This window comes from Eptesicus fuscus, chromosome 16, assembly GCF_027574615.1.
Source record: "Eptesicus fuscus isolate TK198812 chromosome 16, DD_ASM_mEF_20220401, whole genome shotgun sequence".
In the NCBI taxonomy this organism is placed as follows: Eukaryota; Metazoa; Chordata; class Mammalia; order Chiroptera; family Vespertilionidae; genus Eptesicus; species Eptesicus fuscus.
Window position 1 is genome coordinate 19,318,543 of NC_072488.1, and position 60,948 is coordinate 19,379,490.

A 60,948-nucleotide genomic window follows, 5' to 3' on the forward strand; every position below is an offset into this window, starting at 1 on the left:
GATTTTGAGGGACAAAAGCAAAGCTTGCCTAGAAGGGTACATGACAAGTCTCCAACCCTGTGAGGAAAGAATACCTGCCCATTTGGACTCTGTTGGGTTGGCCATTTTTAATGAGCGTGTGGCTACAACAAAAATCCTCCACCTCATGGTCCAATCCTATTTGTATCAATTTAAGTTCTTTTTCTTTTAAAATTTCAATTTCATGGCTCTTTATTAAAGTTCTGCTTTATTTAAAAATGGCAAGCCTATTCTAAGATCATTGTTATTGTTTTTTATGCTTAATTGCTTTTTTCTGTATTGAGTATAGCTGACAAATATCAATTCAAATTCTTGATGTCAATTTGGTGTTAAGAGTCCTTTTCTGTCCCCTTCCCCCTTTTTTTTCAATTAATCCGCACCCGAGGATATTTTTCTATTGATTTTTTTAGAGAGAGTGGAACAGAGGGGGAGCGACAGAGAGAGTGAAACATCGATATGAGAGACACACATTAATTAGCTGCCTCCCCTACATGCCCCTACCAGGGCCTGGGATTGAGCCTGCACCTGAAGTATGTGCCCTTGACTGGAATCAAACCCCAGACCCTTCAGTCCTCGGGCTGATGCTCTATCCACTGAGCCAAACTGGCTAGGGTGAGTCCTATTCATTTTAAGGATATTTCATTATCTTGATATCTTTGAATACCGCATATCAGCAGCATGAGATAGAGGACACTTGGCAAAGATGTTGTTACACAGCTGCAGAACTCATCATCTATGCTATGAAACGGCATTTAAATTTTGTCTTTTAGAGTTTGAATGGACTATGATTCCATTATGATGCTATTGAGAGCATTTATAACGTGAGCATTCCAAACACTCCCTCCATGATAAAGCAGCTCAATTGCCCTTTTTTCCTGAACTGTTGAAGACTGAGATCTGTTGCTTGGTTTAAAACAAGCTATAATGTGTGGTCAGGGTCAGATGCTTTAAGTCGTGCAGATCAAAACCACATTGACCATTTTCTTGGGGGGGGGGGGGCATCTATTTTCACTATAACTACTGTATCTTAGTCCTTAATGAGGTATGTCTTGTCCAGAGAAAATTAAAACAGAAGTTCTGATATAAAATGTTTACATTAAGGAGGAAAGTGAGAACATTCAAATCACTCTGAAACTAAATACTGATAAATTATAACAGCTTCCAACAATTACTTAGTTCTTATGAAAAGCATTCACCATGGCAACCACTGCGTCAAATTGCTCTTAAATAGGTCCTGAGCCAGCCATACACACACACACACACACACACACACACACACACACACACACACACACACAATGTAAGCAGGAGATTTATCTACTAAACCTTTTTATTTTTTTTGGTTTAGAGGCAAGGAGGTAGCCTACAGGAACATATACACAAAGATAGTACATGAGCCTCTCTTTATGCAGCACCTCATATATACCGTCTCGTAGATATGCTCATGATGGTGAGGTCTCCTTCCTGATATTTCAGAAAGGACCCCCAGACTTTTTAACTGTGAAATAAGAGGTCTTTTGCAACTGCTGTGGGGGGATCCCTTCTCCCATAGGGTAACTGAAAGTATTAGATGCTTGAAGTCCCTTCCATACCACAAGGCTTCTCCCCTACTTTGATTTCATGTTATAAATGAAAATACACAAGGGTCTTAAGGAAATAATCTGATACGTGCACAAACAAAGATAGAAGAACAACGATATGCAAAACAGCATAACAATAGCCAAGGACTTAGAGCAGCCTCTTACTCTTTTATTCCTATTAAGGCAACATGAGAAGAATAAGCAGAAAGGAGTACGAGCATGGACTGAGGAGCCAGACTGCCTGGTTTTAAATCCAGGCTCTGCCACTTCCCAGGTATGGGGCCTCTTTTCCCCTTTTTCCCTGTGAAATTGAGATCATCATAACACCCACATATAGGATTATTGTGAGGTTTGTTCAAGTCACTACAGGCATAGGGCACATAAGTGCAACGTGAGTGTTCGCTATTCCTGCCATCATCATTATTAGTAAATACATTCTATGTGCCTGGAGACAAGATCCTTTAAGTACGCTGGCTCATTTCATCAATGCGGGAAGCTTATATGGTAAGTATTATTAGTCTCATTTTAGAACTGGGAATTTAGACTCAGAAAAACTACACCATCTAACAGAATCAGACAGCTAATAATTGGTAAAACACACTATTGCGTAGCTAATTTATATAAATAAATTTAAGATTCTGGACTAGTTTTTGTTAAATTTCAGTGGAATTTGTTCAAAGAAAGATGGGACTTAAAATCTAGGCTACCTGGTTTACAAAAAAAAAATCACTTTGGGGAGAGGACTACAGAGCAGTGACTGTCTAGAGCATCTGATGCTGAAGTACAATGTGGATCATTGGGAGTGCTCACTGGGAGAGACACACAGGAAGGTAACCTAACCGTACACCATTTGTAATGGCAAACTGGTATAAAACATCTTCCCGCTATGGTGATAGCAATTAAAAGCTAAGGGGGGAAAACAGCTAAGAGGAAAAGAAACTTGGTAGTTTGGTTGTAACTGAAAGCAAATGAACAGCATTTGAGAATGCGGGAGTTGGAGTTCTACTTTAAGTGGTATGTAGTCCAATAGCAAAGGTGACTCATTCAAATGTTCCCTCACGTCTTTAGGGGGCACAGTTTTTGTGTTTTCAGGATTATCTGGCGCATATTTTCTGTTTCTTTCCATAGCTCCTCAAACCTCTGATCAGAAAGCCCTGGCCCTGGAACTCCTTGGTGACGGCCCTTTGCCCGTGCTCAACACATGCCTCATTTCCTGTTTTCTCTCTCATCTTCATGCAATAGGTACAAGCAGAGCAGGATATGACAGTTAGAGGGAATGTTGCAAACAATAGTGAAAGCAGTTAATTTGCTCTTTTTCATTTCAGCAGATAAGTGATATTATCTCTTATGTAATGCTGAAAGTGGGGCAGGGGCTGTCCTCGTACAAGTGGAGAAGAAAAGGCACCTGGCTTCTGTGCTCACTGTCAATCAGCAGCTTGCTTGGCCTCGCAGGTCTTAGATAATCTTTTTTTCTTTAATTAAAGCTTTTCCACTGATGAGACTTTGAGTTTGAATTTAGGGTTTTGCAACTTTATATCTACTTTATCCTATATAATAAAAGCGTAGTATGCAAATTGTCCCCTCGACCGGAGTTCTTCCAGTTGTTCAACCAGGGGGCAGGCCGACCAGGGAAAGGGAGGGAGGCCCCGGCCGGCAGCCGGCAGCCCCCGGGGGCCCTACCAATGCACAGATTTCATGCACTGGGCCTCTAGTATCTTTATAAATCTCACTTACCTTAAAGAAAGACTGAAATATAAGACAGACAGGATTTACAAAAACAGTATGGCCTGGCCAGCGTGGCTCAGTGGTTGAGCGTCAACCTATGAACCAGGAGGTCACGGTTTGATTCCCTGTCAGGGCACATGCCCTGTTTGCAGGCTCGATCCCCAGTGTGGGGCATGCAGGAGGCAGCTGATCAATGATTATCTCTCATCATTGATGTTTCTATCTCTCTCGCCCTCACCCTTCCTCTCTGAAATCACAAAAATATATTTTAAAAAAACACAAAACACTCAAAAACAAAAAGAAAAGAAAAACAGCATGATCCTTTAGAACAAAATGAGGAGCCTAACTGGTTTGGCTCAGTGGATAGAGCTTCGGCCTGTGGACTGAAGGGTCCCAGGTTTGGTTCCCGTCAAGGGCATGTACCTTGGTTGCGGGCACATCCCCAGTAGGGGGTGTGCAGGAGGCGGCTGATCAATGTTTCTCTCTCATTGATGTTTCTAGCTTTCTATCCCTCTCCCTTCCTCTCTGTAAAAATCAATAAAATACTTTTTTTTTTTTAAAGGACAAAATGAGGAGAGGGATGAGGTGCTTAGAAGTCCTGCTTTCACCGAGTGCAATACCGAATCAGCTCTTCACAAAAAACCCCACCACAACAGATGAATTGCCTTTCATAATATATTTAAATCTAACTTTATACCCTGACATGCATTTTATAGTGCTTTTACTAGACTTTCCAGCAGAAAATCAGACTGTTAAACATTTGTTCTTAAACAGGAAGTGCATTAGTGGTTGCCTAGGCCTGGGGGTGGGCGCAGGGTTACCTTTTGGGATAATGAAAATGTTCTAAACTTTGGGTGGTAAGTGCACACACAACTTTGTGAATATACTAAAACCATTGAATGATACACTGTAAAGGAGTGAATTTTATGGTTCGTAAATTACATTAATAATTTAATGAGTAATTCTATTAATTTGATTTTTATCCTCGAGGAGGAATTCGAAAGAGAGAAGAGTACCATAAAGAAAAATTAGAAGTCTCTTGGATTTGAGACACCACTTTGCTAAAGCATTAAGGCCAAGACAGAGCCGAGTTTTTTGATTCGATATATCCTAGCCTTTGATTTGCTATATATACTAGCCTTTCACCATTCTTTCTCCCCACCTCCCATCAAGGTCCTTTTTTACAATCAATCTCATGAATATAGCCCTGTGATAGACATTGGGGACTGGCAGCCCCAAAGCCACTCATAATGTCCTATTCTCTTCTCCTTTTCTACTAGTGGGGCTGGAAAGCAAAATACTTGATTTCCTTTTTGGCTGCTAGTGGCGGCCATGTGAGTCCATTCTGGTCAATACGATGTATGCAGAACTCTCTTAGACACGGTTTCCCCAAACTTTTACTTTCCAGATGAAAAGGGAACTTTTACTAGTACTTTCCAGATGCAACTGGCAGAGCCCGTTTGCCCCTTTCGCCCTGTTGCCATTTTTCCCCCTTGTCTTCCTGCCTAGAAAGCAGACATGAGGCCGGGAGATGCAGCAGTCAGGTGGCGACATGAGGTGACAAGCATGAGGATCAAAGCCCATAAACGAAGAAAGGTGGAGCAGAAAGACTGACAGAGCCTTGGTCCTTGTTAGCATTTCTCAGCAGCTATACCAGTGCTGGACTGAGCTCCCATTACATAAGAAAAAGGAAACACTCTTCTTGTGAGCTTGCTGTAACTTGCTGTTGCAAACAGGTATCCTGTTACTTGCAACCAAAAGCACTCCTAACAAGCCAACTATGAGACTTCCATGTTTTGAAATTATTTAGACATGTCAGTGTCAAAGTGGGTTTATTTTCATGTCCAGGGGCTGCTTCTTGTGCACAGAAATGACTGTTTATAGTTCATTGGTGTTTAAATTATTATTGAAGACATAAATTTTCCTTAAGCCTTTAAATTTAATTTAAACTATTTTATCTTTCTCTTAGAGAAGATAAGGGCCATACTAGACATCTGTGCAAACATAAAGAAAAAGAAAACATTGTTTCACAGGGAAGCATTTTGAGCTGGGCCTTAAAGAACGGAGAGAAAAGAAAATTCCAAGCCGAAAGAATGCAGAAGCTCAGAGGCATGAAAGGACAGGATGTGTTGATGGGCCTGTGAGGCCGGAGAAGGGGAGGTGAGGCTGGAAAGCAAATTGAGGTAAAATGTTCAGAGTCTTGCAGATCAGACTAAGCAGTTTAAATGTTATCCTACAGAAAGCAGGATGCTTTCAGAGGTTTTGAAGGAAGGGAGTGGCATGATCATATGGGTGACTGAGAAAGGAAAAGAGATTGGAGGAGGCCATAGGTAGACAGGCTATTTGGAGATTATTGCAGTAGAACTAATGAGAGCGGATAAGGATCTGAACAAAGAGAAGACCCCACTGCAGAGGCTCAGGGTCCACAGTCAGGGGGAGCTTAGGGGAGGCCACGCGTGCAAGCGGGAGGGAGTCAGTGTTCCCGGGAAGCCTTGCCAAGGCTGATACGGGCCACGTGTTAACTGCTGCAGGCTGCAGCTTCACACACCAGCACAGCGCATGGCCAACAGGTGGGCAGAGGAGCAGAGGAGCCAGACCCCCCACCAAGCCCCCTCCAGCCCAAGGACACGACTCTTCTTGCTGTGGCAAAGGCTCCTGAGCCATCCCTCTTCCCCAGCACCATTTTAGGAAAACACGCAGGAAGAGGGGGAGGTTATGTGGGAGTGATGTTATTTCTATCCGAGAGAAACTGACCATACCTATTAAAGTAATTAAACCAGGAGGCCATTAGACTGAGTGGCTCTAACGCCGAGGTGGCTTACAATAAGCAAACCCGAACCTAAGTCTGTCGACGCCTCAGGGTTATGAAGTCGAAACCTAAGACAACCAGCCACAAACAGCCACCCAGGCTTCACGCAATAGCCAATCAATAATTTCCTGCGTTGCTTCTGCCTTTTCTCTCTAAAAGCCTCTCCCCAAGCTCCTGTCGGGGGAGGCTCCTAACCACGTTGGGTTTGGCGCCGCCCTGATTCCAATCAAGTTTTGCTCAGATAAACTAAAAAATGTTAATAAACCGAAGTTGATCTTTTCACATACCTAAAGGGATCATTTCGATGATCGGCATTACCACGCTTTAAACCAGATCCCACATTCGGATAATCACTGTGACAAAGAATTAAGTAGGTGGGAGCTCACGATGAGCCCAGGCCAGTTGTGAACAAACTAAAAGGAAAATCCATTTTCTCTGCACACAAGGTGGTAGCACAAGTTAAATTCTGCAACTCTCATTCAGAAGCGCAGAAAAAAGCAAAATCGAAATGCAAACATTGGCCGGTTATACGCACCATTGTCCATAGGAAGCACCGAGTCCAGGGCGCATCAGCAATCTGGTCGTCAGAGATGAACCCCACTGTGAAGCAGGTATATTTTGTGGGGTTTGGGTGTAGCCCAAGATTCTCCAGCTCTTTGCTCCAAGCCATCAGTCTCCCTAATCGGGGTAAATCAGTCTCCCTAATTGGGGTAAATCCTGGGGTCCTGACAAGACTGCGTTTTCTTACTCATGAAATAATAACAGTTATACCTCCTCACAGATAAACCACATAGAAACACCCAGCAGGCCTCTCATCCGACCCTCAGCAGACACTGACCGATGTTAACCCTGATTCCTTTTCCTGAGATCCTGAGGCAGAATCTCCAGAATCCTAAAGATCTGCTTCACCTAAGAGTGCTCTCTACTCAGTTGTAATTGTTCCTTGTCCTTAAAGCAGAAGAAGATGCCACCGGCAGTGAGGCGTGGGCTCTGCCTCCAGGATGTGATTGGACCTGCTCCTGGAAAGGAGAGGTATTAGGGGTGGGGAGGACTCAAGGAAATGCTTATTCCATGGTTCTCAAATTTCAGGGAGCATGGGAGTCATGTAGGGAGTTTATTAAAAGTACAGAAACCCAGGTCCCTTCCTCAGTGACTGAGAATATCTGAGACTCAGATACAGGAATCTATATTTTTAAGTTTCCCAGAATAGTCTAATGTGCACCAGAGTTTGAGAATCACTGCCCTTTCTGGAAGTTTCTCCCTTCTCCTCCTTGACCTGGTTGCTCTGGTAGACAGCGTAGGGGGTGGGGCCCAGTTGGGGCCACGGTATAAAAAAAACAAAACAGTCTTTGTCTCCATTTCCTGGCACAGAGCTCCCCAAACTCTTAAAATCTCTTTAGTGATAAAAGTGTCTTATGCTAATGAGCTCCCAGATTGGTGGGTCCATTCTGGCGCTGGGAAGGTGGCAGGACAGGAAAGAGCACGAAAGATCGATACCAATCGCCACCTCCACTCTCATCCCCCATAACTTGCCCTATGCATTTCTTCCATTTTGCCGTTCCTGGATTATATCATTTCCAATGAACTAGTCAAGATAAGTAAAGTGTTTTCCTGAGTTCTGTGAGTCATTTTAGCAAATTATCAAACCTGAGAGGAGCTCATGGAAACTCTCACATTTGTGGTCAGAAGTGTGGGTAGCCTGGGTACCCCATTTGCAGCTGATGTCTGAAGTGGGGACAGTGTTGTGGGATGGAGCCCTTTAACTGGTAGGATCTGACCCTAACTCTAGGTAGACCGTATCATAATTGAATTGAACTGTTGAGTACCCAGTTGGTGCCATAGATAGAAATGGTTGGTGTGTATAAAAACAACACACATTTAGTGTCCGGAGTGGTTTCAAAAAAAACAACCATACAGGGGCCCTGTCGCATTTTGTCTCCTTCTGACTTCACTTGGCCCTTGTGTCACCGTGCTTCTTTCTAGAATGTGGTTAAACCCAGAAGAAACGGCCAATTCCGCTGCCTTTCTCTGACCTAAATTCAGAGGCGTAGAAGTGGGGCTTAACCTGTCCCCATCTAAGCCTACGCAAAGGAGGGCAGAAGTTGCCTACAGTCCTCCATGGCCAGACGGCGGTCTCCAACAGGCCGGGGAGCAAAGAACACAAGCCCATTCACTGGGATCATCTTACGGACTCACTGACCACCTTGACTCTGGCCGGACCCCACCTGAGCTGAGGTCCACCTTGACCTTTCAAGTCTGATTATAGGTGTCTGCCAGAACCTAGTTCCTCTTGGCTATTTATCAATAGTTAAGGCTTCTTCATGCCCCAGAGTTGCTACAATAAACTCACTCAGCCATTTCCACTAGAATGTGTCCCAGGAGTCCAGGCAAAGTCTCTGCTGATAAGCCTTCCTCTCCTGGCTTCAGGCCTAGGTCCCAGCTGTGCATTTGCTGTTACAATCCTCTCCCCTCCCTTCCTTGCCTTCTGTTCCCTCTCCTAGAGAAGCCACAGTTTTGCCAATCAATGTCACTTATCTTGGTATACCTGTTCAAAGGCCTCATTCTAGTCTTTTTTTTTTTTTCCCAATGTGGTGAATTTTTGACAGGGTCTTCATCTGCCAGGACGCTATTCAAGACAAAGTTAAACTGGCCAATGATTGTCTCGCCCAGCTGCAGGGAGGGAGACACAGTCACTTTGGAAAGAGATGGCACAAAATCAAGGGACATGATCGAGGACTAATGGGCTATGGAAGTCCAAGTGGAATAAACCGGCCAAGTGCTTCTACTTTGAACAGAGGCTCGGGTCATCCATGAAGGAAGAAGCTTCCTGCCACCAGAGAGCTATTTTGCAGAGCCACCATTAACTAGTGGGAGGACCTGCCAGCTGCAAAGTCATCTCCCAGGACCTCAGCTGGGCACTGCTTGGGACAGTGGCCCCGGCAGCTCCCAGTCTCTCGGCCCCAGGGAATGCCTTACTGTAACTACACTGCATCAGCACTGACTCCTGGAAATCCCGCCCTCCAATAGTGGCGCAATCTCCTCTTCCAAGACACAAACAACCCACGTCCTCTGCCGGCTGACTTGGGGTTCTCCTTGTCCTTCTTGGGAGTCAGTTCTGTGAGGGTTGTGGGAGGGGGAGGGGGAATCTGGTGTGGATGGGTTCTTCCTCCTTTGACAAAGCCATCACCCTCAAAATGGTTCTCATCCTCTAGGCATAATGAACTGCTCCCACGAGAAATCTGTCAGACCTCGACGCTGATTCTTAGAGTCTCTTGCTCCAGACTCACAAATTCACCATCATCTGGAGTAGGATCCTGTCTTCTTCCAGATCCCTGGATATCATCTGACTCCTTTGTGTTCTCACCTTGGGCAATGCCTGAAATGTATCTGATACCTGTAGTCACACCCTAGTCGTGTGTTTATAGAAATCTGGCTTCGACTAGACACCCAAGCCACAGGCTCAGATTCTCATATGTACAAAGGATAGGAGGAACCTGGTGGCTGTTTACAAAGTCCCGGTAAAGTATATATTAAAATACTACCAACTTTCAGTAAAGAATATGGCTGAGTACTACTTCGCTCCATTATCTTCTCCTTTATACTATACTAACAGAACTCCCAGAGTAATGATTATACGTTTCTCCACCTACCCTGAAGTTTGATATTATGTGAATAAGTTCTGGCCAGTGGGGTGTGAGAGGAAGTAATGTGTAGAACTTTCAGGATGTGTCCTTAAAGGGAGGGGTCTGCCCCTTCTCCAACATTCCTTCTCCCCGCCTCCTCTCCTTCATCCTGATGCTCTAAATGTGGACATGGTGGCATACCTCCTTGGACAAGTGGACTTCAGGACATAACCTACAGATGGAAAAGCAACGAATTAAAGGGCACCTATGTGCCAGATGCCCACATTGAACAGAACAGCTACACTAACCTTGGACCTGTTGAGAGAAGCAGTCTACCATGGCCCTGAGCATCTCTGAACATCTTTTTGGGGAATGCCAAGAATGCACACTGCTGACCACTCTTCAGGTGACCATTTCTCAGGGTTGAGTTTGCAATGAGCAGGCTCAAGGCATGAGGTAACACCATCTCTCAAAGAGTAGGCTTGCTTACCACTTATTGCAAAATGGTAGATTCCAGTTATAATGCAAACCTACTGAGTGTAGAGTGTCCACCTTGATCCCTCCAGGTTGGTCTTGGAGGGCATGGGGAACCAGCCCCAACATGATGTGCATGCTGCTTGCTATGCGGTGAGCAATGAAATCTTTTGTCTTAGACCTAGGAATCTTGTTTTGATTTGGGGGAAAAAAATGTTTATAATACCTCATTAGAAATTTGTCATTCAAGCTGTGCCAAATAGATCCATTCAAAAGCCAGAAATTATAAGAGTGAGAAGTGACTGCTTCTTGGGACCTCTTGAGCAAGTGGAATTAAGGAAATCATACCATGGCTGTTTTTCATGGTTAGTAATATCATGACAATTTATATGAGTCAGATAATTTTTAAATACTTCTTAAATGTTACTCTCTGCCAAGAATTATATTCACCTATACTTTTTTTTTTAAAAAAAGTTTTTATTTATTTCAGAGAGGGAGAAAGAGAAACATCAATGATGAGAGAGAATAATTGCTCGACTGCCTCCTGCATGCCAGACACTGGTGATCAAGCCCCCAACTTCAGCATGTGCCCTGACCTCCTGTTTCATAGGTTGATGCTCAACCACTGAGCCATGCTGGCCAGGCTCACCTATACTTTTTGATACAAGATTTCACATTCTAAGGCTAATCTTAGAGAGCAATTCCCTGACCTGCTCTTAGATCGGTGGGGATGAATCTGCTTCTGGATAGGTTGAGTCTGTCTTTTGAAAAACAGCAAGGTATGTGAAAACGTGAAGAAAAGTTCAAGCAGGGTTGCATCACTACCACAATAGCCCGGGGACCGAGGCAGACGAAGATAAAACAGAAATAGAAGTGAGGATGTGGCGACACCTGCTACTGAACCACTGACACGATGTTGAAAGCTCTTTTGAGACACAGGTATTTCTACGTGTCGAAATAGTCTAGATGTTTGAACACTCTGATGAAATTAGCTCCGTTACTCTTTTCGGTGGGTGCATGTTGCTTTTGCCTGGTTAGCACACATTCTCTCTTTGGGAATAGCATCTAGATCTTCCCCTAGGGAGTCACCTCTCCCCACTCTCTCGGTCCACATTGTTGAGTGAAGCTGACAATCATACCAGGTATTTGGTTCAGACGGGCCCATCACCAAGTGACTTCATGAGGGGACTTTTGTCGCTTTGACTGACATTGTTATTGTGAATGACATAAGCTAGAGATCATAAGGGGAAAGAGTAGTCCTGAAAACAGTGCCATCGCCGTGGAAAACTGGGTCAGGAAGAGATAAATCCCAAGTCTCACTGACACAATTTTGGCCCAGATCTAGCCATGCCTAATTCCAGAAGCTGATTTTTTTAAAATTTGTAATTACCATAAAAATTAGAAGATGAACATTTTACATTGGGGTAATGTGTTAGAATTTACGGAGTGCTTTGGAATCCACGCTCTCAGTTGACCTCAATAGTCGGCAACATATAAGGAAGTGGCGAAATGTTCCTATCTCTGCAGTCAAGCTGCCTGGGATCAAATCTTGGTTTCCTGACTTACGGACCATGTGACCTTGAGCAAGTTGCTGAACCTCTCTAAATCTCCATTTCTGTATCAGATAATAGTGCCTGACTCATAGGGATGCTTATCATGATGCTCAGTAAATTTTTAGTAATTTTTACTAGCAATCAATTAAGAGCAATTGGATGGGTCAATTATGTGATATTATTCCCATTTTACAGATGAGGAAACTGAGGTTCAGAGTGGTTGAAAAAATTGCCAGTAAATTCTAGTCCTCTTAAACCAGGTCTTCTGACAGCAGGGCCAATCCTCCACTACAACATTGTGCTTATGAATGTATTGTGTATTCACTTAATAATTATTTATTGAGCACCAAAAATTGCCAGTCACTAACTATGCTTAGTGCTAGGGAATTCTGAAATAATCCCAATATGACAAAACATCTTTAGGCAACCCTAAATTTATAACTAACTTATGGCTAGTCCTCATAGACTGTTTCTTTCTTTCTTTTTTTTTCTCATACTTTGTTTCATCCAGCATTGACTAGTAATGAATTTACTGAATTTTTAGCCAAGATGTTTACTGAATTTTTGTGGAAGATAAAGATGAGCATTTATCATATTAGACTGTTAATTCCTTGAAAGGCAAGGGTCATGTGTGTGTGTTTTTTTCCATATATTTTATTGATTTTTTACAGAGAGGAAGGCAGAGGGAGAGTTAGAAACATTGATCAGCTGCCTCCTGCACACCCCCACTGGGGATGTGCCCGCAATCAAGGTATATGCCCTTGACTGGAATCAAACCTGGGATCCTTCAGTCTGCAGGCGCAGGCCGACGCTCTACCCACTGAGCCAAACCGGTCAGGGCTTAAGGATCATGTTTTACTTAGCAATATATAACTAGCACTTAGCACAATGCCTGGCACATACTTGTTGGATATTTGACAAGTGAGCAACATGTCATGAAGCTAAATTTAATCTATCTTCCTCAATAGCTTCTCACCTGCCCCCAGAATGCCTCCCCAGCAGCTGCTCCAAAATTGTTGATGAAACAGAGTTGAATTGATTGTGAAGAATTCTACCTCTCATGAACTAGATGGGATTCTCCCAGGTATTCCTGTTTTCCAGGTACAGGTAGTTTCCATCTGAAACCAAGTATAGTGATGATTGGGTTAAGAAAAAAAAAAAAGTCGAAATATTGAGTCAGGGAGCCAACTGTTGAGTAAACAGTTGCAACAACAAAATGTACTCATGGAAAGATAAGAAATGATCTAAGGCAGTGCATGCTGAGTGCCCAACCAAGAGCACTAGCAATAAACACGAATGGAGTTCAAAGCAATGAGAAAGAAAACAGGAAGGTGCTGAGGTACCAACCCGATCTAAAAGAATCTATTCTAGATCTCTTTATAGACAAGCTCTGAGGCGTTGTCAGTTGTTTTTATTGTTATATCTCAGAGTTTCCTCTGCAAAGCAGCAGCCTGTCAACAGCTTAAGGCTTTGGAGCCAGCCTTCGTCAGGGGCCCAGAGTCTGATAGGTCCCAGGCACCTGCATTTTTTGTGTAGAATGAGGGGGTGGAGCCTAGTGTCAGGGCTCAGATTTCCTTATTTCTGGCCCCCCAGCACTCAACTTAGGGGACTGACCTGCAGCTGAGAACAGGGACAGATCTTATTCTTCACCAGTTCACTCATCGCTGGTTGAAAGAAAAGGAAACTCTAAGTAACTCCTCATTGACATAAATGTCACAATTCCTACTCCCTTTACCTCATAACCTTCCTCTTAGCCCCTATCTCCAAAATAAAAATAAATGCCCCCTAGAATTTGACAATGCTTTCTTTGCAAGATTAGACCTTGCTTCTGATCTAATCCAACCTTGGAGATGGAGAATATTTTCTTAGATTTCTTATTTTTTTAAGTTCATAAATATTTCTTTAGAGTATGACTGTGAGACTAGGGACATGAGATATCCTGGTAAGAAAAATCAAGGGTTGTGCCTGGCATCTCCCTTAGCACAAGGTAGTCCTATTTGGCTCTATGTATCAAATCCTTAAAAGCAAAAGGACAATGAAATCAATAAGTGGGCCCGAGCTGGTTTGGCTCAGTGGATAGAGCATCAGCTTTGTGGACTGAAGGGTCCTGGGTTCAATTCCGGTCAAGGGCATATGCCTGGGTTGCTGGCTCAATCCCCAGTAGGGGGCATGCAGGAGGAAGCCAATCAGTGATTTTCTCTCATCATTGATGCTTCTGTCTCTCTCTCCTTCTCCCTTCTTCTCTGAAATCAATGTGTGTGTGTGTGTGTGTGTGTGTGTGTGTGTGTGTGTGTGTGTACGTACTTCTTACATCTTAGAGAGACATCATGGTATGTTTCATTTCCTACTAAGTCAAGCTACAAGGCCTCCCCTAATGACATTTGAGTTTGGCCATCAAATGTATTTCTTTCCAGTGACAACATGAGCCTGGCATGAGAACATTGAGAACCAGCGGCTAAGAAAAGAAAATGCAGTCTTCCTGCTCACAGAAGAGATTCTAAGACATCCTTGCTAACACGGCATAGCCAAAAGGGCTTGGGCATGAATCAGCCGTAAATGCTGAGTGGGCTGGTGAGGGCTACAGAGTTCATGAGAATTTCAGATGAAGCCACACACAAGAGTGCTCGTCGGTTATTGTCTGTGCGTGGCACAGTCTATAATTTGACTTGTTTGTGTCTTTTTGTTGTTACGTGTTATGCTTCACCGAAGCCTGCTGCAAGCTCTCCTTTTCCTTTGCTATCAGAATTCCTCTGCTTCATGAACGAGCATTAAGGCTTGGTGGCAAGAATGCTACATATTCCTTCCAACTACACAGACAGAAAGGGCTAAGAGGCGGTTATATGTTATTAGCATCTGATTCCAGAAACATGACCCCAATTCTCCTAATTTCTTAATCATAGATGCTTTGGGCACTCACCCTAGCCTCGTTCGATCCTCTCTGAGGCACCTAGGAACCAAATCAAAAGCAGCAGCAGGCAGAGATGAGATGCGTACGCAAACAGTTAAATAAAACATGTTCAGGATTCCCGCATCCTTCCTTCCTAGGCCCAGGCCTGTCTAGCGTTGCCAGACTTAACAAAGAAACGCATACACGGGACCCTGTATTTTATCTGACAATCCTGTTAAGGCCTTTTGTAACTCTGTTTTAGTTTTCTGCCATCAGAGCCTGAAATTAGCCATCTAAACTTACAGCAATATTTCTCAAAGATTGGTTCCAGGTGATCTGTATTAGAATAACCTGGGGAACTGTGAAAAGGGCAGATTCCCGAGTCTCAGCCTAGACTCACAGAGTGAGAAACACCAGGGGTGGGCCTGGGAATAGGCACTTTAAACTCTCAACAAATAATTCCGAGGTACACTAAAGCATGACAATTCTTTAATGGCCTCAGTGTTTTTCCTCTCCTGGCAGTACATCTTTAAAGCCTTTTTCTGCTTGTGCAAGGGAGATAATAAAAGTACAGTATCAATATTTATAAGGACCTTATTAAATATTTGTTTCCTTAATGCCTTTTTTTTTTTTCTTAAAGGGACTCTGACCTTCAGAAGAAAGTGGGAGGCTGCTTCTGCTCACCCCTGTGCACACCTGACCACCCCTGTCCTAGGCGGCCACTCCAGGCCGGCAGTCAGGAGAGCCTTGGGGCAGCAGCTCCAGCAGAAACATGTCCACAGTTTCTCCCTGTGGGACAAACAGAACGGACCTTCGGTCAGTGTGCAATGTGCCCCGAAGCCTGCATTACCCCTTCTCTAAACAACCCCTGTACTTCTTTCCCCTCTGGATCAAAGAGTTAACTTAAAACTGGAATTTCCCCGCAAGATCCCTTTCAACGTCCCTAATTCTGCTCGTTGCATTTTCTAGCATTTAGTCTGAAAGTCCACCACCAACATTAATGAACAGCTCATTGCACGTTAAGAACCTTGGGCCAGAGGCCCGGGTGGAATCCTGTATGTTCAGGATTGGGTTTAGAAAGACTACAAGCCCCAAAATGCAATTACATCTTCCAAAGACTACCATTCCCAACATGCAATGCAGCCACGGTTAGCAAAGGAAAAGAACCAAAAGCACGGTTGGAAATGTTGCCTGTAGGTGACCCTTAGGCAAAGAAGTGATTAGAAAGGCCCTAGGGGATGGATATATATATAATTTTTTTTTTTTTGCAGGAGTGGTCACTCCCCAAATCCAGGCAAGGAAGGGGAGGAGTCTGAGCCGTGTCCCACCCCTTTCCCAGTAAACTTCTGCCGCTCCCAGTTTGGCTGCAGGAGTTCGAAGGGCCAAGAGTCCCAGCGCAGCCAGAGCTTTCCCCATGGTTTCGGTGACCAGATCCGTGTTTGGAGAGCTGCCCTCGGGGGCAGGGACAGTGGAGAAGTTCCGGCTGCAGTCAGACCTGCTGGGAGTGGACATCCTCTCCTGGGGTTGCACCATCTCGGCCCTGGAGGTCAAAGACAGGCAGGGCAGAGCCTCAGATGTAGTGCTGGGCTTTGCCGAGTTGGAAGGTGGGTTAAAACTCTGCCCCGGTTGCAGGCGGGCCTCAGGCCCACCCCGCACCCGGCCGGGATGGGGCTGCTCCCGGAGCAGGGACCCGGCCGGAGGGGAAGGACCCGAGCTTGATTGAGACTTGCGGGTCAGGAATGCTTGGAACCCGCTAACTCACTGCGTTGTATCCAGTGCTCGGGAAAAGACGGAATGAACAACTATAGGACTTGGCCTCTGGTTATCCATTCAGGCTTTGCCTCGATTGATTTAAAAAGTCAGTCGAGGGTAAGGTAAGATAAAACTCCAGCAGCCCTGGAGCGATCTTTGAACTGCCTGGTGTTTGTCCGAGCTGCAGAGGAAAAGGCAGGCTGGAGGGGGTGTGGCTCCCAGCTCCTCCCTCTTGCCCTTTCTCAACAGGGAAAATCAAAGACGTGCGTCTTCTGCTTCCTTTTTCCCAGATCAGATTCTCTTTGAGGCGTGGTTGTCTCAGAAATACTCAGGGGATGCAGACAGCTTATCCACTTTGGTCCGGTGGGGTTAGTGCCCAGCAGGCTCTGGCTGCTCAAGGACCAGGTACAGAATGGAAGGCGGAAGACCTACTCATTGCCTGGAAATGAGGTCTTCTTCTAGCTAGGGTGGGCTTTTATCCTGTTGGAATCCGTGGGCAATTAAGGTCATATATTACTACATGCATTTAAAAACTGTTCATCCAGTTACCTCATCCAATGAGACAGACGAGGTCCCCACCCTCACAGAGCTTGTAGTTTAGCTGGGGACAGGGCCATTCGCCAAATAACAGCTTAAATAAATAATTACAATTGCAGTTCGATGGCAATAAAGGAAAGCATGCATAGTGTTCTCTTGGTAGTAGGGGTGCAACTGGACAGAAACTGAGGTCTGAAATAAAGTTGGCTAAGGGACACTGTTGAGAATGGATATCCTCTGCCCCGTGGCAGAGGTGGAAACAAAATCTGCTTAGAGAGGAGGTTTGAGGTTTTCTTGTAGGCGTGTCTTTCTGTCTGGTTCTTTAGATATGTAACATGGCTCCGAGTTGGATGTCAACAGAAAACGCTTAGGAGTATTGGGTTTCCCTTAGGAGACTGAAATTTGCTTCTTATTTCCTTATCAAAATGTGTTATAAGGATATCCCTGAGGATCCTATTCCTTGCCCTCCGGTTGTCTTCATCTGTGTTGGAGCTTCCACGGCTTGGTTTGGAGAGGGGGTAGGTCATCATCAGCAGATCTATCACAGGAGACTCAAGCGTAGGAAAGTAAGGGATGTGGGGGAAGTCAGCTCCATATTCCCTTGAATTTCTGGAAGTGGGTGCTCACACCTGTCATCAAAGTCAGAAGGCAAGAGGCATGGTTGACAAGTGACCAAAGAGGATTCCTCGTTTTGCTGAGTCACCTCTCTCTGTCACCAGCATAACCATTTTCTAGGCTGAAACAAACCATAAAGAGTTTACTTGACTGGTGCAGAATTGCCCGTGGAGTCAAAGAATTGGGCACTTGGCCTACAGTTGCAGAACCAGTAAAGCATTGGAGACGATAAGCTAAGAGCACCTGTTTTTGTCATCTCATTTCTATCTCGGCCTTATCACTATTCAGGAAGTAACTGCCCTCCCTCTATAAACACACACACACACACACACACACACACACACACACACACACACAGTTCATACCATTTTTAGTTCTGATGTGAGTCACATGGATCTTAAAGCACAAGGTGGCTTTCTGGGGTTCATATGAAATATGTGTCATGTTGACCTGGCACCGGGGAAGCACTGGCATAGAAGTGCGGATTTTGTGAGGGCTTTTATACAACTGTCTCCATGAGTCTATGACTCGTGGGAGTCTGAGTGAAAGAAAATATTCCCAATTGTTCTTAAAAGGGAGGGGGAAAAAACTGATCCCCTGGCTTGTATTGTATTGTCCTCCATGTTATTAACATCTCTTAAGAAAGTTAAATAGAATTTTCTTAACCTGCATGCGTCACAGGCTTCACAAAAAGCAGCGAGACATTTTCATTTCTATGCTGTCATTTAAATAATTTATGTTAAAAGAAAGTCAAGCTGTTTTCAAAAGAGAAGTTGGAAAAAAGCCCTGACAATATCAAGCAATACTTTCTGATATATTCAGCCATCTTCGAGGCTATGGCAGGCAGCCACCCTCACCCCCACCCCCACCCCCGTTCCCTTTCTAAGGCCCTGTCCTTCAGTGTGTGTGTGTGTGTGTGTGTGTGTGTGTGTGTGTGTGTGTTTGTGTATTCTTTTAGTATTGCCCAAAATAAGGAAGACTTCATAACAGGAAGCATAATTGTCTCAATCAGAATACAGTTATGGCTGCGTAACAATATTTTGGTCAAGGTTGGACCACACGACAGTAGTATACCAACCATATAGCCTAGGTGTATAGTAGGCTATACTATCTAGGTTTGTGTAAGTGCATTCTGTAATGTCTGCACAAAGGTGAAATCTCTCAATGTGTCCCCATCGTTAAGCTGTGCATAACAGAAGTATGAAATGGCTCTCTGCTACTATTTTGATCCATTCTAGTGTATTAAAACCCATGTTAAGAAATCGGCAACAGTGGTTGCCCTTAAGCAAAGACTCTGGGTAGCTGGGGTACAGGGATAGGAAGGAGACGTAATGTTCACTACATAGTCTAAGAATGTCTGAGTATGTGAGTGTTAAAGAAACAAACTGAGGCAAATAACTTAAAGCAATAAGATGTGACAGAGCAAGGGGTTACCTTCATTACCATGTCCCCTAAAATGTTTTGAGCCACCGGGAAGAGCTGAGCGTGGGTAATTCCATGAGACGTGGTCCTTTTGTAACTGCCAGATTGATGTGAATGAACCATCTCCAATTTCCCAGGCAGATTATATAAACTGCTTGGATCATGGCCATGACCTGAGGTCAGAACAGTTCAATTCCTCCTTGGGTAAATGAGATCTTTCTTCTGTAGAATTCTAAAGAGGTAAATCACATGGTCTTTTAGTTACAGGCTGGGAAAATCAGTCACGCCTCCAGTGAGTTTTTCTGCCATTTTTTTGTATTTAAAATATTTTTAATTGTTTTTCATCTGCATGTCCCGCCTGCAATCATTATACTTCTTTCCAAACCTGTGATGAGAACATTGGCTTATAAGCCACAGATACAAACAACCTACCCATACAATCGAGGCAACTCCTTCCCCTCCATCTTCCCCCTAGTTACCACCAGACACCCAGCTATTACTGTCATGAGAGCCATTATGGAAAAACTAGAAAAAATAAATATAGTGTTTTTGGAAAACCTGAGCTCATAAGAGGGGGTATCCTAGAGGAAAGGGGACCAGTTTAGAGGCTGCAGTTTAATATTACAGATGCCCCAGAGTGCCCTTATGGGAGTATTGAGGATTCCTAGTGTAAACCTGCTTTGTCCTTGAAAGCTGTGTGACCTTGGACAAGTTATTTAACCTCTCCAGACCTATTTCCTCTCCGAAACAAGTGGATAATGATGATTAAATGTGCCGTTGACTGTGATAGTATCTGACTGTGGTGAACAAGTAATAATTTTTATCTTCTTTCCTTCCTTTGCCCCCAAATATCTTCCCTCACAGTACTTGAACTTTTTATTTCCCTTTATTAGCGCTGAAAAAATAATAGCATGGAGATTCATCTGGGACAACCAGCAGCCATTGAAAAATATATAAAATATGTGGGAAGCTTAAAGTGCTCGTCAATTAATGTTTGTTTTCCTCAAAAAGCCAAAGGAAAGTGAATCATGGTGAGGGGGGTTTTGACCAAGACTAGTGAGCAATTTTGTTTGCGACTTTAAGGTACTCTGGCTAAGGTTTGGGCTGTCTGAGGTAGATACAGCCAAACAATTTTGAACAGAAATTCTGCTTTCTTTGCATTTTGCAGCTCCTGAAAAACAAACCAATGCTCCACGTTATATATCATCAGGGAAACACAAAGTCAAACAAGACCTAACAGAATGGCCAAAGCTCAGACACGGACAACACCGAATAGCAGCTAGGATGTGGAGCAACAGGGACTCTCATTCATTGCTGATGGGAATGTAGAATGGTACAGCCACTTTGGGAGACAGTTTAGTAGTTTCTTACAAAACTAAAGATACTCTAACCATATGACCCATCAGTCATGCCCCTTGGTATTTACTCAAAAAACTAAAATCTTATGCTCACACAAAAACCTGCACACGGGATGTCTATCGTAGCTTATTCATAACTAGAGGCCCAATGCATGAAGATTTGTGCAAGAATGGGCCTTCCTTCCCCTGGCTGCCGGCACCACCTTCGCTCCAGCCGGAGCCACCTTTCCGCCTTCCCACGCTGCCCAGAGGCCCGGAGTGGCTGGGGCGGTGCAGAACGCCTGTGTCATCGCCATGGCAACGACACAAGCGTCCTGCCCCATCCCCGGCCGCTCAGCACCTGCATATGCAAATTAACCCACCATCTTTGTTGGGTTAATTTGCATACTCACTCCTGATTGGCTGGTGGGTGTCGCAAAGGTACGGTCAATTTGCATCTTACTCTTTTATTAGTGTAGATTGCCAAGATGTCCTTCAGTAGGTGAATGGATAAACTGGGGTACATCCAGATCATGGAATATTATTCAGTGCTAAGAAGAAATAAGCTATCAAGCCACACAAAAAAAAACAACAGGGAGGACCCTTAAATGCTGAGTGAAAGAAGCCCATCTGAAAAGGCTACATACTGTATGATTCCAACTATATGACATTCTGGAAAAGGCAAAGCTGTGGAGACAGTAAAAAAGATCAGTAGTTGCCAGGGACTAAGGGGATGGGAGGGATGGATAGGCAATGCACAGAAGATTTGTAGAGCAGTGAAAATACTTTGTATGAAATTGTAATGGAGGATACATTTGTCCAAACCCATATAATATACAACACTAAGAGTGAACACTATTGTCAGCTATGGACTTTAGGTAATGATGATGTGTCAATGTAGACTCATCAATTATAATAAATGTACCACTCTGGTAGGGGATGCTGATAATGGGGAAGGCTATGCATATGTGAGGGCGGGGGTATTTGGGAATCTCTATCTTCAGCTCAATTTTTCTGAAAGTTTTCTCGATTTTTCTAAAGTTGCCCACCAGTGTGGCTCAGTGCTTGAGTGTTGACACGTGCACCAAGAGGTCGCAGGTTTGATTCCCACTTAGAGCACATGCCTGGGTTTCAGACTTTATCCCCAGCAGGGTGTGTGCAAGAGGCAGCCAATCAATGTTGATGTTTCTCTCTCATCGGTGTTTCTATCCCTCTCCCTTCCTCTCTCTCTAAAATCGGTAAAAAATATATTTTAAAAATAAATAAATAAAGTCTATTAAAAACAAAAACCAAAAAAGGTTGTCTGGCCCTTGGGACTCCTTTTGGTTACCCAATGTAAGGGTTTTAAAGCTACAGCTTCAGGAAGAGAGGAGAGTGGGGCGAGAGGTGGGAGCTGATAGAGATCAGCCTGCCTGTGCTGAGAGATGGTAGTAAGGTCAGTTAACCAGAAAGCCTTGGGCTTTCCAAGTAATGTGATGCTCAAGAACATGGACTTAGGAGCCAGACTATCTGCATTCAAATCCCAGTTTGGCCATAACTAGCTGTATGTTTGGGGGCAAGTTACTTAACCTTTCTGTTCTCAGTTTTCACACCTGCTAATAACAGTGTCTACCTTATGGAAGCATTCTGAGGATGAAAGGAGTTCAATGTACAGCATTTAGAAAGTGGCTGAGACTTTGAAAGCGCAGTGTTAGCTGTTATGACAGTCTGCAGTGATGGCGAACCTCTGACACGCGTGTCAGTGCCATTTCTGATGACACGCGGCCGCTGAGGCGGCCGCATGCTGAGGATGAAACATTTATGTTATTTAAACTATAAATATCGCGAAATAATGTTTTTTCCTCAAAGTGACACACTACCCGAGTTATGCTCAGTTTTTTGGCGAAGTTTGACACACCAAGCTCAAAAGGTTGCCCATCACTGGCTCTGGGCAGGACTCTGAGGACCTGCAGATTAGCAAGGAGTGAACCAGGAATGACCTGGAAGAGAAGATGAATGCTTCGGTTAGGCCCAACCAGTTGAGTAATGGGAACCTGTGACCTGCAACTGGCCTCATCGGTTCAGGGTGCATGTCCTAAGAGCCCCTCCAGCTGTGGTAAAAATAGTGCATATGCTTAAATTGCATGCTCTTCTGAGCCACCGTAGATGTGATGGATACACAGGCCTGCGGAAAGGGGAACGGAATTCCGAGGGCCTCTGAGTGAAAAATAGAGTGGAAAGCAATCTTGGTGATGATACAAAAAAACAAACTACCTCCAAACCTTAATCTCTGCCAATGTAATCTAAGCTAGAAGATTATAGCACAGAGGAACTTAAAGAGAAGGAAAGTACTGTAATATGCCCAGGCACCAAGTTGTAAGTACAGGACACGAGCTATCTTTCTTTTACTCCCCCTCCTCAAAAAAAATACTGACAACAGTTTATTCTCATCAGTATGCCATGTAGCCACATGGAGAGACCGTAAGACATTTGATAACTGAAAACGTAGCAAGACAGTGTGTATAGTTCTCTTTATACAGAATGTGTGTTTTTTAAAAGTAAGTGCATATGCCTGTTAGCAATAGTTACCAGGAAGCAGAGGAGCCGAGAGGCAGAGGAGAACTTTCATGTTTTACTCTATTGAGGTTGCCAGATTTAGCAAAGAAAAATACAGCATGCCCAGTTAAATATGAATTTCAGATAAATAATATTTTTAAATGTACGTAGGTGCCACATATAACAATAATATGGACATACTTATACTAAAATGTTTTCATTATTTACCTGAAATTCAGATTTACCTGGGTGTCCTATAGTTCCTCTGGCAAGCCTACTCTATATTCTTGTGTATTATTTAACACTCTTTAAAGGACACTTTTATCTACTAATTAGATGATTTCTTTTAATGAAAAGAGAAGAAAGATAAGATAGTTTCTCCTCAAGACTACATCTAAATGTAACTAAGAAAATTGATTGGTCGGTGAGGGGGAAGCAGATTACAAGCATGTACATTAAGACCCCTCTTTTTTATAAGAAGAAGAAAATCACCTGGATGCCTGTACTAGAAGACAGAGGATGTGCGTAAGGATAGTAACAGCGGTTCTGCCCTGGCCAGGTGGCTCAGTTAGTTAGCGCTTCCTCCCGGCACCATGATTGCAGGTTCATCCCCGCCCGGGCACATGCAAGAGTCAACCAGTGAATAAGTGGAACCGCAATTTGATGTTTCGCTCTGTTTCTCTATCTCTGTCTAAAATCAATCGATTAAAAAAAAAAAATTGCCCTAGCCAGTTTGGCTCAGTGGAAAGAGCATTGGCCTGCGGACTGAGGAGTCCCAGGTTCGATTCCGGCCAAGGGCACATGCCTGGGTTGCAGGCTCAGTCCCCAGTAGGGGGCGTGCAGGAGGCAACCGATCAATGATTCTCTGTCATCATTGATGTTTCTATCTCTCTCTCCCTCTCCCTTCCTCTCTGAAATCAATAAAAATATATGTTAAAAAAAAAAAAAGAAAAAAAAATTTTTTAAACCAGTGGTCCTGTCTGGTGATGAGGTTAGGATGGTTTAAGTGTCTTCTCTGTACTTTATAACGTTCTTTAAAAGTGTTTACCACTCTAGAAAGGGCCAAGGTCATGAGTAGAGAACACCCTTTTCTGTGCTGCCATGAGGGTAAACCCAAGTTGTTACTTGGCAGCTGCCCTCAGGAGAAAGTGGCGGATAGCAGTGTGAGCCTCGCCTTCAGTTTGAAGTTTACAAAACGGTCATCCCCTGTCCTTGCAGGGTACCTCCAAAAGCAGCCCTACTTCGGAGCCGTGGTGGGCAGAGTGGCCAATCGAATTGCCAAAGGAACATTCACATTGGACGGGAAGGAGTATAAGCTGGCCATCAACAATGGGCCCAACAGTCTGCATGGAGGAGTCAGAGGGTTTGATAAGGTGAGTCGGGGGGCACTGGGTCGAGTCCTGACACAATCCCTTCGGGCATCCCTTCTGTTTCCCAGGCGCAATCCTAGGCCCTGGAGCAAGCGCACGGGAAGGCGATTCAGGAAAGAGGCGGCTCCCGTGGTTCGGAGGAGCAGGTGCACTGGCTGTTTCGGGACCCATCCTCGCCCAGCTCCTCTGACTATGAAAGGACAGTGGCCTTGACTTAGGAAGACAGGGAACAGCTTCCTCGGTGTTGGACCAGGGAGTCGAGTCGACCGTAAGCACCGCAGGAAAGTAGGTTGAAATAATACCTGACCACGTACTGCACAAGTATTTTCATGTGTGATCTCGCACCCTTAGAGAACCCTGTATTATCCCCAAACGGGAAATCTGAGGCTCCGAAAGGCCACACGCTCCTAAGTCGGGCTGCCTGGCCAGGAGCCCTCATTCCTTCACAACTGCTGCTCTCCACTGGGGGTGCCCCCAACCCAACACGCACCCCTGTATCTGTGGTGAAGCTCTGCTGCATTCAGGCCTACCTTTCCACGCCCCCCAAATTATCCCCTGTTCACCCCAGTTCCCTCTTTCCACATTAAAACTCCCACTCCCCCAGAGAGTCCGGGAAAAACGAGGAGAGGAAAGCAAACTGACCCCACAGCTTCTCCCTGAGCAGGAGCGCCTGGCCTCCTGCCCCCTCACGGGGTGCGGTCTGCTGGTCAACCCCCCGAGACTCTCTTACTCGTCCCATTTCAGGCTGTGAGGGAGATCCTTCCGGGAGCTAGCCTGCCTTTCAAATACACCACCAGGTGATTTCCTAGAGAAGAGCCAGGGAAGACAGGAACACGTGTGCAGCTAAGGACCACAGCTTCTTTCCTGCCCCTGACCGCCACCTGTCCCGGAGAAGGAAGTTGGTTACCCTGCCACCCCTGTCCCACCAGCTTCCTGTCTGTGGCCCAGATCCAGACTGCCCCGCCAGTTCCCTTTTCCTCAGCGATGGGCGTCCTCACGCCAGGGAGGCACAGAGCCAGAGGGTCTCTGGCATATGCCCGGTCCGTGGGCAAACCGCAGCCAAGAAGTTAGGCCCAGCTCTGTGTGGGCAGGGACCTTGAGCGGAGCCTCAGAACAGCACCTTGCTCCTGCTCGTTCCTGTTCCCTCTCCCCCATGGTGGTACTTTCTGTGGTGTTGCTTAACATGTATGCCCTGTGTGAACGTAGCAAATGGCGAGTGTACATGTATACGTATTCTTGAATGCAATGTGCCTACTGGGCCCCTTCTGTGAACCAGGGCACAGCCTAGGATGGGCTTTCTGAGGCTCACAGTACAGTGAGGGAGCGGGACCCTTCCATAAACAACTGGTATAAGCCCACCATATAGACGCCAGTGGTGTGATAGAGGAACTGGGTATGGACAAATGCACAGCAACGGGGGAGGTGGGATTTGAACTGCCCTTGAAGAGAGGATAGCATTTCATTCACTGCCCAGAGAGAAGTGGGGAAACACTTGGAATGTTATTATGGAAAGTTTCTGAACAGTAGGTTTTGGGGTTTTTTTTCTATATATTTTATTGATTTTTTAAAGAGAGCAAGGGAGAGGGATAGTTAGAAACATCTACCAGCTGCCTCCTGCACACCTCCCATTGGGGATGTGCCTGCAACCAAGGTACAGGCCCTTGACCGGGATCGAACCTGGGACCTTTCAGTCCGCAGGCCGACGCTCTATCCACTGAGCCAAACCGGTCAGGGCTGAACGGTAGGTTTTGATATAGTACCATGAGCAGTATCAGATGAACTTTGTTTTCAGCTGTGTTTGATCTCAACAGTTACGGAATAATTGTTCTTTTGGAGGTATGTGTTTTCTAAAGATGAAATTTGAAGAACCTGACAGGATTAGAAATGGGATAAGTAGGCCTAAAGGTGCAAATCAGGAAATTTTCTGGAAATTTGGAAACTCTGGGGCCAGGGAAATCCTTCCATGAATAGGAATTATACTTCCCACGGTATTATACTTATCTGATCATATTGGTTTACACAAAAAAACTTTCCATTGTGTTCTTTCTCTAAAGGAGAAAAACAAGGTAGCAAATTAAGAACATTTCAATTGTTTTATTCCTAAAATTTTCCATTTGGGAGTTTCTTTTTTCTTTCTTTAATCACATATATGACAGGCTTTATGTGTTCAGTGTCTTGAAAATTCAACCTTCCTGGGAGGTAATTAGGGTGTAAAATTAATTTGTTTCTAAGGTCAGTGAACTTGTTTCAGATACCAGCTGCTTTCACCGTCGGTGAAGGCAGAGTCCTCCATTCCCACTGGGTTCGCCTTCCTGGCAAATGCAATGTCACTGAGAGGTGCAGCCAGGAAGGTGGGGGTGGGTGTGTGTGTGTGTGTGTGTGTGTGTGTGTGTGTGTGTGTAGGCACAGAGCCTGGGCTCATGGCCATGCCTCAGGCCAAAGGACTTATCTTTCAAGTCTATTTGGAATGACAGTGTTTGGCCTCAACTCAGAGATTTCTTTTTCATTTGAATTCTTTATTTCCTTTTAAAAAATCATATACTCATGGAGATTTGAACAAAGCATCCACTGAAACCAAGATGTGTTATAATGTAGACCCTGAATTTGAATCCTAGCTCTGTCACTAATTACATGTATGACTTGACACACCTCCCCCCCCACACACACACACACACACTTTAAACAGTGGGCATGAAGTATTAAAGGTTTCTACTCCACTCCCCTGGGATGTGGGAGGTAGAAGTGAGCAAGCTAACTCCACTGAACTCAATTTACTCATCTGTAAAATGGGAGTAATAATATTAATTGGAACCATGTGAAATTGCCGATGTTCAACTGTTCTGACCTGCAAAGATGATAATTTTTTTGGTCCCACCAAACCCTTACCTTGTGAAATGATTTACGTAAAAGCACCAGGTCAGTGGCTGGTGAGCACTCAACAATGACAGTCTCATGTCTGCCTAAGTGCCCCCTGTACTCCCCTCACTGGGGATTGAGCCTGCAACCCGGGCATGTGCCCTGACTGGGAATCGAACCCGTGACCTCAAGGCTCACAGATGGATGTTCAACCACTGAGCCATGCCAGCTGGGCAAGGTTATTTTTAATACTATTAGCAGATAGCAGATATCGCTATATGACACTCAGAATGTGCTGCTAAAAAAAAAGTTTCAAAGTAGGGGAAGAAAATATTGTAGACACATATGTATAAATTCAGGGGAAAAGAGTATGGGAAGTGTGAGTAGGTAAGGAGAAAATTTCTTTTCTCTCCAATTCTGTTTAAAACAGAATTTTAGAATAATTAAAATCTAGGCTATTATTTTCAACCTTATGGGTTGTATCATCGTCTCCCTTCCTGGAATCAGTTGTCTTTAATAGTGAAACGTGGCCTTTAGCTTGGGATTGGAGTGACTAAACAGCTTTGAAAACACTGTTTCTTTAGGTCCTCTGGACCCCTCAGGTGCTGTCGAATGGCGTCCAGTTCTCCCGGGTCAGTCCGGATGGTGAGGAAGGTTACCCCGGGGAGTTAAAAGTCTGGGTAACATACACGCTGGATGGTGGGGAGCTCGTGATCAACTATCGCGCGCAGGCCAGTCAGACCACGCCCGTCAACCTGACCAACCATTCTTACTTCAACCTGGCAGGCCAGGTGAGTGACCTTGCCTCCTGTCTCCTGCGACGTGCTTTGTGGAATGAGCTGGGGAAGGGACTGGAGAGACCAACCCAGCATGAAATTACCCTGGTGGTGGGGTCACCCCCATGATGATGACAGTGCCCAGCAAAGCATCTGGCTCATCGTAGGTGCTCAATAAATGGGAGTTATAGGGAAAGACAGGATGAGTATGTTCTGCTGCCCAGAGAACTATGTTTCCCATATGCTCAGGTAACTAACTGGCTATTTTAAGAATTCCCTCTCATCTAGCAACGTGTACTTACATTTGCTTCACCTACTTCACTCCTATACCCTCTCCCCCTAAAAACTGACTTCCAAAAAAAGTGCTTTCTACCCTTGGGCCTTTAGTTATGCTGAGAATATTCGTGTGCTCCTACTGTGCAGCCCACCCAAGTGTGGGGTAGAGATATTACAACCCCCATTAAGTAATTTCTAAATTGCCTCATTCCCTCCTAATGCTGATAATTTAGCTTGTTGAGGAGGCGATTGCGTGAGACAGAATACAAAAAGCTTAGCTAAATTCTGCAGATTATATCTATTACTTCCTGTTCATCTGAAGAACTCATCAGCGTCTACTGTACTTGAATCACTCACTTAGGCATGATTTTCTATCGAGAGATGATGTTCACAGCCAGCTAGTAATAGCTTGCATTTTCACACTCTTTTAGGAGTTTGCTGATGATCTGCTGATTTTTTTTTCCCTAGGATCTTTTCAAATAGCATGAGTTAATTGGTTCTTATATACTTTCCAAAGTTCTCCCTTTAAAAATATGGAAGATGTTTCTTCACTTGCTCTCTCCTTATCTTCAGGAACTTCCACCATCTTTCTTGAGATCTTAAAGACACACCGAAATACAAAAGCAAAACAAACACGCCCAGCCATAAAAGGCTCTGCAATAAAGAACATAAAGGCCCTACTTTTCAAAATAAGTTCAGAAAGAAACTTGACAAAAATAGAACGAAGTATTCATGGTTTAATGTAGGTAGCAGATCATGGTGATTTTTTACTGTTTTCCACATTTTTAGATACTTAGACGTCCAATTATATAAGCAGGGGTGGTCTAAAGGAATAGATTCAGGAATAGAAAGAGAAATTGTGTGTGAAGTATCACATCTGCCAATGTGTTCCAATGGAGGAGACTTCATGGAAATGTAAGATTCACTGAGGCTCTTCCTATTTACCTGGCAGAGAACCCCCCTGACCAGAATTTTACACCCTTCCCATCCCTGAAGTCACAGGTATTTCTGAATCTCTTAACATAGGCTGAATAGTTTCCCAGATCACAGGCCCCACCTAGAAGGGTGGTCAGTGTCAACTCCCTTCTGTAACTGTCTGAGTAAGTGCAGCTTGAATCCACAGCCACTAGCTCCAGGGTTGAGGGTGGGCAGGGGTGGTCAGCCTCCGGGGCTCTCAGGTAAAAGTGGATGGTCAGTCACTAGGCCTAAGGTCAAGGGCCCTCTGCATTTTCAAAATATCTCTTGCCCTTGCCGAAACCGGTTTGGCTCAGTGGATAGAGCGTCGGTCTGCGGACTGGAAGGTCCCGGGTTCGATTCCGGTCAAGGGCATGTACATTGGTTGCGGGCACATCCCCTGGTGGGGGGTGTGCAGGAGGCAGCTGGTCGATGTCTCTCTCTCATCGATGTTTCTAGCTCTCTATCCCTCTCCCTTCCTCTCTGTGAAAAATCAATAAATATATTTTAAAAAATAAATATCTCTTGCCCTACCCACAGACACATTGTCATGCCTCTTAAACCCTCCCCAGGGAAATAGGTCAAAACTTGGTATTTAAGGTAATCAGCTCATCTTACATATTTTCTCCTTTTGTTTGTTTTCTTTACTAGTAATTTAATAGTATGTTGTTTGTTCTACTTGGGGCCAAGCTTTGACTCATCGCTTCTAAGTTTGAGTGTTGGGGGCCTGGGAGGAAGGGAGAACTGTGTTTTTCAGAGAATGGAAAAGTTATGTGGGTTGTAGGTTGGTTGTGTTTTCTTCTTTTTCGCTGTTCCTGCTTTTGCCTAACACAAAACTGGGAGAACAAGTTTCTTGCTGAAACATTACCTAAAGAGCAATGAAAGCAGGCCTGGGGGAATGGGAGGTGACAAGCAGTAACTCTGGTTCCAGATGGCTGGGGAGGTAGTCATCAAGGACCCAGGTTCTTCCGTCTTTCCATTCTGCTTCTCCAGTGTTGTGGCCTTTGCCTTCAGGCTGTCCCCTCATGGTCACAAGATGGTTGTCACAGCTCTAGAAACCACCTCTTCATATAGTCACTTCTAGAGACAAAAAAGGACCTATTCCAGTGATGGCGAACCTATGACACGTGTGTCAGCACTGACACACGTAGCCATTTCTGATGACACGCGGCCGCATGCCGAGGATGAAACATTTGCTGCTCCTGAGGATGAAACATTTGCGACTCGAGTCTTGGAGTTAGTTTTTTCCTCAAAGTGACACACTACCCGAGTTATGCTCAGTTTTTTGGCGAAGTTTGACACACCAAGCTCAAAAGGTTGTCTATCACTGATTCCTTTTTCTTCATATCTCTCATGTTCTATTTTTAAGAACAAGCAAAATTTTTCCCAGAAGCTCCCCTCCATACTTTCCCTACATTTTGTTGGCCAAAAGTGTGCCCTGTGCCCTGTCCTACCCAATCACCAACAAGGGAATTAGACCACCCGGATTGGCTTAGACCAGTGGTCAGCAAACTCATTAGTCAACAGAGCCAAATATCAACAGTACAACGATTGAAATTTCTTTTGAGAGCCAAATTTTTTAAACTTAAACTTCTTCTAATGCCACTTCTTCAAAATAGACTCGCCCAGGCCGTGATATTTTGTGGAAGAGCCACACTCAAGGGGCCAAAGAGCCGCATGTGGCTCTCGAGCTGCAGTTTGCCGACCACGGGCTTAGACCAATCAGGATTATCCCTCTGGGGCCAGGGTAGGGGTCCTTCCCCTGAATCTATAACCTAGCACAGGGTAAAGCCACAGGCCAGGGTTCTCCCAGGGGAGAGGGAGGGTGCTGGTAAGGCAGTTGCTATGGCTTGGTTGGGTAGTAACCAATGGTGGCTGTTATTCCTGCTAGAGGGGATAAGAGCTGAATTAAGGCAGTGGTAGTGACAATGCACAAAAGAAGTCTTGAAAGCCCACGCAGGCCACAATGAACTCTGTAAATGGTTAATGTTACAGACTAGTCACAGTCAAGCCAAGTTCACCAAAACAAACACTGAGCTCAGAGATGGACCTCAAGTTCTGTTTGTGAATCAGCACTCCTTGCCAAATTTTCATCCGCCTGGAAGGAAATGAAGCCAACAGAAATATTCCACCAGAGTGGATCATTGCATTATTCCAGGTCAGAGGAGTCATAGAGTGAAGCATGCTTCCCTTCAGTGAAGGAATGTTAGTGCTCCTCGGTGACCCCGGAACCAGTAGGACCCAATGGTGCCTAATAAAGGTTTTTTCCTTCTTCTCCCTTAACATCTCAGACTCATCAGTTTATTTGGTGTGTGATTTTCATAGTGAATCATTTTCTTTCTGCCTTAATATTAAAAAACAAACAGAAAAAGGAAATTCCTAAGCACCTTTATTCGTAATAGTAAAAAACTGGTACAGCTCAAAAGTCCGTCAACAGGAGAATAGGTAAACAAGTTGTGATGTATTCACGCAATGGGATACTACTCAAACTTGAACTGAGCATTGAGCAGGTAGAGCCAAGGACACAGTCTCAAATTCTCTTCCCAAATCAGGGAAGAGACACCCCTCAGTCCCAGAGACCTGCTTGGGGCTGTACCCCTGAGCCATGAGCGGGTGGCGGTAGGGAGAGCCACACCGGCAATGACCCCTCTGGTCTACAGCTGCCCTAGACCCCTCCCATCTTGGACCTGCCTTCCCAGGTCAGAACGGGGGCCAAACAAGTGGCTAAGATAGTGTAAGCAGAGGAGAAAGCTCTGCCCCAGCCTGCCCTGCCACCGATCCCTGCCCTGCCCAGCATGTGCCTGCCAGGAGGCTACAAGAGATGTTCCTCAGAAACAGACCTTCTTAGTAGATCAATTAAAACAGTTTCTGTCGTGTTTAGACATAGATTCTCAAGATCTCTAAAATCTTGCATGCTGGGGTCACGCTTTTCCACTTGATTCTGTGGACCTGAGGCTTTCTGACCACAGAACCTGTTTTCTATTAACCACAGTGCTGACTTTTCGAACCCAGCAGAAGCTCAGGGTTTCTCAGTCTTGGCACTATTGACATTTCGGCCAGGTAATTCCTGTTGCAGGGGTGGGGGCTGTCCTGTGCATTGTAGAGTGTTTAGCAGAATCCCTGGTCTCTTCCCACCAGATGCCATTAGCATTACCACCCCCGGTCTTGACCATCAAAAATGTCTCCAGCCCTAACCAGTTTGGCTCAGTGGATAGAGCATCAGTCTGCAGACTGAAGGGTCCCAGGTTCGATTCTGGTCAAGGGCATGTACCTTGGTTGCAGGCACATCCCCAGGGGGAGTGTGTAGGAGGCAGCTGATCGATGTTTCTCTCTCATCAATGTTTCTAACTTTCTATTCCTCTCTCTTCCTCTCTGTAAAAAATAAAAAATATTTTTTTAAAAAGAAAAAGAAAATGTCTACCTTTAAAAAAAAATGTCTCCAGACATTGTCAAATTTTTTCCCGGTGGGGCAAAATCGTCCCCAGTTGAGGACCACTGGTTTAGCTTATTTTTGATGTTTCCCTTTTCATATCTTCTGCTGTGGAGCTTTAAAATAAACTCCTATTAATAATGAAAATAATCCCTTAAATTAGAAACGTACATGTGTATCTTCCAATGTGCAAGCAACACGTCTTTACTAAACTGTCCTTCAGAAGAGCCCTGGAAAAGGAGGGGGCACCGTTAGCCCAGTTTTACACGGAAGGAAATGAGATTCCAGGAGGTTACACTGAGTGGCCAGATTATTATGATCTCTGAACACATAATAATCTGGCCACTCAGTGTATATCCTATATAATAAACTGTCCCCTCGACCAGGAGTTCGACCAGCAGGCAGGCCAGCCAACTGCCCATGTCCCCTCCCTCTGGTCAGGCTGACCAGACCCCATCCATGCACGAATTCATGCACCGGGCCTCTAATAGACACACACACACACACACACAGTGGCCAGATTATTATGCGTTCAGAGATCATAATAATCTGGCCACCCAGTGTATGTGACTCCCCGGGGCCACTCAGTGGGAGCTGGAACTAGACCACAGGCCTCTGCCCACTGACCAGCCTTTGACTCCCCCAAGAGAGCAGGTGCCTCTATGGAGATAGGCAAACGCTCTAAAGCAGGGGCCCCAGTTCTGACTGCCGGGCTGCTGCCATGTGGCAGGGAATTGGGCCAGAGAAAGGGTGACATGCCCCACCTCTGGCGAGCCTGGAGGCAAGGCCTTGGCCGTCCAGCCCTGTGGGCTACGGGTCACCAACCCTTGCTCTTCTGTTTTTCCTGGCGTGTGAGGAAGGTGGAAAAACCCCTCTGTTAATAAGTCGAAATCCAAACAGCTTTCAGACTACTGGTGTCTCCCTGACTTTGCACCTTTATACTTTCATTTAGTGAAGAACATGCATGCTGGGGTCACGCTTGAAAGCTTCTCCCAAATGTATCAGCTGCTATTTTGAGGCCCCGTCTACCCACATTTAAAGGAACGTATCAGCCGTCTCAGAGGTCAGATGGGATGTCTAACGTTTTTGTCAATGCCTGAAAAACGTTTCTGCAAGAGAAGTTATAAAGCAAATATATGAAATAGGACTAAGCTTTAATAGGACTACCTCTTCCTCCCCAGGGTTCCCCAAATATATACGACCATGAAGTCACTATAGAAGCTGATGCCTTTTTGCCTGTGGACGAAACCCTGATTCCTACAGGTTGGTGAACTTGAACTTTTTATAGGAACCTAGAGCTGGGGAGCAATTTGAGAAACATCAAAACGTCATTTACCTAAATTTATTTTCCCTGTTGGCCTACCAAAATGCCTATGATTACCATGACTAGTCATTTATTGTGGCTAAGGTTGGGTGGCCATATTATTAAACAGAGAAACCAGGACCCTTCTGAGAGGGAAAGGGGGTGCTGTTACTGATTTAGCCAGGGCAACAGGCATACACGGGGACAGTCCCAAACACACGGGGTCCTCTGGTCACCCTAGCCGAGCCTTAGGTTCCAGAAGTTCTTTACTAAAAGGTGAATCTGAAAAAAAAATAAATAAGTAAAATGTAAATCTGTTGCTTGTTAGCACCTTAGCAGAGATAAAGTTACCTGAACATTACCTCACAAATGCAGGGCACTGATAGAACACGTGGTTTTTGACAGAAGAGGGAAGAGGAGGATGAGCTATAGCCTGAGCAGGACAATTGCAGATAAGCCACCTCTGGGACACAGCTGGGGGGGAGGGGTGGAACGGGGAGTGCAGAGTATCAAAAGGGGAAGCGAGGTGCTGCCAAAATCAAACTTCGTGGATGTGTGTGTACACAAGGTTTACGTCGCCAGTACTGAGACATTTAGACACGACATTCCCCCTCCTACGCTGCACTGAAAAAGCACATCACTTGTGTGGCATTCTGTCAAAAAAGGCATAACCTCAGTCCAGCCAGGAGAAGACATCCCCTGAGCCCAACCACAAAACAATGGAGCAGAACTCTGCAGCAGTATCAAGATCGTGGAAGGCAAAGAAAGACTGAAGAACGGTCACAGAGGAGACACCAAGGAGATGCGACAACAAAATGCAACGCGGGGTTCCACTTTGGATCCCGAGGCTGAAAAGGGGCGTTAGGGAACTCTGGTGAAATTCCTGTGAGGCCTACAGTTTAGTTAACAGTACTGTTCCCATACTGAACTTCTTAGTTGTGATCTGGTACCACAGCCATGTAAGATATTAACATTAGAGAACGGTGGGTGAAGGATACACAAAGATATACTATTTTTACAACTAAAATTATTTCAAAATTTAAAAAAAACACACACACAAGTCCAGGGCATTAAGCAAGACATTTACTTTAAGTTTACTGGGCACCGGCCGAAACCGGTTTGGCTCAGTGGATAGAGCGTCGGCCTGCGGACTCAAGGGTCCCGGGTTCGATTCCGGTCAAGGGCATGTACCTTGGTTGCGGGCACATCCCCAGTAGGGGGTGTGCAGGAGGCAGCTGATCGATGTTTCTCTCTCATCGATGTTTCTAACTCTCTATCACTCTCTCTTCCTCTCTGTAAAAAAATCAATAAAATATATATATATAAAAAAAAAGAAAGTTTACTGGGCACCGGCCTTACTTCGGCCTCTTTAAAACAATGGGGTTGTGTTAATGGCTGCCAGATCAAACTGTGTAGGAGGGAAAAGGTAAGGATGTGAGCCTGCATACTAAACAGCAACTTCAGTTAACAGCAGGAATTAGAAACTCCCATAAATACAGTGACTCTGAAACTAATTAGAATGAGAAATCGGGATAAATGGATTCAAATTGTTGGCATCACAGTGTCGAATGTTTTCCTGGCTCCAGGACTGGGTTAGAAGGCTTTCTTGTATTTGTCTTGGTGACATGTACCATCTTTTGATGTTGACATAGCTCAGTAGATGGGCCTGGGTAAGCTGGCCCATCTGGTCCTAGATGCAGAATTGATGCATTCGAACTATACGTTGTGAACTGCAAGGGGTGGCGCCTGTTCTGTGACTGAAAAGGAAGAAAATGAACTAAGCAGCTTATAAGTAGAGGTGATGACCTGGGTGCATCTTTGAGTCGGCAGTGGTGTTTTGAGCACAAGGTCCTTGCTCTCAGGTGCCTCTCGGCTGTGCTGCGGTTTCAGACAGAAGGCCTCTGTCTGCGAGGCTGAGGGCTCATTTCACCGCAAACCAGGAGCAAGGTTTGCAGCTGAGCTGTCAGGCTGGGTTTGCATGTTGGCGGTTAGTTTAGCTTTGCTTCTTCCAAGCAATTGTTTTCCTTACTTAAAAACAAATTGCAGGCCATAAAGCATTTGCTACTACTTTGGATGGGCACACACTCTATTATTGGGTATCTTCAGTGTGTGTGTGTGTGTGTGTGTGTGTGTGTGTGTGTGTGTGGTTATTATTGTTATCAGGGCTGTCCCTGTAGTGTCCCGGAGCTGGAACTCCTGGAAGCCCTGTACCAGGAAGGACAGGTATGTAAGGGATGTCCACGGAGAGAGCACTCCAGGCCCAGATCCCTGGGCTGCCATGCCAGCAGTTTAGCTTCGGGACCAGGGCCCAGTGCCCTGCCTGTGGCAAAAGGGGAAACTGGTCCCCGGTGCCCTGTTCCTACTAACCTGGCTGACTGTGCGCAGGTGAGAAAATGCAGCCCTCTGTCTCTCCAGGGACAGATTCGTTCCCAGCGTGGCAAATATTACATTTCACCCTTTCGCCTTACACAGCGGTGAGACTGAGAGGTGATCTGGGCAACCTGCCCAGCAAGACATTTCTGATGTTTCGTAGACAGCACAGTGTGGAGCTAAGCATGTGTCCTAACGGCATTTACAGCGCATAGCTTTTTCTCTCTCTCTCTTTTAATTTTGCTGCTCTTTATTTGCAGACAAGGAATTGAGAAAGAAAAAAATGAATGCTTTGACTAGGTCCTTTGCCTCTTAAAATAGCATTAGCAAAAGCCCATCTTATTCTTTTTCTTGAATACCTTTTATTTTTACAAAAATTAACCGAGCCCACTCTTTCCCCCAGCCCATCTGTGTTCACTTGCTATTCTTGCTGCTCTGTTTTTGAAAGCTCATTTTAAAATTACATGAAAGCAACCCCCTTATGACAAAATTAGAATTCTGGTAGGAAAGGCTTACCATAGGCTGTGGGGGGAGACCCGGCAAGATCTGTGCATTTTATCTCAACCTCTGTGGGTTCAGCGTACAGTTCAGTCAGTTTTATAATTACTTCCCTAGGGCAGGTATGGGTGTCTGCTCTGGAGAAATAACAAATTCCAAAGTAGACTCCTGGTTCAAAGATGGCACAGAGGAAGTCTGTTTTGATCTACATGTTTTCATCTTTCTGGAGCTTCTTCCAGAAAATTTCTTTAGACGTCATATCATTCTAAAATATTGGACATATTTCTTTCAACCTTCCATCAATATGCTACCTCTTTCCTTTTCAATCCCACCCCTTCCCCACCCACCCGATATTGTTAGTTGTCGGGTCCTGCTGATCTTTAACTCCTAAGAATTTCTCAAATCTGCTTCCTCAATATGTACTATTGATTCTATGGCTCCATCTTCATAATCACTGTCCTGGTTTAGGCTCTTCTTGTCCAGGTCAGTGCCTGGCTTATATGATGAGCTTCATTAATTGGTATCAGTGAATGAACAAATGAATCTGGACTATAGCTCTGTAATTGGGCCGGGTGGGGGGGGGGGGTCTCTTTAAAGCTATCTTCCATCCAGTTACTAAAGTTATCTATCTAAAATGCAAGTCTCACTTTGATACTCTTCAGCTTAAAAAACCCCTTAGATGGCTCCCAGGTCAAATACCAGCTGCCTCCAGACCCATCTCCCACCCTGCCTCACTCACACCCCACCCGGCTTAGATACGCCCTCCTGCCTATAGGGGCCACCCACCCCTTCTTTGATGCATAAACCCCCTACTCTTTCTTTTTTAAAAAATTCCCACCAAGAATATAATTTTATTGATTTGGGGGGGGGGGGCGGGGAGAGAAAGAGAGAAATGTAAGAGAGAAACATAAATTGGTTGCCTCCTGTACCCTCCCCAACCCGGGATCGAACCCACAACCTTTTGGTGTACAGGACAATGCTACAAGTAACCGAGCCACCCAGCCAGGGCTAACCCCCTTCTTCAAAGCTCATATTTTCTCCTTAGAAATCTTTCCCCCACTTCCTGGGCACAGTAGATTCTTTGTTGCTTGGGATTTTGTAGTGACATAGATGTTTAGGGCTCATCTTATGCCAGAGCTCTCCTGTCTTTCCCTCCGCGCGTCTACCTCAGATGATCTATCAGAATTCCCTACGGAGCCATCGCTGGGAGCCTCAGGCTTGGTCTCTTTGGCTTGAAGCTAGAAAACTAATCTACGCTAAACACAAAATGAAACCAAGCAATAGCCAGACTGTATAGTCTGCTCCTTCCTTCCCCCCCCCAGTCAGTCTCTCTCTACTCCTCTCCTTCTTTACATTTGTTTTCAACATAATACACCAAAGCAATACTGTGGGATAACAGAGTCATTAAACCTGGATGCCTGCAAGTCTCGGTTCTGCTACCCACCAACGACGCCCTTGGTCAGCCCTGAGAACTCTTCAGGCCTCATAACCTCACCTGTAAAGCCTCATTAGATGGCGGTTACATGAATTGAACTCTGAGGTTCCCATCAATTTCTGACACTGATTCAAAGACCACATGGAACCTCTAACCCAGATCTTCTCAACCAGGGTCCGTACTTGTATGTCTGGGAAGATGATGAAAGAACTTCAAGGGATCCACGAGTCCCTGAAATTCTGTAATTCAGGCCTGGCCGTCAATCCGTGTGAGTTGGTCCATGTCATCTAAGTCTACAGAGGGGTTTTCTGGCCTTTTACCTCCCTCAAGGTAATGAGAGTTTATGGTTGTCCTGTTATTATACATTCGTGTCATCATCGTTTTTGAGAATAGCAATAGTTTGCTTTCCTTTTTGTAATCTTCAGGGTGGTTTTTATTCTTAATATATTTTTATTGATTTCAGGGAGGAAGGAGAGGGGGAGAGAGATAGAAACATCAATGATGAGAGAGAATAATTGATCGGCTGCCTCCTCCACACTCCCTACTGGGGATTGAGCCCATAACCTGGGCATGTGCCCTGACTGTGACTCAAACCTGTGACCTCCTGGCTCACACCTGCCAGGCCAGGGTGGTTTTTAAATTGTTTCGTTGTTGTTGTTAATCAGCACTAGATGTTCTAAAGGGAGCTGGAAGGCTAGCTAGAGGGGGAAGATGGTGCACCAAGAAGAAAAGTAACTTCCCCCAAGTCCCACCCAGAGGATCAACAGCAGCCAGGGCTCTGGGTTTGGAGGGCCAGCTTTTCTGTTTCCGCTGGATCAGATGAATGAAATTGCTTTCCAGTGTCCACCAGCCCCCAGGTGCCATCAGCATTTCAGGCCTGGCCATCAATCTGTAGAGCAGGGGTGGGGAACCTTTTTCCTGCCAAGGGCCATTTGGATATTTGTAACATCATTCGCGGGCCATACAAAATTATCCACTTAAAGATTCGCCTGCTATATTTGGTCAAACATTTAATTTATCTCACCCCCAATGCCTTGGCAGGGCCAGACCAGATGATTTCTCGAGCCTTATACGGCCCGCGGGCCGGATGTTCCCCACCCCTGCTGCAGAGTGTAGAAGCAGGCAGCCGTGCTGGGACCTCAGTGTAGGTGGAAAGCCAGGGCGTGGTGTTCTGGTTTTCACTCTTAGCTCTGCACTTCTGCAGATGAGCCCCTGCAGCTCCAGGCCCTCTCCCCAAGTTTCTTCTTTTCCCATTCCCCATCACCAGCTCATATCGAGTGCCTCCTGTGTGCCAGGTACTATGCTAGCCCCAGGGAAGCAATCTTGAGCAAAATAGCTCTGGAGAACAAACAGCCATGCACATTGCACAGGTCTTGTCCTCGAAGTAATAAGTCTAGAGTTCAGAAAAGGCTTGCCTAACACTGAAAAGGGCAACTCGTGGTATTGGACTTTACGGCCTGTTATTTACCCGGGAGCTGTTTCTTCTCTGACGGGTCCCTCCTAAACAGTGCTGAGGGAGGTTCAATAAGAAACTCGAAGGACCTCTTCCACTAGCAGTGATACTCTTCAAGGGAGTGTATTACTGAACCACTCTATAAAAATCCCAAGAAGAGTTTTATGAGGGCCCAGAATAACTCCCAAAGCTCCTGTGCTCCCTGCTAGAAAACACATCACCTCTGAGAGATTGGTAAACCTGAGCCAGCACGCTGGAAATTTGGCAGGAAGCTCAGAAATTAGCACTTGGCCAGGCATTGTGTAATTCCTATGAAAATTTCAGACTGACGTCAAGTAAATGTGTCAGGAGAGTTATTTGCTAGAGCTCTGACTACCACCCTTGGAGAGCTGATGGTTTAACACTCCCTCTGCCCCACCCTAGGTCTGGACAGGGGCTGGCTCTAGTTCATACCTGGCGCACAGCCATCCTTAGAGGTCACCGCATTGTGAAGGGGCTGAGAGTCAACCGTGGGCTTTGCACCATGGGCAGGAAGGCTGACTCAAGCGAGCTCCCAGAGCAGACATGCATACAGCTCAGCTAACAGTATAGATAGAGCACTTACTGATTGCTTCCTGCTGCCCCAGGCACTGGTCCTAGAAAGAAGACTGAACACGCCGAAACCTGTTTGGCTCAGTGGATAGAGTCGGTCTGCGGACTGGGGGGTCCCAGGTTCGATTCCGGTCAAGGGCATGTGCATTGGTTGCGGGCACATCCCCGGTGGGGGGTGTGCAGGGGGCAGCTGGTCGATGGGTCTCTCTCATCGATGTTTCTAGCTCTCTATCCCTCTCCCTTTCTCTCTGTGAAAAATCAATAAAATATATTAAAAAAAAAAAAAAAGAAGAAGAAGACTGAACACTATCTCTGCCCTTGAGAAGCTTCTCATGTGCCCAGGCCACATTGGAAGGCCATCCAATGTGGTCAGCACGGTGACAGAGACAATGCCCAGAGGACTAAGGAAGCACAGAGGCCAGGGTAGAGGAGGCCTGCTTGAGATCACCCTGAGCTGCGAGAAGCTTCTTCGTATCTGTAAAGATCTAGCAACAAGGAGAGTGAGAGTGCTAAAGCACAGAATGTGGGGGTGGGGATGCGTTGTCAATCCAAAAAGCCAGAGAAGCAGTGGGCAGGGTGGGGTTAGGGTGATACAAGAGACGTGCTGCACCTAGGGTGCAACATTTAAGGCCGCACTCACTCTCAGGGTTGTGTACCTGCTGGGTCAGCACCTGAGAGTGAGTGTGTCCTTAAGTTTTTCACCCTAGGTCCTCACTTGCCTCACCCTGGTCCCAGCCCTGCAGTTGGGCCTTCTGTGTCATGCCAAGGAGCTGGGACATAGCTTTAGGTCATGGAGTGCTTTGAAGTGTTTCAAGCCAGGGGATTGCCCTAGCAAGACTGGCGTTTTAGAAATACCACCCAGCACCTGTTGGGTGTGGGGCTTCACTGAAGACCAGTGAAGAGGCTATGATATTTATTTTTTTAATATATTTTTTATTGATTTCAGAGAAGAAGGGAGAGGAAGAGAGAGAGAGAGAGAGAGAAACAACAATGATGAGAAAAAGTCATTGATCGGCTGCCTCCTGCACGCCCCTCACTGAGGATCGAGCCCCCAACCTGGAATAGAACCTGGTGCCCTTGACCGGAATAGAACCCGGGACCCTTCAGTCTGCAGGCTGACCGACGCTCTATTCACTGAGCCAAACCAGCTAGGGCTGAAGAGGCTATTTTAGTAGTTCAAGCAAGAGATGAGAACTTACACTAGAGGGCAGATGGAAGAACTGTAGTTTTATAACAGAATTTAAGAGGTAAAATCAGGAGGCCTGAATTGAGTGTGGTAGAAACAGAAAGGTTGTATGACGACTCCTAGGTTTCTAGACAGCTCCAGTAGACATGGAGCTATTGAGTCATAGATAGAGGAAGAGGAGGAGGAGGAGGAGGGGGAGGAGGAGGGAGATGGAGGAGGAGGAGTTGGCATGGGGGCAGGATAGGGGTCGGCAGAGACTGGGAGAGCTATGGATTTGGTCTAGAAAATATTTGAGATTAAGATGCCTGTGGGGCATCCAGTGATGTCCAGCAAGCAATTAGATGGGTACAATGTTAGGAGACAAATGAGAACAGGAGATTTTAATCAACATGTACTTTGTAGAGAAAGCCATGTGGATTTCCCAGGGAGGAACCTTAGGTTGAGAAGAGCAATGGTCTAAGGCAGTGGTCGGCAAAATCATTGGTCAACAGAGCCAAATATCAACAGTACAATGATTGAAATTTCTTTTGAGAGCCGAAAACCCACTTCTGCGCACGGGCCACGAAGTTTCAATCGCACTGTACGTGCGCACCCGCACGTGGTATTTTGTGGAAGAGCCACACTCAAGGGGCCAAAGAGCCGCAGGTGGCTCACGAGCCGCAGTTTGCCGACCACTGGTCTAAGGATTGCATCCAGGGGAACCCAAGAAAAACACCACCCATATTTAAGGTGCAAGAAAGGCTCACACTAAAAGCACAAGGGAAAGAAGAAGAGGCAGAGGAGAAAGGGTGACCAGAAGTCTTGGAGAGACCGACAGCAGCCGTATTCCAGAGAGGTCAGGCCAGGGCATACGTGGGCTGTAGCGGCTGTTCCTGCTGACCCCATTTCACAGAGTGCAATGGTTAGATGCCGCCTGTGACAACTGGAGGAGTAAGTGAATGTGAGGAGAGTCAGGGAGTACCGGCCAATGAGCGGTTCCTGAGGAAGGCAACGTCCTTGAATACAGAATTCCAGGCCCCACCCAGAGATTCCGGTTCATTTGCTTTAGAATGGACCCGGGAATCTGCGCATCTAGAAGCCACGGGGTTGACTATGCTTTCAACATTTTGTGAAAGGAAGAAGAGAAGGTGCCTCCATACGTAGAGATGCAGGGCCCAGGGAGAGGTTTTTTAGGGGGAGAGGGGCTGATGGGGGGGCAAGCACAATGTTTGTCTGAGGGTGCGGACAGCGCAGGTGGAGACTGAGACCATGAACTGGCAGTCGCCTCAGTCGGTGCTTCCGTGGGTTCTCCCCAGTTTCTCTCAGCAGCATGGAGTGAGGAGCCGAGAAGGTGGATTGTGGGGTGATCCCAAGTTGGGGTTTTGTCATGTAGGAGGGGCAGCAGGACAGGGTGTAAGGTAAGTCAATAAGAGTGTCACTAACCAGCCCTAACCGGTTTGGCTCAGTGGATAGAGCGTCGGCCTGTGGACTGAAGGGTCCCAGGTTCGATTCCGGTCAAGGGTATGTACCTTGGTTGCAGGCACATCCCCAGTAGGGGGTGTGCAGGAGGCAGCTGATCAGTGTTTCTCTCTCATCAATGTTTCTAACTCTCTATCCCTCTCCCTTCCTCTCTGTAAAAACAAATCAATAAAATATATTTAAAAAAAAAAAAAGAGTGTCACTAACCAAGTGGCCCAGAGACAATGGGCCCCGGCAGGTAGCAGAGAACCTGAGGGACCCGATGGGTGCCATGGCAGGGGCCCTGGAGAACAGGGCCCACTCCGGAGGGGGCAGGCCTAACAGCGTGCCCTGCAGGAAGTCTGCAGTCAGACCCTGGGTAGCTTTCCAGTGGCAGCAAACCCCCGGATGCCATGTGGACGGGAGTCTAGGATGGAAAAATTCTCTGCATGAAAATCTTCTGCCCAACCGTGAAGTGTAAAATTACCTTCTTATCTGAAAACACCATGTAACTGGCTTTAGCATACCCTCCCCCACTGCGAGTCAAAGTAAAATCAGAAAATACTCAGTGGAAAGAAAAAGAATAGAAAACAGCAGCAGAATAAAGCGGCAAACCCAAAAAGCATCGGCAGAGGCAGGGGCAGACCTGCAGCAGAGGTGAGCTCCGGCATTGTGTGATCTGTGAACATTTGCAGAAACGTGACTTCACAAAAAATCCAAGGTGCTTTACCTGCCAACCGCTGGAATGAAGTCAAAATCCCCCACCCAGGGCGTTGCTTTTCATTATCATTCTCTTGATGTTGTTTCCTAAAATAATAACAGGCATTCTAGAGACGATTTCACCAAGATGGCTTAATGAGGAGTCACGTGGGTACCTGTGCCGTGAGCCCCGTTACCTCTGCTTCCTTGCGCAAATTTGACGGACGGTTCCGAACCTGACTAGATAAGGAGACATAATTGGAGCAGCTGGGCTGGAAGCACAGCTGGGCCGTCCCCATGGAGACCAGACTCCCGCGCTCTTCCCCTCCCTTTCTTTCCAGAGATGGAGATGCACGCACAGCATGCCTGAGCCTGGCTCTCCCTTAGACAATCCCTTCACCCAGAACGTGCGCACAGATCGCTGGGGGACTTGTTAATATGCAGATTCTGGCTCAGCTGGCCTGGGGTGGAGCCTGTGGGTCCACATGTCTAACCATCCCTAGGGGATGTGGGGCTGGGTCCCCCTTCTGCTTTGAGTGGCTATTTAAAGGCTCTATAAAGCTGTCTAGGCTCCGGTGACTTGGTTGTTTTTTTTTTTCCTTTTTGGCACCTATTTGTCCCCATTTGCTCCCCTCCCCAGCAACCCTGTGTCCTCCTGCTGCCCCCTTACAGCTACTTTTATTTCTCGCCCCCTCCATGCTTCACACCCCCCGCTCGCCCTCTCTTACCAAAAGCCATGGCCATTCTACAGAAAGCAGCTCTCTGCCAATGGCCTCTGTAGACAAGACAAGCTAAAAGTTTGGCTTTAAAAAGAGGTAGGAGACCCTAACTGGTTTGGCTCAGTGGATAGAGCGTCCGCCTGTGGACTGAGGGGTCCTGGGTTTGATTCCGGTCAAGGGCACAGGCCTGGGTTGCCGGTAGGCGAAGGAGGCGGCTGATCAATGATTCTCTCTCATCATTGATGTTTCTATCTCTCCCTCTCCCTCTCTGAAATCAATAAAATGTATTTTTAAAAATAACATTATTAAAAAAAAAAAAAAAAAGAGGTAGGAGAGAAATAACCCGATATTACCGTGGGTCCCTGAAGGGAACAACCTGCTTCGTTGTTTGTCACATGAGCCAGTGGCCCTCAGCCCTGGAACGTCCTGGTTGGGAAGGATCTTATCTTCTCCAACCACCATCCACCTGTCCAGTGTTTGAACCCCGGACATGTGGGGTCTGCCGGCACTCAGGTGCCCCCGGGACGGGGAGTGCACTGTCCACCCTGGGTCAGCATGTCAGAAATGCCTTCCTGGCCCTAACTGGTTTGGCACAGTGGATAGAGCGTCGGCCTATGGACTGAAGGGTCCCAGGTTCGATTCCGGTCAAGGGCATGTACCTTGGTTGCTGGCACATCCCCAGTGGGGGGGTGTAGGAGGCAGCTGATTGATGTTTCTCTCTCATCGATGTTTCTAACTCTCTCTCCCTCTCCCTTCCTCTCTGTAAAAACTCAATAAAATATATTTAAAACAAAACAACAACAAAAAAAGAAATGCCTTCCTGATATCGAACTGAAATCTGTCTACTCAGAGCTGAGCCTCACCTGGGCTAGTTCGTGGTTCCCTACAGAGCAGGCTCCAGGCCTTGGAAGGCAGCTATCGTGTCACCCCAAGTAATTTCTTCCTCAGGCAGCACACCCGCAGGCCCTCGGCTAGTCTCACACTGGGAATTGGCCATCTGGTCCTTCTCTGATCCCACTTCGGCGTCCCTCTGCCTGTGATGCCTGTACTGAAAAATGCAACCGAAAACTGTCTCCACCTCATTACACCCGACATGACTCCCATCGAACTCACTGCCAACCACATCCTCAAAGTCGTTTTCACACATGCTGGGGCTCAGCCGCATCTCCCTCATCAGGAATCATTGTAGCAATTAGTCTGAGCATTTGTGAGAGTTCGTATAGCAGGATGGTTAGGAGCCCAGGCTCTGGAACCAGACTGGGTGGGAAGCACTCTACAAGCACCATCTCATCGCTAGCGATCACCATCATCATCGCCACCATGACCATCGCCGTCATCCCTGCGCTAAGCACTTCGCCTCCACTCACCGTGTTACTCCTCATGACAACTTCATGAGGTGGGGGCTCTAGGATCCCGGTTTGATAAGCGAGAAGTAGGTGTTATGCGTCAGTCCTGCCTCAGTTGAAGAAACAGACGTGTGGAGAGGTCGGGTAGCCCGCACCAAGTTAAACAGGTGATTGGTGGAGCCAAGTCTCCCTAAGTCCAATGCCTGTGCTGTTACCCCCCTCAGCTACAGTCCGTACTCACGGCTGCATTGCTGAGTACTCCCTCCAGGCGGGGCAGGGCGCTGGACATGCCTTATCTGATTTAAGTTCCATCATCCCAGGAGGTAGACACTCCTGTCAGCCCCCTGGACAGATGAGGGAAGCGAGGTTCAGAGAAGCTGAGCAACCTCCACACATTTTTACAGCAAGGAAAGCCAGGCTTTATACCCACCCAGGCCTGCCTGGCTCCACAATCCATTCTAACATCTATTGAGTTTGACCGCCAAACAGGCGAGCAGGGTGCCCTGGGAGGCTGATGGCAGTCATTGGTGATCATGACTCCGGATGTCCACTGCGACGCAGGGGCACACGGTTTGCCTAATCAGCCCCATTTTCTGAGCTGTCATTAGGGGCAATTTCCACTTTCTCTGATGCTTCATTTTCCTGCCGTTTCTGAAAGCTGCTGATTTGCTCAGATTAAGACAAGCTTCTGTGCCTCTCACATGGCAGTTTGCCATACGTGCTGCCAGAAGGAGGAGGAATCCTAAGCAGGAGCCCTTGATGTGGTATGCAAAGCCTTTGCCGCGTGGCAATAGGAGGAACCTGCCAGCGGACTCCCAGACTGCACTTCTTCACCAAACGCCTGAGGTTATGTGACTGCGTCGTTGCAAAGGTACATTTCAGTATCAGGTCACGAGAGGGCATCTCGTTTGGTGAGGAGCAGCAATACAGGCAGAACATATTCACCAGCCTGGAGATCAGCGATTCCGAACCAGGCATACACTGGCTGGGCTTCAGAGGGCCTGGGAGCATTCTGTATGTGTGTATGCATTTTCCTGGAGAACCCATAAACTTTTATAATATGCTCAAAGGAGTCCGTGACTAAAAAAAAAAAAGGGGGGGGGGGCAGTTTAAAATCCATTGCTCCAGATTTTAAAAGCACTAAGAAGCTTCAAAAAACAAAACACCTGAATTCCTTCTTAATGACAATGCCAATTCCCCCAGAGGTGCAGGAATGTACCTTTCTTTCTCATGAATGATTTATGCTCTGTATTTCTGGAGAAAGAGAGAGAGAGAGAGAAATGTGCCAGCCTAGAGATAGGACCTCCTTCATAGCATTTCCTCAAGTAAACCTCACAGTATCTGTATTAGGTAGATACCAATATTAACTCCATTATATATGGGGAAATTGAATCTTACCGAGGCATACAAACTTTACCCAAGGTCAGTTAGTAAGTCCATCTAAATTCTAATATGTCATACCTAGATTTGTAAAATACAGGATAAATCATAGAAAAAAAATTTTAATAATATACTCAATATTTCTTAACATTGCCTTTTTAAGGGAGAAAAGAAATTATTGGAGACATTTTTCTAGAAGTCTATGCCAGATTTCCCTCCCCCCTCTTTTTTCTTTTCTCTTTTCCCAAAAAAATAATGCGTCATTGTTACGATAAACAGGACTTGCCGGTGCTGAGGACTGTGTGGCGGGCTGTGATGTTATTCCTGCGATGGTGTTACTGGGTTGTGTGCAAATGGGAGAGAAAGGGCCCTGCCAGGAAGGGAGGGGCTCAAAACGAGCGACCATGGAGACGCAGCGATGCTCGCAGTGACCATCTGTTCGCCTTCTCAGCGAGTCAGCCACGAGGGCCACCAGGCAGAGATAAAAGCTCTCTCAGATGATGGGAAATTAAAAGCTTTGAATTAAAATTCACCCCAGGTGGATTTTTCTGTCAGACACTGAGAAAGTGTTCATGCTCAGATGTTACAAAAAAACACATTTTGCCAACTTAGTTATTTGATCAGGAGTCCACAAGAATTAATTCACCTTCTATTCTATTTCTTCAGTCTTTTGCCCCCCAAAATAAATCAGAGCTAGGAGTCCATGGAACGTGTGTAATATAAATGTGCCTTGCCTGTGGCCCAAATGCCATTTCCCAGGTGGCAGGAGTCCGTTTCTGTGGCTTGTCCAGTTAGCCAGCCCCGCCTCCCCTTCAAGCATGGGCTCCTGCCCCCACGGCTGCCTTAGGTGCTGCTTCTCTCGGCTCCCCCAGAGCCTCTGAGTGCCCCTCATTGCCTTTGTCACACTCTCCTGCAAGTTTTTATATTTTGTGTGTCTCTTTGACGAGATTCTAGACTCCCTGAGGTTAGTTTCATGCCTGGTACATAAAAGATGCTCAAAAATGGGTAACCTGGCCCTCGCTGGTTTGGCTCAGTGGATAGAGCGTAAGGCCTGTGGACTGAAGGGTCCTGGGTTTCGATTCCAGTCAAGGGCACATGCCCAGGTGTGAGCTTGATCCCCAGTAGGGGGCATGCAAGAGGCAGCTGATCAATAATCCTCTCTCATCATTGATGTTTCTAACTCTTTCCCTCTCCCTTCCTCTCTGAAATCAATGTATATAAAGAACACTACTCATTTTTTTAAAAATGAGTAACCTAAAAATTTTGTATTTGTTTTTTCCCTATCTAAAAGTAATTGCAAGGATTAGTGTCCTTAAGGTAGAATCATTTACAATCACTTCTATGTTAAATTGTGGGGAGGGGTACATTAACCTCCCACCAGGACTTGAGTTATCTATTGCTATTTAATAAATTATTTCAACACTTCATTTATTATCTTTGTTTCTTGGGTCAGGGATTTAGACAGCACATTATCTTGCTTCTGCGTATGATGCCTAGGGCCTCTGTTGGAAGTTCAGAACCAGGGGGCTGGAATCATCAGAAGGCTCGTTCCCTCACCTGTCTGGCAGTTAATGCTGTCTATTGGTTGGGGACTTAGCTGGGACTGTCGGCCAGAACACCCCACACATGGCCTTGTGATGTGACTTGAGCTTCCTTAGGACATGGCAGCTGGGGTCCAAGGGCACATGTCCCGACAGACAGAGACCCAGGCCAAAGTCATTCTGGTTTTGGAACCTGGCCTCAGAAATCACAGCATCACTTGCCACATTCTATTGGTTGAAGCCATTGTAAAGTTCCATCTAAGGTGGGAACGGAGGCTCCCCACCTCAGTGAAGGGGTGTCAACATAAGAAGGGCATGTAGGATGGGGTATATACTGTGTGGCCATCTTTTAAAAATGCCATCTGCCATACGCAGCCATGGGGAAAAGGCCAAATTCCAAATAATAGAATATGTGTAAAAATCCCTTATGGGAGACAAGAGCAATGACTCCAGGAGGTGGATTTCACAAAGGCAGTGGGTTTTTCCTTTACTTCCAGAGGACAGGTAATTATATCTCTGCCAGAAGTGCAAATAGATATAAAAAAATTATATCTCTGCCAATGCCTCTTTGTTGAGGTCATCTATAGACCCCACCCAAGTCACTTCTCATTCCTTGCTCATGTCACTCCAGCATCACTCTTGTCATAATTCTTGATTATTTCATTATCCATATTGATGATACCCCGACTTCTCAGCTTCTTCACATCCTCTCTTCCAATGATCTTATCCTCCACCCTTCTCAGCTACTCACTCCTACGGTCATAATTGCAGCCTTCCATGACTACTATTTAAGATGTCTATCAGCTCCAATAATTATTTGATGCTACAAGTACCTTTATACTCTCTGATCTTACCACCTTTTCACGGGCCCTCACTGCCCCCAGGTTAGGTCAGAAGTCCATCGTTAGAACTGTCCCTTGGCATCCGCTCTCCACTCCCTTGCACCCTCCCTCTTCTTTGTATTCTCCTAGCAAAACCCAACTCTGGTTAATACCCGCCCCCCCCTTCCCGTCCCCCCTGCCCGCCCTCCACAGACGCCAATAGGCAGCTACTGGTCTCACTCTGAATCCCTGACAGGAACCTCAATTGGGTCCTCAATGGTGCCACAGTTAGACTTTCCCTGAAATGGGGAAGCAGAAATGCCTCCTCAGGTGGCGCCTGTGCCCCAGGGCTGTAACCCACACCTTCGGGCCGGAGCCCACCATCTGCTGGGCATTGCTGTCAGACTTCAATGCACACCGGGCCAACCTGCAGCAGAATCCTCCTCAGAACACAGCTTCTCTCTGCCAACACCTCAGCTTCCTGGCGGCTTCAAAACCAAAGTCTAGTGATGCGACATCCTCCACAAGGGCACCCTCTCCGTTTCCGCTGCGTTTTCTCGACACTCAGCGTTGCTGAGAGCTATTTTGACATCTCCTTCTATTCTTAGCACCAAAGCACAAAGTTAGAGCTGCACATTCGTGAGAAAAACCAAGAACCCATGGGGGTGGGGGTGGAAGGGGCTCTAACCAAGCCAGTCCAGGGTGCGGTGGAAAGCACTTGAGAAGGGGCCTGGAGACTTTGACGCTGCGGGGATGTGTCACCCTGGGCAAGTCCCTTTAGCTGTCTGGATCCCAGCTTCATCATCTGTCAAGTGAAGGGACTAGATGAGGTAATTCCTAAGGTTCTTTCTAGATCTTTCATTCTGACTTTGTCACAGGATACGACACCATTCACAGTTAACCCGGTTTTTTCATTGTCATCATCAGTTTTTCCCTCGAGAAAGAGTCTGCTTCTTGCCCGGAAGGTACAGAGATAAATAGGACACCGCCCTGGCCCTCTAGGAACTCACATTCCTTTTAGACAAACAGCTTGGCATAACCCTGTAAATATGCCGTAATGGGATGAATGTTTGGGGGAATGTATGTTTAAAGTGTGATGGGAGCCCTAACTGGTTTGGCTCAGTGAATAGAGCGTCCGCCTGCGGACTGAAGGGTCCCAGGTTCGATTCCAGTCAAGGGCATGTACCTTGGTTGCGGCCACATCTCCAGTAGGGAGTGTGCAGGAGGCAGCTAATCAATGTTTCTCTCTCATTGATGTTCTAACTCTCTATCCCTCTCCCTTCCTCTCTGTAAAAAGTCAATAAAATATATGTAAAAATAATAATAAAGCATGATGGGAACAAAGTAGAAAAGAGGATTCGTTCTCACTGTGGAGGTTGCAGCCCTTCACAGAGGAAATGGCATTGAAGAACATTCGTAAATTATCCCGTGGACTTTGCCAGAGCGTGGTGGGTGTGGGGGGCACAGAAAGGACATTCTGGTTATGAGAAAGGGCCCAAAGACAGGGTGAATCTGGGGACAAATCCCAAATTTTCTATGCACCCAGCCATTAGGCACATGGGGGAGTGTGTGAGGGCATGAGGCTGGAAAAGACAGACTGGAACCTTTTTCTGTGTTTTCTTTTCATTTAGCAAAACCTCACTTTAGAATTATCCCCCAAGTTTCTCATTTTTAAAACCACGGCTTCTTTGCCATTACATGGTCAAATATTTCCATGTAATGTGTAAGGCAGCAAGTAACAGCAGCTTCGTTTTACAGAGAGGGAAGTAAAATCAATACTGATTTGTAGATTGCTCAAGATCAGGTCAACAGACTGGAAATTCGCCCTTGGGTCTTCATGTGATGAAAACTGCATAACTTTCTTTTTTCCAAGTCAAGAGAAGTCATCTTGACTGACCTAGACAAATCACATTGGGACTGTCATAAGGGTTAGATTTTGAGACAAGTATAGCTTGAGGGAAGAACTAAGTACTGTGAACACCATATAAGGGAAGAAAGCATATCGTAAGTTCCCACTCAGCATCGGGATGGGTAACCTTAAAACCTGCTTGAGAAAAAAAAAAAACCTGCTTGAGCCCCTGAGAACAGTGCTTTTTCCCAGTCTAATCGGTTCATCAGGAAACAGAGTTGCCTTTTTTAAAGTCACTTTGGGAGGTGGTTGGTCACCCAGACTTCACAGAACAACAGTGCCTGGGGTGGGAGTGGCGGGGGGGGGCGGGGGGGGAGGTCACTGCCAAAATTTGGCTTTTGGCCTTACAGATCCAAAAAGTTCAACTATTCGTTCTCCCAGAACAGATCAGGGGTTAAAGGGCTGAATCTGAACTCAAATGAGGTCGATGTGTATTTTATAAACAAAGCTCTTTCTATCGTGTCTCTAGCACCATCTGCTGGAAAAGGAAAGCGCCCTTGTTAAGAATACTTAAAGTGGCCCTAAACCGGTTTGGCTCAGTGGATAGAGCATCAGCCTGTGGACTCAAGGATCCCAGGTTTGATTCCTGTCAAGGGCATGTACTTTGGTTGCGGGTACATCCTCAGTAGGGGGTGTGCAGGAGGCAGCTCATCGATGTTTCTCTCTCATCGATGTTTCTAACTCTCTCCCTCTCCCTTCCTCTCTGTAAAAAAATCAATAAATATTTTTTAAAAAAGAATACTTAAAGTTGAAAATGTCAGAAATCCTACTCAGCAAAGAGGGGAAGGGGAAAGGGAGAGGAAGGAGTGGCTAGGCAGAGTCTAAGAAACAACATTAAGTATATTATACTGAAGTTACTTATAGATAGATGTAACCACTAAAACAAAAGGACACACTTTCTAACTGATCAGAAACACACACCAACAGATCCTAGTAAAAGATTTTTTTTTAAGTAATAACTAGAATTCATAAACACAGAAAGCATGCCACAAAATATAAGGATAGACCAAAGAACACTTAGAACATGTCTATGTCATGTTAATGCCATGGAATGCCCCTATTAAACAAAGTCTCCGAGATGGACTCCCAAAGCAAAACCCAGCGGAATGCTGGGTACAAACCGAGTGACTCAGGAATGTTGGAAATATGAGACTTCAAGAGCACACCAAACACCTGAAAGCCCAAGTGGCAGGGCCTCCATCTTAACACCAGGAAGGGCTGGTTTCAGGGCAGAAAGCATCAAATGACACCAAAGAGGACACCTTGTCATGATCAAGGATGCAATTCACAATGAAGGCTCACACAAAAACGAGCATATCTACCAGTCAGCCCGTAAAGGAAACCTGAGGCGTTTTCACAAGACATAAGTAATACAGCCAATATCGACCTAGAAGTGTTTTAAGTCTTAATAATTCCTGGATCAAAAAGAAAATCAGACAGTGCCCTCGGCGGTCCCGGATCTGTCTCCTGCTTCAACTGTGTGTGGACGGAACAGACCCAGGGACGCCCCTTCTTCCAGCCTCCGACCACCCTCCTGCGTCTTATCCAGTCACCGCCTTCAGAACCACCTCCGGGACCAGCCAACACACTGGTTTCTCTTCTACCTTAACTCCTTATTGCCCAACAACCATGAGCTCCCAAATTCGTCAGAATTATCCCACCGAGGTGGAGGCTGCGGTCAACCTCCGGCACTTACCTCTCTCTGGCTTCTATTCGACCAGGACGATGTGGCCATGGAGGGCGTGGGTCTGTGAGAATTTGCAGCGAAGAAGCACGAGGGCGCTGAGCGTCCCTTAAAGATGCAAAACCAGCGCGGTGGCCGCCTTCTCTCCAGGACACGCTGAAGCCTCCCCGAGATGAGTGGGCAAAACTCAGGATGTCATGGAAGCCGCCCTGGCCTTGGAGAGGAGCCTGAACCAGGCCCTCCTGGAGCTGCAGGCCCTGGTTCTACCCGCAGACCCTCAGCTCTGTGACTTTCTGGGGAACCACTTCCTGGGTGAGGAGGTGAAACTCATCAGGAAGATGGGCGACACCTGACTCACCTCCGCAGGTTGCCAGGCCCCACGTGGGTTGAGAATCACTCCTCTCAGGAACATTGTCGGTGTCTGGTTAGCCACTGCCAGGTGCTAATGCTTGGTGATGAGCGCTGGGATATTTCAGCACTAAAGCGAGAAATGTCAACAAAGTGATTGACTTGATGGTTAGGACAACCATCACCCCTTATCCAGCTTAGCTCATAATGGAAGTGATGCATCTCATTATTATTATTATTATTATTATTATTATTAAATATATTTTATTGATTTCCCTACAGAGAGGAAGGGAGAGGGATAGACAGTTAGAAACATCGATGAGAGAGAAACATCGATCAGCCGCCTCCTGCACACCCCCTACTGGGGATGTGCCCGCAACCAAGGTACATGCCCTTGACGGAATCGAACCTGGGACCTTTCAGTCCGCAGGCCGACGCTCTATCCACTGAGCCAAACCGGCCAGGGCTCCTTATTATTTTTATTTCTTCCACATTGTGAATGATTCTGGATGTTACAACCACTGCCTTAGCCACCAGTAGCATCTTACAAATTTTAAAAATCGAATAATTCATTCTCCTTCGTAGGATCTGGACCCCCGTCTCCTTTACAAATCGAAGTGAAGGCAGAGGGGGGGACCCGTGTGCCTTTAGGACACGGGCATACACATGTGATGTGGACGCTTCTCCCCCTTTTCCCCGCCTCTTCCCACCAGGAGAAGTTGCCCCCGTGCAAGGAACCGCATTTGACCTGAGGAAGCCAGTGGCGCTTGGGAAGCACCTGCAGGACTTCCACGTCGGTGGCTTTGACCACAATTTCTGCCTGAAGGGCTCGAAGGAAAAGCACTTCTGTGCACGGTAGGTGCTTTCCACTTCCTGCCGCTGCCGGGAAGAGGAGAGAGCAACCCCTATTTGGGGAGCTTTTCCTCTGGCCGCATCCATACCATTTACTACGCTGCAGGGACCGGAGGCCACATCCCATGTCTTTTCAAAGCTTATAGGCCACGGGTGAGCTCTGCAGAACTCTCCCGCCTCTCCCCCCACCCGCAGGCCATCATCCCTGCCCCTGCCGGCATCCCGCCTCGCTCTGCTCCCACTCTCCAGCTCGCCTGTTCTTTTTTTTTTTTTTTTAATATATTTTATTGATTTTTTTACAGAGAGGAAGGGAGAGAGATAGAGAGCTAGAAACATCGATGAGAGAGAAACATCGACCAGCTGCCTCCTGCACACCTCCCTCCTGGGGATGTGCCCGCAACCATGGTACATGCCCGTGACCGGAATCGAACCTGGAACCCTTCAGTCCGCAGACCGATGCTCTATCCACTGAGCCACACCGGTTTCGGCGTGCCTGTTCTTTAAGGCCCCATTTTTCTTAGAGGCCCTAATTCCCCCCAGGTGAAGCCCCGTCTGCCTTCCCTGAACTCCCAGGGCCCTCTGTGCTCCCTTGACTTGGGATTTTGCTCTGCCCACGTCCATGCCAGGTTGGAGGCTGACTTCTCCTCAGCCCCAGAGGCAGTGCGCGCACACCCTCCTCGCTAACCCCTAGCCGAGCCCCGTCTGCCAGCTCGGCTCCTCGAACCCCTGCCTCTGCCTCAGGCCAGGTTTGCCACTAGCAAATGACCCATGCGTGTTTGTAGAACGAGTGGATTTTCAATATGAGAAAACGATCCAAACTCTAAGAGAGAGAGAACTTAAAAAGCCTGCTCCCCCACGGAGGCCCAGCCCCAAGGTCCCGGCTGTGTGCTTTCAGCTCCAGCCTGCTTTTCTCCTCCGGGCCCATGCTCACTCCTCCCGCCCTGCCCGCACCCGAGCAGCCCCTGCCTTCTCTCCCAACCGCCTCTTCCCAAAACTCTTTCCCTTCGACTTCCCGGTGGGCTACACGTGTGGGGACGTTTTACTTCTCAGAGAGGCTGGGAGGCCCAGGCTTTCTTTACAGAGACCAGGTGGGTACTCGCCTCGGTAGAGGCCTGGTTTGGAAACAAAAGACAACAGTGACACTAGCAGAAACCCCAGCAGATGTTGGAGGGGAGAGCTGACTCTGGTCCAGGAAGGGCTGGTTTCAGGGCAGAAAGGGCAGCAGATGTTGGAGGGGAGAGCTGACTAAAGAGACAGCCCGCTCTGGTCCCAGGGAGGAAAGCGTGTCTTCCAAAAAACAGCTGGTTGTTTCGCTCCAGCTCTTTATGAGAAAGAATCCCAGCCCCTCCAGGACCCTAAAACCCTAAAATTGCCTCTCTCCAATCTGGCTGCCCTCAACACACACACACACACACACACACCTGGCTGGGGTGAACCTGTTTCGTCCTTCCCCAGAGAAACCAAAATCAGAGTGAGAAGTTGCTACTGAGGATCCTCAAAACCACCTGCTAATGCCTCGCCTAGGAGGCCGTGAGAATTTCCCATGATGCTGTTACTCCCTGTCTCCTCCGTATATCTTGTCCCGGCCCTGTGACTGGGTCCAATCCCTGTTTCAAAGCTGCTTTCCCAGCATCTGCCTGTCCCTATATGTGGCTTTATCCCCAGGGTCCATCACGCTGGAAGCGGGCGGGTACTGGACGTGTACACCACCCAGCCCGGGGTCCAGTTTTACACGGGCAACTTCCTGGACGGCACACTGAAGGGCAAGAGTGGAGCAGTCTATCCCAGGCACTCTGGTTTCTGCCTCGAGACCCAGAACTGGCCCGATGCAGTCAATCAGGTAAAGCTACAGGTTGGCCTGTTAGAGGGGGGGTGTGTCCAAGGTCACACTGTAGGACAGAGGTCATGACTCAGGTCTGTGTGAGTCAAAAGTCCATGTGTGTTCTCTTCTCCAAGTCATGATAAACAGAGGAAACACTTAGCCAAGTTACTAGCATGGCATTTACATGTTTTTAAAAATATCTCTTATTTTGTACCTTCAAAGCCTTTATTCAGCTTAATGTTTCTCATCAACACCTGCTCATTTTCTACAACCACACTTTTAAGGCGATCCTTCATGTCTTCTCTTCCTATTTGCTTCCTCATAACTTTTTCTAGCTATTTCCTGGAGTAGTGAATGCTCTGCAAAGCACCTGCCTGTGATAAGATGCATGTAGCTTGCACCAGAGTATAAATCAACACACTGCTTCCTTCAAGAAAGTCTTGCCGCTACAAAGTGATGTAGTTGATTTTCATTCTGGCTCAAATTCTTTATCTCATGGGAAATCAAAAATAAACAGTTCTTTTTTTTAAAGTATATATATACTTTATGTATCTTACCTAATAATAGAGGAACATGTAAATTGACCATACCTCCGCTACACCCACAGCCAATCAGAGTGAGTATGCAAATTAACCCAACAAAGATGGCAGTTAATTTGCATATATACCTGGGTCCCGGGAACCTCCTCGGCACCCAGGTCATTTACAGCTGGCCATCGGAGGGGCGGGGGGCCCCCCCTCCCCAAGCCTAAAGCCTCGGGCAGAGGCTTTAGGCTTGGGCAGGGGCCGAGCCTGGGATCGGAGGGAAGGGGAAAAAATCAATGGAAACATATCCTCAGGTGAGGATAAAAAGAAAAGTAAAGAAAGAAATGCCATATCCTCTGAAAGACACATCTTGAAAATTCCTAAAGAAAGTTGTCATTTTTTCATGGTGAAGGGACTGGAGTCCGTGTTGATGAAAATACCTTGGTGGCTGCGGTGACTGGCAGAGGCTGCAGCAGTGGGGTGATGGGGCTGGTGCCTTCCCCTGATCAGCCTGGTCACCTCCCGCAAAGGAAGGCCAGACTGCGGCTTAGGTCCGCTCCCAACAGGGAGCGGGCCTAAGCCATCAGTAGGACATCCCCTGAGGGCTCCCAGTATGTGAGAGGGGGCAGGCTGGGCTGAGGGACCCCTCCCCCAGTGCACAAATTTCATGCACCGGGCCCCTAGTATGTATATATATTATATATATATATATATATATATATATATATATATATGTATATGTATATGTATATATATGTATGTATATTTTTATTTCAGAGAGGCAGGGAGAGGGAGAGAGAGATAGAATAGAAACATCAATGATGAGAGAGCATCATCGATCAGCTGCCTCCTGCACGCCCCACACAGGGGATTGAGCCCGCAACCTAGGCATGAGCCCTGATTGGGAATTGAACTATGACCTCCTGGTTCTTAGGTCAGTGCTCAACCACTGAGCCACACTGGCCAGACAATAGTAAACAGTTCTTACATTGCCGATGGACTGGGTAAGGGTGCAGTCTGGGCTGGCAAGGTGTAACCTGTGTTTTTTCCCCTTCACAGCCCCACTTCCCTCCTGTGCTGCTGAGGCCTGGTGAGGAGTACGACCACACCACTTGGTTCAAGTTCTCTGTGGCTTAGGAAGCGTGAAGACCTGACCTGCTCCAGGGCCAGGCTGGGAGCCCTTCAGCAGCCTGTCTCCTATTCAGAGATGAGATGACGATTAGAGGCTTTAAAAGTGATCCCGTGAATTAAAATCATACAAATGGAAGCTGTCATGACAGCCACTCTGAATATTGATTGCCTTTCCAATGACTGGCTCTAATAATCAGCTCTATTCTCTGTGTGGTTAAGAGAACCCACGGCCAAACATCATCCAAGCCCTAACCCTAGCCCAGACCCCATGCTGTGGGTTCGATCTCTCCCCGCCGCCTTTCTTTTCTACTTTTCACCCCTCCTTTCTTTGAGGCCACACTCATTCCTTTTCTTTTTCTTCCTCCTCTACCTCAAACCACCTTGCCCTTGACCATCACTTTGGAGTTCTCAGAGGTCACATTAGTTCATTCAACATGCTAGCAGGTGGACCTCTCTGCCCTGAGTAGATGACTGACAAGTGAGGGAGCTGAGGCGTAAAGAAGCTAAATGAACCACCTACAGGCCCACAGCCAGGAACAATTTCAGCCAGGACTTGAGGTTTGTCATGTGAATTCAAGTCCCCTTTGCTCCTCTTCTATCTGCCAGAGCATTCCACTGCTCATGGGCAAAGCGGGGTCTGACCCTTATCTCTTAGAGCCAGCCTTTCTTCCCAGATTCACTTTTCTAAAAAGCATTATTCTGAGTGACTAACTGTCTCTGAGCCTTAGAAGTGATGTGACTTAAAGTACAGTAAAGAGCCCTAGCCAGTTTGGCTCAGTGGATAGAGCGTCGGCCTGCGGACTCAAGGGTCCCGGGTTCGATTCCGGTCAAGGGCATGTGCCTTGGTTGCGGGCACATCCCCAGTAGGGGGGTGTGCAGGAGGCAGCTGAATCGATGTTTCTCTCTCATCGATGTTTCTAACTCTCTATTCCTCTCCCTTCCTCTCTGTAAAAAATCAATAAAATATATATATTTTTTAAAAGTACAGTAATTAGTTGATTCTAGTCATTTTGATTCTCTGCCTTTGAAGTTAACTGAGAAAGCGCAGCCCAGCCACAGCATGGAAGAAAGGAAGCACAGAGTCAGGAGCGATGCCCGTGTGAGGAGGGCCTTCCCTGAGCACTGCACGTGGCACCTGGAACAGATGGCATATGATGTAGATGAGGCCGGGGCTCCCTCTTCTCCTGAAGAGCTGAATCATCTGTGATGGGTTTGGGTTGATGGTTTTTAAAGAAATGTACCTTTTATATACTAACAATCAATTGAAATTTTTTCCCCAAAATATATTTTTACTAGTAGCCCATTTGCAGGAAGAATCCTGCAAGCGGCCATTGGGGCCGCGTGCGCTGCCGCTGCCACTGCCGCCTTTGCGGGCCGTCGCGCCTGCACCCGCTCACCACTGCGGCCCGCCCCGCTCTGCCTCGCTCCGCCCCGTTCTTCCCTGCTCCGCCCCGCCCGGGCTTTCCCTTTGGCAGCCACCTTGCTTTCCGCTTTTCCTCCCTCTTCCTTCTAAGTTGTCTTCAGTCTTCACTCCTCCCTCCCTCAGCATATGCAAATTAGCCGCCATCTTTGTTGGGTAATTTGCATACTCGCCCTGATTGGCTGGTGGGCGTGGCTTTGGCTGGTGGGCGTGGTTTTGGCGTAGCGAAGGTGTGGTCAATTTGCATATTACTATTTTATTAGGTAGGATTGATTTTAGAGAGGAAGGGAGAGGGAAAGAGAGATAGAAACATTAATGATGAGAGAGAATCATTGATTGGCTGCCTCCTGCTCACCCCCTAACTGGGGATCGAGCCTGCAACCTCGGCACGTGCCCCTGACCAGAACTGAACCCGGGACCCTTCAGTCCACAGGCCGATGCTCTACCTACTGAGCCAAACTGGCTAGGGCTCAATTGAAATTTTGAAAAGCTCTACACTGCCCAGCCGGTGTGGCTCAGTGGTTGAGTAGTCATCCTACGAACCAGAAGGTCAGGGTTCGATTCCCGGCCGGGGCATATGCCCGAGTTGTGGGCTTGATCCTCGGTGTGAGGCATGCAGGAGGCAGCCAATCAATGATTCTCTATCCTTATAGATATTTCTATCTCTCCCCTCTCCCTTCCTCTGAAATCAATAAAAAATTTAAATAAATGATAAATAAAAATAAAAAGCCCTGTACCTTCAAAGACTTCAGTTTCCTCGCTTACCTTCAAATCGTGCATAGCCCAAGTATATGGTGTGTTCTGGGTTCCACTATGCTCTCCAATACGAGCCCAGCATCTTCCTAGAGGAAAGCTACCTAACGGGCAGCCCGTTGAGCTCCCCGTACTTCCCCTGTCTTAGCAACCACGATAAACCGAAGGGAGTGTTTATTTTTTAATTCACTGCAGCATAGATTTTCTGAGTACCTGTTTTGCACACAGTTCTCTACTGGGTCTTTTACGGGAAGCAAGAGGTGATGTCTGAGAGGTAGAATGTTCCCTCAGGGATATCACCGTCTCTGGGAGAGACAAGACCAACAGCAATCTGATGATGTAGAATTGCACGGACACGGCTGGGAGCCCTGAACTAATACTAACTTTGCGTCTGGCATTTACTGCAAGGGCAAACAATCTAATTTCACCTGGCCTCTGTTTTCTCACTTGCAAGGCAAAGTACTTCGTTTTTCTCTGTTCTGAAAATAGAATTGTTTTTACCAGAAGCCTAGCCTAGAGTAGCCCGAATAAGGATATTCACCTTTAGAGCAGCTGAAAGAAATTACTGGTATTTTAATTAGTTGTGTTTATGAAAGACAATAAAGAGGCAAAGTTTGATTGTCAAGCTATAAGACTGATGAAAGTAAAATTTTAGAGAAATTAATCTTTTGTGGCGGCAACCAGTCTTCTTTTCCGTGAAACACACACATAAAAGAGAACTTGAATGTGCCTGAGAAAAGACATTCCGTAGTTATGAGGCATGTTGAGTATGGCATGTGAGCATAATTGTGTTTTATGATGAAATCACTGAAGGTGTCAGCAAGAAACAATTTTACAATCTAACAACTGGACACTTCGTTCACATGGAGCGGTGAGAACTAACATGGTATTTGATATGAAAAACACCATGCAACTGAAACCGGTTTGGCTCAGTGGATAGAGCGTCGGCCTGCGGACTGAAAGGTCCCAGGTTCAATTCCGGTCAAGGGCATGTACCTTGGTTGCGGGCACATCCCCAGTAGGGGTTGTGCAAGAGGCAGCTGGTCGATGTTTCTCTCTCATCCTATGTTTCTAACTCTCTATACCTCTCTCTTCCTCTCTGTAAAAAATCAATAAAATATATTAAAAAAAACAAAAAAAAAAAACACCATGCAACTACAGCATGAAAGCCTTATTGAAAACGCAAATATCCACTAA

General features: G+C 46.4%; 1 protein-coding gene across 1 annotated transcript; it reads left to right on the plus strand.

The window, feature by feature from the left end:
* Positions 1–16,033: 16,033 nt before the first annotated feature.
* On the plus strand, positions 16,034–58,517 carry GALM (galactose mutarotase). Its single transcript, XM_054728445.1, has 7 exons — positions 16,034–16,273; positions 24,086–24,240; positions 27,678–27,884; positions 33,711–33,792; positions 53,963–54,104; positions 55,767–55,941; positions 57,507–58,517. Exons 1-7 carry the CDS (start codon positions 16,084–16,086, stop codon positions 57,582–57,584), a joined length of 1,029 nt encoding a protein of 342 aa, XP_054584420.1. The 5' UTR covers positions 16,034–16,083; the 3' UTR covers positions 57,585–58,517.
* The last annotated feature ends 2,431 nt before the right edge of the window (positions 58,518–60,948 follow it).

What these genes read in the sequence shown, in the direction of transcription:
- GALM (XM_054728445.1), top strand. Translation starts at nt 16,084, where the DNA reads ATGGTTTCGGTGACCAGATCCGTGTTTGGAGAGCTGCCCTCGGGGGCA. An exon ending in ACTTCAACCTGGCAGGCCAG is followed by an intron (nt 27,885 to 33,710) that starts GTGAGTGACCTT and finishes CTTCCTCCCCAG; the next exon opens with GGTTCCCCAAATATATACGA. An exon ending in GAAAAGCACTTCTGTGCACG is followed by an intron (nt 54,105 to 55,766) that starts GTAGGTGCTTTC and finishes CTTTATCCCCAG; the next exon opens with GGTCCATCACGCTGGAAGCG.